Source organism: Anguilla rostrata, chromosome 7, assembly GCF_018555375.3.
Source record: "Anguilla rostrata isolate EN2019 chromosome 7, ASM1855537v3, whole genome shotgun sequence".
In the NCBI taxonomy this organism is placed as follows: Eukaryota; Metazoa; Chordata; class Actinopteri; order Anguilliformes; family Anguillidae; genus Anguilla; species Anguilla rostrata.
The window spans coordinates 49,258,121-49,329,557 of NC_057939.1; the positions used below are offsets into that span (position 1 = coordinate 49,258,121).

At 44.8% G+C, this 71,437-nt stretch overlaps 2 protein-coding genes across 5 annotated transcripts; one reads left to right on the top strand and one right to left on the bottom strand.

Moving 5' to 3' along the window:
* Positions 1-578: 578 nt before the first annotated feature.
* Positions 579-36,466, top strand: LOC135259928 (inactive ubiquitin carboxyl-terminal hydrolase 53-like). Of its 3 annotated transcripts, none has more exons than XM_064344875.1 (18): positions 600-716; positions 763-978; positions 2,996-3,088; positions 3,559-3,693; positions 7,411-7,524; positions 7,672-7,754; positions 8,285-8,390; positions 10,201-10,347; positions 11,874-12,023; positions 14,478-14,646; positions 17,067-17,228; positions 17,893-18,024; positions 22,377-23,109; positions 25,421-25,488; positions 33,134-33,200; positions 33,346-34,049; positions 34,574-34,675; positions 34,898-36,466. In XM_064344875.1, the coding sequence occupies exons 2-17, from the start codon at positions 835-837 to the stop codon at positions 34,648-34,650; spliced, it is 3,084 nt and encodes a 1,027-aa protein (XP_064200945.1). In that variant the 5' UTR covers positions 600-716; positions 763-834; the 3' UTR covers positions 34,651-34,675; positions 34,898-36,466. The 3 variants fall into 3 exon arrangements, with proteins under 3 accessions (XP_064200943.1, XP_064200945.1, XP_064200944.1); XM_064344874.1 differs by having other exon boundaries at positions 604-704; positions 752-978; XM_064344873.1 differs by having other exon boundaries at positions 579-978.
* A 113-nt stretch (positions 36,467-36,579) lies between these two features.
* Positions 36,580-40,284, bottom strand: LOC135259932 (fatty acid-binding protein, intestinal-like). Of its 2 annotated transcripts, none has more exons than XM_064344888.1 (5): positions 40,126-40,284; positions 38,402-38,521; positions 37,869-38,041; positions 37,231-37,338; positions 36,580-36,935 (listed from the first exon to the last, which is right to left on the bottom strand). In XM_064344888.1, the coding sequence occupies exons 2-5, from the start codon at positions 38,466-38,468 to the stop codon at positions 36,885-36,887; spliced, it is 399 nt and encodes a 132-aa protein (XP_064200958.1). In that variant the 5' UTR covers positions 38,469-38,521; positions 40,126-40,284; the 3' UTR covers positions 36,580-36,884. The 2 variants fall into 2 exon arrangements, with proteins under 2 accessions (XP_064200958.1, XP_064200957.1); XM_064344887.1 differs by having other exon boundaries at positions 38,402-38,555.
* Positions 40,285-71,437: the final 31,153 nt, after the last annotated feature.

Genomic DNA, 71,437 nt, shown 5'->3' on the forward strand with positions numbered 1-71,437 from the left:
AAAGTATTCGATGTGCATTGCTCAAAAGAAAACGCACTAGCACAAATGCTTTATTTAGTTCTGCGTTGTGGGTCAGATGTGCTGCCCTGTTTTCTTATCTCACCCTGTTAATTCTGCGAGACCTTTGTTTGATACGTATTGATTTGTCCTTCTCTTCTGCCCCCCACTCCCCCCCCTCCCACTGGACAGATCGGCCCTCTTTGACGTCCAGTGTTCGAATCGGCCGCTCCTGCTCCCGGGGTTCCCCATGGCTGAACGAAGGGGTCGGTCCCATTGATCCCGTCCCTCGGGCCCGCGGGCTGATGCATCGGGCCCGTCCCACGGCCCGGGACGCTGCGCGCACCGAGGAAGGAGAATGATCGTCTGGCAACCCGCGAAGGCCACTCTCCGGAGCTCTCGGATTACCGCTCGGCACGCCGAGGTTTTTGGTTCGGGCACAAAAGCCATCCCTGGCAGGGATTTCTTTCTCTCGCGCTGCGCTCTCTTTTTTTTTGTTTTTGTTGGTGTAATTTGCGGCGTTTAATTTGAGCCACTCCCCTCGGACATTTCCAAGAGGGGGGGGGGAGGACAGGGAGTTGGAGTTGGGGGGCGGGGGGGGTCAGCCATGTTGGAATGTCTCGCCTGTTGAGTCGGCGGGGGAGGCCAGACGTCGGTGCGTAGGCAGACTAGCAGCTGCTGGCGGGATAAAGAGGCCTTTTTCCGGACTCTTCTGAAAGGCTCTCACCCGAGCCTGCCGCTCTGCGGAGTGGACTCTTCTGAAAGGCTCTCACCCGAGCCTGCCGCTCTGCGGAGTGGACTCTTCTTCCCGGGGCGCGAGGCTGGACCTTCACTCCAATGGCATGGGCCAAGTTCTTCAGGAAACCGGGGGGCAATCTGGGGAAGTCCTACCAGCCCGGGAGCATGCTGTCCCTGGCCCCCACCAAGGGCCTGCTCAACGAGCCCGGGCAGAACAGCTGCTTCCTCAACAGCGCTGTACAGGTGAGCCCCCCCCCCCCCCCGACCCCGTATGCCCCCTGCCCCTCACGAAACCACCTCTGAGCTACCTGTGTAGCTTGGCCTGCTGTTACTGTTGTGTGCAGGGATTGTGATGGACTCTTTTGGGTCTGGACGATTGCTTATTAGAAGTGTGTATGTGTCCTGTATGTGTTTGTTTTTGCATGTCTGTGTGTGTGTGTGTGTGTGTGTGTGTCTGTTAGTTTGTGTGAACAAGCATGTCCTTTGTGTGTGTGTGTGCATGCATGTGGATGGATGCGCTTTTGTGTACGTGTGTGGGATTTGAATGCATCATGAAAGATGTGGGGAGAAGAAACTTTTTTTTCCCTCTGTCAGTTAAACTGTGAAAGAAGCAAACAAAACGACCACTTTGGGATTTGATGACACGTCTAGCTTCTGCACGCACATCTAAAGATTTCCTCCCTACCAGAAACAATTATTATAGTATTACGGCTTATCTGTTTGGATGACATTTAGTGGTATTTTCACAGTCCTGTCTCGTATTGATTCCAGGTATGGATCAGCTGGGTGTGCTTTCTGTGTCTGCTCTCTAAGACTGCCTGAGGATAAACCATTAATTACCCTACTAATGATATTTCTTAGAAGTGTGTGGTAAACAAGCTGGTGTTCCCATGCAATGGCTCCAAGGGAATGATACCAAGAACAAGTTAGTTTTGTTGGGTGTGGAAAAACTTCACAGGATATTTGGTGTTTTTGCTTTGTACTTATTAATTGAGCCTACCCTAAAAAAGGGTGTTTTGAGCAAAAGGACTCTTGTAAACAGTTTGTGTGATTATCCAGGTTTTTCTTCAAAAGCAAACATCGAATGTGAGGGTTTTTACCACATTTTAATGTTACGAGGAAGAGCTGTCACGTGGCTATTTATGAAACATTCGAATATGAGGATATATTTACAGCACATGAATGAAATTATGTCATTCATTAGACATTTACAGAATTTGAAAAATGTTTAGTATGTACTTAATGTTATATGTTAAACAATAAGTGTTCAAAGGCGTATGCTTTGTTTAACCTAAGCAGCTGATCTTCTGTACACCACTGCAGTTTGGCTTGCTGTCTTCTTCTTCACTTATCATTGGCAGCATGAGGTTTGCATATTGCCAGTTACTTTTGCATTTTACTTGTTAATTTTATGTATTGCCCCCAGTGGTCAGCTGCCTACACTACACCCAGAAATACCTTGTAAGAGGTCTATTGCAGTATGATGACGGATGTCAATGTGCGGCACTGCTTGCCAGATTACGCAGTGGAGTCCCTCAGGGTGCTCAAGTCCAGACGTGACACCGCGCTGGATCCTCATTGGTTTGTAGGTGTATGGTGTAGGCCTATGTGTTCTCTGGTGCTTGTTCTTCCCGTTATGTACTCTTCCAGTGGATGGTTACTCACGCAGAGGGCGGATTATCAGCATAAATCATACTGAATGCCTTCCTGTTCGCTGCCGCTGTTTGGGGGAGGGCAGTCCGTGGGAAGTGGAAGAAGCTGATAAAACACGAGGCGGGAGTTCTCCACGGTCTGCCTCCCTCATCCTGTCTGGCTCTGAGTCATTAGGACACACTGCGCACGCACTGTGTTTCTCAAAACCAAAATATTTACCAGGGGCCTCTCCGCCCTTCCTCCGGCTTGGCTTCCTTGCTGGAGGTCTGGCTTGTTCCCTGAAACCGGCCAGGCCCAGTGCTCTATACTGTCACTGTGTTACCTGTGTTACCTGTGCTCCCTGTGTTACGTGTACTTCCTGTGCTCCCTGTGCTCTCTGCTCTCACTGTGATACCTGTGTTATCTGTGCTCTCTTTACCTTGCCTAGACGGGCTTGGTGAATAAAGTTAATTCAGGAAGGGATTCCTGTAATTACTTGTGCGTGTGTGTGCGTGTGTGTGTGTGTGTGTGTGTGTGTGTGTGTGTATGTGTGTATGGGGAAACCTGGCCGTGTACACCAGCGTGGTGGGTTCCCCACGGCGGGACTAATGCATCGGACTCTGTGCAGGTGCTGTGGCAGCTGGATATTTTTAGGCGGAGCCTGAGACAGCTTCCCGGTCACATCTGCCATGGGGAGGAATGCATCTTCTGCGCACTGAAGGTATGCTGGCCCCTCCCACAATCTCACAGTACACTGGCCCCTCCCACAATCGCACAGTGCACTGGCCCCTCCCACCATCTCACAGTATACTGGCCCCTCCCACCATCTCACAGTATACTGGCCCCTCCCACCATCTCACAGTACACTGGCCCCTCCCACCCTCTCACATTATACTGGCCCCTCCCACCCTATCAGAGTATGCTGGCCCCTCCCACCATCACACAGTACACTGGCCCCTCCCCCCATCTCACAGTACACTAGCCCTGCCCACCTTCTCACAGCAAGCTTCACACCCATCCCATCGCCCCCTACTTCAGTTCGTGCACACGCCCCGCTTCACACAAAGGTTTGGGGGGTGCAGGTTTGGCCACCGTTCTGTTTGTGTCTGTACCTGAAGCTTGGCTGACCTTGTCGTGGAGCATTCAGCCTGTGTTCTAACACCTGCGCCCACCCCCCACTCGCCCCCGCAGAGCATCTTCACGCAGTTCCAGGACAGCAGAGAGAGGGCGCTGCCCTCAGACAACCTGCGCCACGCCCTGGCCGAGACCTTCAAGGACGAGCAGCGCTTCCAGCTGGGCTACATGGACGACGCGGCCGAGTGCTTCGTAAGCCCCCCCCCCCCCCCCCCCACACACACACACTGTACACACACGCACACACACACGCACACACCCCCACACACACTGTACACACACGCACACACACACACACACACACACACACACACACACACACACACACTCACACACGGGCTCTGTGATTGGCTGACACAGGAGTCGGGTCCGCCCCCTCCAGAGGGGAGATGAGCTGTGACAAACGCTCGGGCAAGGTTATGAGAGACAGCGCTCTCTCTCCCTGTCCCCCCCCTCCCTCTCCTGACAGGACCTCAAAAAACAATTCTGCCACGTTACATCACCCAGAGTGACTTCTCTTGTGCTCCAATTCAGTACATTTTCTTTTGAATAAACGGTAGGCTCTAATGAGCTAAGAATAATGAACTACAATTAATTGTAGGCTTGTTTAGCGGCAGCAGCATCAGCGGTTTCACAGCTTGGAGAAGGGAAGTGGAGTTCGCTCACAGCACGTGCGGACTCTTAAGCCAAAGGTTTATTTCTCACCACAACAATATTACTGTAACGGTTCAGCGGTGTTACGACGGCATGTTGACCTGAGCTTTATTCAAACAAAAGGTCTTAACAGGTGATAAAAGGCCCTTGTCTTTATCACCTGTCAAGAACTTATTTTTGTTTCCTAACCTGCATGACGTCATCACGCCAGGTAACTGTAGTCCTTTTATGGAATTTGCCCAAACACTCTGAGAAGGTTACCTGGGTACTCTCCTCATCCCCCCCCACGACAGGACCCGAACACGACCCCGGAATGCTACGTAGCTGAGCGTGACCCCTCTCTCTCTCTCGCGCACGCGCGCTCTCGCTCCCCATTAGCATAGCTGTGGTAACAGGCGAGCCGTAGCGGGAAGAGCCGCGTTGCTAAGGCCACGTCCATTAAGCCCTTCTGAAGTTCGTTAGAGCTTAATCGCACACCCAGTGCCTTAAGAGGAGATATTCCATTTGTATTCCCACAACCTTCCTGTGCGAGCCTCACTCTTCTCATTGATATGTTCTCTCCATTTTTGTTCTGTTTAGATGTTGTTTTCCGGCCCACCGTATTGCTCTCGGTGACATACGTGTGTTCTCTGCGAGTCGGTGGATTTTATCGTTTAGCGCCTTGGCTCATCGACGGTTATGGCTACACTGAGCTCGTTCAGAAATGAGGTCACGTTCTGTCGGGAACCCTCTGGCTGCTGTTCTGTGCTTGATTGGACAAAATGTCCTCCGTGGTCAGGCTACGCGGTATTTGCATGTTTTAAGTTAGGGGTTTTTTTTTCTGTCACTTTATGTATTTGTATTATTGCATAATCGTGTCATTATACAAACACACAACATGTACGTGTTTGTAGGTGTTTATATATGTATGCATATAAATGTGTGTGTGTGTGAATGTATACACACATACAGTCAGTGTTAGTAAATTGAGTTGCGTGGTACAGGCCTGTTTTACACGCGGTTCTCATCAGGATGTGTGTCTGCATGTACACGGAGGGCTCACAGAGTAATTAACAGGGCTCAGTACAGGCGTATAATTGTGTGTGTGTGTATGGCACAGCGGGTTTACAGAGCCGTAGTTATCCCCACGGAGAGGGTATCATTACGGGTTGGGAGCTGAGCACTCCTGTGACTGCGTTCGCTGTTCTGACTCGTGGGCACAGAGGTGGGTAATGTTCGACGAGGAGGAGGCGGCGAGTCCAGCTCAGGCTGCCAAGTCAGTAAACGCATAAACGATTGACCCACATCCGCGTCTGCACCAAGCTGTTTTTATCTTTATTTTAACACGCTCATTTATAATGCAAGTCCGATCCCCCCCCCCCCTCCCCCGGAGTTCCTGTGGTTCCAACTCGGTAAATCTTTTTAATGAATAGAAGGATCCAATGAACTAACGGCGAATTAAACATATGGCGTGCAGCTGAGTTGTCGATTGCCAACAACAACAACAACAAAATAGTGCGATTTGAGTCGTCCGTTCTCATCAACGGTGCGTGTTCCTCGGCTAGCTCTTCCCTCCGGTACCAGCTCAGCTGCTTTACAGTAGCTTGCTTCAGCGGCTTCTGCTCTCCTTTAAGATGAGCGAACTAACACAGGAGTCAAAATGGTGGAAAATCCAGGTTCAGAAAGTTGAAGTTTTCCCCTCTTCTTTGTTCCAGTCACCTGGCATTGCTAATTAGCACAAGCCTTGAGCCAGGAGGTAGAACTAATTAGTGAAATCATGGTTGGAAGAAACACACATGGCAGGACTTTTACGTTCTGTCCCCTGGAACTTTCACCTCTGACACAGGAGTCCATCGTACAAATGTTTTCTTTTTTTATTATTATTTCTCATAAAGGCACATGGTCCCTGAAACATTTCTAGATTTTTCTTGTGAAGTTCAAATTCTGCAGCAATGTTATGTTCTTTAACGAGAGGATAATGTGCCATCGTGAAGTGGAGACATTTGATAATTGCTGCTCTTAAAGTTAACAGTTTTTTTTATGTTCTATTTTATGTATATATAGACACCAGTGATTTAAAATGAAATGTCTTGGCCCCTTAAAATGCATGCTGAGGTTTCAAAGAGAGCGGTAGCATGATACAGGCTAGGATGATGTAATGTGGTTCTTTCACTCTCTCACATCATTAGCAGTGTATAAGACGAATTTAAAAAATTGATCGGGGAAAACGAAAATGTAGGTTGACTGATGTTGTTAATGAGTTTGCCGGTTTCTCCAATCCTGAAAGCATTACATTCTTCAAACGTCTCTCTTGCCTTGATTGATTTATTTCCGTTACTCTTTGTCCTCTAGCATCTGTGATAAATCTGTTTGCAGCTGGTGCATGTTATAAATCCCTTCCTGTTAATGTGCGCCCGTCTGACAGATTGTCAATACAAAGTCCAAACTATTACCTAGCAACCGTTTGCGATTCGCCGTCATCACAAGAAAATGACCCACAGTGTCGCTCTGGTAAACGTTATCCACTGCATTTCTTTTAACTAATTTCACTAAAACTGCTTCTTTGTTTTGCCACGTCCCTGTTGATGTTTCTTGAATCAGTTGCCACATTACCTTGTCCAAATACTCGGTAGACTGGCCAAACACAATGGGCACATATCAAAAGCTCAAAAGCCAACTGCTATAGCGTTTCAAGTTATCACCAAATCTACCTCTAGCTGTGCTGTATCATCGTTTGTATTTTACTGTCTCAGAGGAGACTGAACATGAAATTAAGAGAGAGAAAGCAAGGGAACTGTATTAGCAATTAGTACTCTTTGTTTGAAGGAGTACTAAATGGAAAAAAAGTGATTCTGCGCAGTTGATCATTCCTCTTATCTCACCTGCCTCCAATCTGTCTGCATTGTACTATAGCTTTCACAACTCCTAATTTGCTTCAAGAGCCAAATCAAGAAACCTTTAGAGGTATAACTTTGCTGTTGAAGCTTTTTGTTTGCTTTTTGAGTTCCTGGAAATGCATTTTCATGCCGTAGTCCACAAATCTCAAATTCTGTCCTTCCAGTCACTGGATAGCTGACAGGTCATCAGAAACTTGCGTAAATATCTCGGATATCCTCCACTGCACACGCAAACTGTCTGAGCCAATCGGAAATTCATGCTTATTTTTTAAACCCAGAAAGTGACCCTGCACTGTCCAGCACAAACTCTGCAGAGACAGGTTATGGTATATAGGATTGTGAAGGTCTTACTGTGTATTTTGTCTGTGCGTCTCAAAAGGAGAACATTCTGTTACGGATTCACCTCCACACTGTGTTTGACGTGGAGAGCGACAGCTGCACGTCCAAGTCCTGCATCACCCACCAGAAGTTCGCCATGACGCTCTACGAGCAGGTAACTGAATTTGATGCGGTTCGCCCACCGAGAACGTTCCAGAAGAACACCTAAAGGTGGCGACTGTCCCAACCCTGTGATGAGAGGATGGGCAGGTAGGGTTGCGGTGCCTGGCTGATGGTCCTGTTTGTCTTCTCTCCCCTGCAGTCCGTGTGCCGAAGCTGTGGTGCCTCTTCCGACCCTCTCCCGTTCACAGAGCTGGTGCACTACGTCTCCACAACGGCCCTCTGGTAAGCTCCGCCCCCCCTGCGTGTCACACAGCACGTTCCCATTGGCTGGCCGCGTTCTGTTAAAGTGGGACTCTACCCTGGACAAAGAAGCTGGAATGTTTAGTTGTACCCTCAGAATAATTGGGTTTACCTGTTCTACCATTTGTAAAAATTAATATATGTTTGATCTGTGTCTGCAAAAGACCATTTGAAGTGATGATGTCATCAGGATATATCTCCTTCTCCTCTTATCGTTCAAGTGAATGGAGGTGTAGTGGTGAAAAATCAGTTTTCTCTCCATTTCCAAAGTCGCAATTGCAGCAGTGAGAATTATGTAAAGGTTTGCAGCCTCCTCTACTTTTTCTACGTCTTCCTCAAAGGCGGAAGTGGAAATGTTACACCTAGTGACATCATCGTTTGGGCCTGGGCTCAGTACATTTTCTTTGTAGGTCAAAGTATTGTAAGTAATATGTTAGAAGTGAGTTGGGTAAATCGTATTTGGCTGGAGTTCCCCCTTTTAAAATGGCGCTCTTTCTCCCCCGGTTTCCCAGCCAACAGGTGGAACGCGTGCTGGACAGGAACGAAAAGCTGCGGTACGACACGTTCGGGGAGCTGCTGCGGGACGCGAACACCAGCGGGGACCTCAGGAACTGTCCGGTAGGCGTCTTCCTCATTGCCCGCCCAGAATAGTGTGGGGTCCTGCTGGACGCCTAGCCTCGTGTCACATAGCAAGCCACCCTTTTCCTTTGATTTGTTCTTCACTTCATGAGCAGTGAGTCAGGGGTATTACCGGAATCGAACGCTGTGTAATCAGACTGTGTGAGTCAGGCTGACTGCGGTGAAGAAGGTGGACCTATTGTCTTTGGCCAGAATAAAGGCCCCACTGCTTTTCAGATGTAGTGTTATTGGCTTACACACAAACACTCGCACGCTTGCACACACACACAAACGTGCGCACACGCACACACACAAGCACGCACGCGCGCATGCACACACATGCACACACACACACACACACAGGACACATTCATTTCTGTCAGCAGAGATCGCCTGTCATCGTGACCAAACTGTGTGTTTTAAGCTGAGTGGATACGCCACTGAGTGGACACCAGGCTGAGGTGACTTGGGTTGAGGCCAAAGCATCGGGACACACTGCATTGTTAATGCGCTGACATCCTTACTGGGCCAAGGGGGTGCGGTGCTATTGTTTTGAAGCCGTCGGGTCCGGTGTCACTCTAGGGTAGGCCATGCACAACATGAATGAGATCGTTTTACAAGGCAGGAAAAGGATTATTTGCACGTCTTGCAATGGTGGAGGTGCAATCTTATAAATTATGTATTTGAAACGTGTAGCCTCTTCTGTTAGGCCTGTAGCCTCACACTCAACAAAGGAGCCAAATAGTAAAGTTTAATAAATTAAATGAAAAAATTTTAGCCTCCTCTGTCAGTGCGTTCTGATGAATGAATTGCATGCACCTAAGTACATTCGTTAATGAATGTGTGGGCAATCTTTGATAGCACGGTTGTATTTCTGGTGGTAATTTTACGCATTCTGGTGCTGAAGTCGACCCGGCTCATGACTTCCTGTTTTGCCTAAGGCTCATGGGTAAGGTATGTAACGGGTCTAATCCCATGTTCCCTGTGCGGTGTTGGGTTAGCTCATCCTGTGCGTCTGTCACTTTGCATTTGAGGAGCAAGTGAGGAGAGGAGATGTCGCCGGTCTAGCGGCATGGCGGTATAAATAGAGCCGGGCTCGTCCGCCATCGCTCTGTCACCTCTCTTGGCGACGGCGGCCCTCCCCGCGCACGAGCGCTTTGTACACAGCGCCTCGGGGCTAAACGCTATTTCGGCTGCCTGTGTCACCTGACCCCCCCACTGCCAGCACAGACCGGCTGAGTTGGCGTTTTCAAAGTAACGCAGTAACGCATGCAGGAGTGCGTATAGCATGCCTGCTAACATGGGCCAGTATGAGTCACAGTATCCTAAAGTACTCAGTGTTAGTGTTGTAAAATTCTATTGTAGTAAGTATTATTTGATCTTCAACTCTCCAACATCATAAGATAATCATCTTAAAACTGCCTTGGATTCTTTTTTTGGGGGGGTGGGGGTGGGGGTGGGGGGTTTTAGGGTTAGTTTCAGGATAATTTTATTACTGGGCTAGTCCCATTACCCAAATGCAGTGGGACAGTTCCAGGTTATTTACACTGCTTTAAGAAATATAGGCGGTAATATTGTCAAGATCATTTTGAAATTACAATGCAGCCACAATGAGAAGGAATGCGAGATGACATCATTTTGCCAAAGATGAGTGAGAACTGTTCCTTTTTCTTTGTTTCTTTTGTTTTACTGTCCTTTCTTTGCCATATGATAAATTACACATTCACAAGTTAAAATGCGTAATGATATCCCTCCGCGCCTTTGTGCTCGCTAATTGCACTCTAACGTATCCCTCCGCCCTCCTGTGCAGAGTAACTGCGGACAGCGGATCCGGATCCGTCGGGTGCTGATGAACTGCCCGGAGATCGTCACCATCGGTCTGGTGTGGGACGCCGAGCAGTCGGACCTCACGGAGGACATCATCCGCTCCCTGGGGGAGCACCTCAACCTCTCTGGGGTAACGTCGCCGGTCCCCGATTATGGTTATGATTACTAGACATTGCTTTTAATGTGTCATGTGATGGTGCTGATATCTTGGCCCGGTCTTATTTAAAAGAGGTCTGTAGGGACTTCCTGGTTGAATATAGGTAAAATGAAAAAACTAAAAGGGCTAACCCATGAAATGAGGAGGGCAGAAATGCAGACTTTCAGGAATTTCAGGAACAGGAAGTGGTAATATTGAGGCGTCGACACCTACAATGCATTCCTCGAAAGCATCGAAACTTCGCGTTCTACTCTGCCCATTGAGCAAACATAAAAGCTCTGTGTGCTTCAGCCGCATTCTTTATGTAAACGTTCAGCACTGGTTTGTTCCAGTTCACACCGGCCTGTTCCTGTTCACACCTGTCTATTTCTCTTCACACAAGTCTGTCCTTCTACACGCCAATCTATTCCTCTCCACAGTGTGTTCCTCTCCACACCAGTATATTGCTTTCCATGCCAGTCTACTCCTCTTTGCTGGGCTGTGGGGCACCAGGCTCTGCTTTTTAGGCCTGTTTGCTGCATAGACTGTTACCCCCCCCCCACCCCCTCCCCTCCAAGACCCCTAAATTATCCGAACGCAAAACAAGCTTCTGCAGGTTCTGCCGTCCAGAGCGATCTCTTGTTTTGTGGCCCTTTCTTCCCTGAATTTGCATACATTCCAGTCACGGATTAGATTAATAGAACTCTCCAGTTTAACAAAAGGTCTGATTCATTCTTCCGCTGAGACATGTGATGTTTTCGGGTTGTTCTTAAAAAAAAAAAAAAAAAAAAAAAAAGGGAAGAGGGGGAAAAAAAAACCCTGGAATCCATTGTCGAAGGTCACCCAAGAAACCCGCTATGCAGCAGGGAAAGGAAGGAAAACTGAGGGAGAAGAGGCAGACTTGCTCCATCTCCGCACGACAGACTGAGCAGCTCTTTGTGTGTAGGGGGTCCCGGATGAGGCCCCCTGAACACGAGGCTGGTACATGGCTGGAACAAAAATGCTTTGACACATACGTGCACGTGCTGGCATGGGCACATGCGAAGACAAGTGCTTGCTTGCTCTCTCTCTCTCTCTCTCTCTCTCTCTCTCTCTCTCTCTGCTTCCCTCTCTCAATATCTCTGTCTCTCTGCTTCTCTCTCTTACACTCTCTGTCTCTCTCTTGTGCACACTCTTACTTGCACACATGCTTGAGGGACACGCTCTGCTAAAAATGTAATTTTCGCTTGCGTACGAAAGCACTCTGGAGTGCTCTGTGACTGAACTTACCAAAACGCCCCGCCCAGACAACCACATTGCATTGCTGTCGGTCATTTACCAGACATTCTCATCCAGAGGGATAATAACACGTGTTTCTGTGTGTGTCTGTGTGTGTGTCTGTGTTGTATGTGTGTCTGTGTGTGTGTGTCTGTGTGTGTCTGTGTATGTGTTTGTATGTGTGTCTGTGTGTGTGTCTGTGTCTGTGTCTGTGTGTGTGTGTGTGTGTCTGTGTCTGTGTCTGTGTGTGGTGCGTCTCTCAGCTCTTCTACAGGGTCACGGACGAGAACGCCAAGAAGAGCGACCTTAACCTGGTGGGCATGATCTGCTACTCCAGCCGACACTATTGCACCTTCGCCTACCACAACAGAACTTCCAAATGGATCTTCTTCGACGACGCCACTGTGAAGGAGGTGGGTACAACGCCACCCCCTTTCAGGTTCGCCCCTTTTGGCCTTTTCACTTCCGGGGTCATCCGGGTACCCCCCCGGTGAAAATTAGCCAACGTTCCCCCCACCTTACCCCGCTGTGGGACGCAACCTGTGCAAGTTGGCATGGGGTTAGGGGTTGTTTATCGAAGGACTTACGTCTGCGGTGCGCGTAGACAAAGCTGTGGCCTGAGTTTGGGAGGTTATTTACGAGTGCTCCTATCTAGCGGATCGGTTTCTCAGTTCCCCTGGTTTCTTCCTCCGCCCGTGTCACTGTAATTCATCTCATCCATGGCAGGTGAAATTTCCAGGGTGTCTAGGGTAATACGGGACAGGAGGAGTCGGGCTATGGGACGGGCCCGTTCTGAGTGAAATATGGGACGCTCGCCATTTACACGGACACAGTTTTAACGAGACCCCTTTTCTCCGGCTGGGTTTGCAGCATCCACAGAGATATAGACAGAGGCATCACACAGATTAGTCCAGTGTTAAAAGTTGAAAACCCCAGTTTTACTATATGTGAAAAAAAGGCTTTGAGGCAGGCTGGCACATCACACAAACAGGGTGAACATCTGTTTCCCATGTACTGTATCACCAACATGCTGAAGTTTGGCAATAACATTCGCATATGCCCCACCCCCCCCCATGCAATAAGTAATACCTTGAAAATGGAAGATTCATGATGCAGGATTATTCATCAATCAACTGTATAAAACAGTAAAAGGCAAACGTGAGTCTTTCGTTGTATGATGGAAGGATCGGTACCTGTATTCATAAAGCATATGATGGTAGTAGTGCTGATCTAGGATCAGGTTTCCTGTGTCTATATACTAATCAAGGCCATGTGAGCTAAAAGGAACAGCTGATCCCAGATCAGTTGGCTTCCATTGAGAAACGTTATGAATACGAGCTGAGAAAACATGGCAGCCTTTGCCGGTGTTTATCGGCCATAGAAGACAGCGCAGTGGGCGAGGGAATGTGGTGCTTCATTGGGCTCCATTGAGCAGAGGGCATGATGGGAGCAGTGGGGAGACTTCCTACACACACGGCTGTGACGGGATCCAGGGCAGAGATCGACAGTGCTTTCATTGTGTCTGTGTATTTATTTATGTATGTCTGTCTGTTTATCTGTGTGCGTGTATGTGTGTATGTGTGTGGGCACGCACGTGTGTGTTTATCAGTTTGCTGAAATAAGAGTGGGCCTCAGGCATCTGTGTGTATGTGTGTGTGTGCGTGCGTGCGGGCGTGTGTGTGTGTGTGTGTGCGTGCGTGCGGGCGTGTGTGTGTGCGCGTGTGTGTGCGTGCGTGCGTGCGTGCGGGCGTATGCGCGCGTTTATCAGTGCTGAAATACGAGTCTGTTTGTGTGCTATACATCAGCAGCTTCTGCTGTGTGTGCAGCTCAGTCCCCTTAGTTTATGAGCATCAAGCCAGCGCTCACTTAGCAGCTACACCCACTATATTACCCTCTCACTTCTCTGTCTGGCCTGAATCATGCCCCAGACTGGGCTATATTTAAACCTTTCCATCCACAGCAACATTCACGCCCAGTGGAATAGCCCTTAATGGAACATACTGCCATATATTGTAAATATCTGCACTTTTTTTTTTGCAAATGTATTTTTCAGCAGTGTAATGTATTGCAATATCTTAGTGGTAATAACTTGTAAATTGGCCAATATGTTCTGAAGTGTTGATTTTCAATATATTCCACTTCTGTAAAGAATATATACCTAATGTATAGTACTAATGAGATTGAGAAAGCCTGTAAGCTTGCCACGCTACCCTGTCCTACCTTTCGTTCCTGGGTCACTTGTGCTCATTCACCCCAGTGCATGCTGGGAGCCAGGACGGTGGCTGCAGGTTCTGACGGCTGCTTGTCCAGCTTGTGCTTTACTTCCATTGCATTAATTAACCGGCTCGCTAACATCTGTTAGCCCGGAGTCACCCTCCGTGGCATTGCTAGACACGCACACGCCCCGGCCATCTCTGGGGTAATGAGCTCATATTTCTGGTAGTAAGTTTAAAACTCAAAGTCAAGGAAGGTGATGCGTTCTTCAGTGCTCTTAAAGGGACCCTATTAGGATGTTTTCTCATAGACTGCAAGAGGGATTTTCATTGAAAAATCCTGTGCATTTTGACCATGAAAAGCATACTTTAAAAGGTAATGCTGATAATAGGTTTGCCAAATAGTAATGCTCAAATTGACCTTGCATAGAGTTCAAGTGGGGCGTACAATGGCCACTTTGATCCTGGAGTTCTGCAATGATTCTGCCTTTAATTAGGCTAAAGCTGGTAACCAGCTGAATTAATTTGCTCTTTGATTGGCTGGTTAGAACCCGCTGTCTTTGCTCTGGTGGAGGTAGATGGGATTTAAAACCTCACTGTAATGATCAGTACAGGCGCCGTGACCTTTGAACCCCGGCCTCTCCTCTGTCGCAGGTCGGCTCGAAATGGAAGGACGTGGTGATCAAGTGCATACGCGGCCATTTCCAGCCGCTCCTGCTGTTCTACGCCAACCCCGACGGGGGCGCTGTCTCCATGGAGGATGCGCCGAGGCAGACCACCATGCTGTCCGACGGCAGGCCGCCGGTGAACGGAGACGCCGGAGGTGAGAAACGGGGATTTATTTTATTTAAGGTACGGGTGTGTAAACGGCTCTGCGATCCCTTGTGAGCCATCGGGCCCGCTCGTGTTCCTGTCTGCGACATTTAGGTCGTAGAAGTTTCCACACCCTTTCTGTGGTTGTGGCCCTTCACCGGCCTGGCCGAGCCTTTGTTTAGAAAGGGGAAATGCATGCGCTAATGTTTTCCACGCACCGCCGGGTTTTCAAGGAAATGAATCACACGCCCCTGTCACGTAGTTTCGGCTGGTAGGGGAGCACCTTTTGTGCGCTCCAAGTTCATTCATTCAGAACCATGAATGCCCACGGCTGCACGATTCAACTGTATTTCAATTTTGAATTTTGGCTTTTTTTTTGGTAGATTCTCTTGGCCAGAGTCACTTGCCAAAGGTGCCTTTAACATAAGAAATATGTAATATTTCTCTCTTTACATTGTAAAAACAGAAACGGTACCTTCCAAAAGGACTTCATATCCTGAAAGTTGAGCCTGTATGTCATTCTTGGTAGTCTGCATACCAAACAGATGTAATTTTAATCAGATGTTCCTCTAATTTTAGTGAATCTCGCATATTTGTTCTGTGATTCTGCATAGGCGTTTCCACATTACTGTATGTGTGTGTGTGTGTGTGTGTGTGTGTGTGTCTATGCCGTTATTTTTAAAGGGATGCATTTTAACTGGTTGAGCGGAGTTTGTTTTTTTAATAGCTTCAGCAGCTTCTGCATTACCTAGTATTCCACTGAGTTAATTAATCAAAATTACAGCTGGGGGTTGGGGGATGGGGGGTGAGGTCTCTTCATTTACAGAGTCGCTACTTCAACCTGACAGTTGTGCAGCCTAAAATTTTGCTGTGAAGAGGAGTGCTAATGATTTTGAAGTAGCCTCTGTGACATAGTGCCAGAGTCCCCCCGTCGGAGTCTAAACTCTCCCGGTGTCCTCGCGTGCACTCAGAACCGAACCGCTTCACCGTGGCACGGAATGGCTGCGGTTTGAACCGCGGCTTGGCTTTCACGGTTCTTTTCCAAATGGCGGGTTAGTAAATAGGAAACAAATGTTACATTTGGTTGGAAGACGCGTCTTTTCGGGGAAAAAGAGAGGGAGAGGATTCAGGTTTTTTTTGTGTTTGCCCTCGTTCTCTCGCGTTACTCACACCTCTTGACTCCTGTCATAAAACCCTGTGTTAGGGCAGGTGCTGTTTTTGTGAAAACCATATCGGCATCACACAGACTTCCCTGCTTCAAAACACTTGACTTAAAATGTTATCACCCTGTGGAATAATAGCTTTTTTTTTTTCCTGCATTTCAAGTTCAGTACGTTAATTAAGCCGCAAGATAATAACTTGTTCTTACTTGTTTCCAATTAATAAACAAGGAAAATAATGAGCTTCCCTTTTGATGTAAAGTACAGTACGTCTTGTCTGAACAGTGGAGCTGGGATTCTGAAGTGAAATTTCCATTCTGCATGGGTGTTCTCTACTGATTGGCTGCCCTGTAAATAGACACATCACTTATTGGTTAAAATGGGTGATGCAAGAGCTCTCTTGCTTTCATGTTAAATTACGTAAATTCTCAATGCAATGGACTAGATTTAACTAACTTTATTTTTCCCAGGGGAAACTTCAGAATTGGTTTAAAAATATTGTCATTTTCCATTGGCTTGTTATGTAGAATACATATAACTATTAAAATACATTTTGTACAGGCTCTTTAAACATGGAATCTATAAGATTGTGGCCTATAGAGGGAGGAAAAAAATTAATTTCTGTTTTGTGCAGGCTCTGGGGCTTATTTGTGAAACCCACTTAGACAATTCCTAACTACATTTGGCAATGAAGAAGTTGTTGATGACAACAGATAAGCATTTCTCTGGTGGATTGAAGTGCTGGATTTATTTAGCTTTTATCTCTTTTAATGATCTTTCTTAAACTCTGTGTACTGGCAGCCCTCCAGATTACTGCAGCCATGGCGACACGGCTCAGTTTGTGTGTGTGTGTGTGTGTGTGTACAGCACTATTATCAAATTTGCTGGTTATCTATAAAAGACCTCGGGTGTTGGGTAAAATGCATTTTAAGTGGTGTTTTTCAGAGGGCTTAGCATAATGACTGGCTGTGCCTCTAGAACAGTGCTGCCACCCTGCTATTATTTTTTAATTACTGTCTGTGTTGTGTAGTAATCATTATAATTAGAATTTTCATTCCTGTGACTCATGTCTGCATGCAATCCAATGACAATGGATGTGCTTTTGTTTTCCTAAATGGTAAGCCACTCCCGATAAAGCCATACAAGTTAATGGCTCTGTGTCAGGGCTTTCAAACCCGAAAAATCCGGTATTTCTTTCGATCGACCCGTGTGTTTTTACCGTGCCCCTTCCCCTCCCCCTCCCCATCTCCCTTCTGCCTGTTTGTCACAGTGCCCGATAGTCCGGTTTCCGGGACCACGAAACTAGACCTGACCCGGGAGAATGTGGCGGCCTTCCTGTCCAGCCAGAGCAGCTTCAAGCAGGGCCCGCCGGTCCCCACCCCGGGGGGGTTCAGCCGGGGGAGTGTGCAGACCAGCGGTGGACGGGGGCCAGGTACTGCACCGGTGCCCCTGGAGGGGATGGGGGGGGAGCGGGGAGCAGACGGAGCAGGGGAGGGGTGGGAAGGCTGGTGGGGCTTTGGTGGAGATCTTCATTATTGCTTTTGCATTCCACCCTTATTAAGGTCCGTATCGCCATGGGAACGGAGGTGAAGTGGGAGCCTGCGGCCCTGCTATTTGATATTTTTACTTCCTTCGCACAAAGTCTGTTTTCAACAGCAAGATTAGTCTTTTTATTCAGTTTTTATTCCTCTTTCTGAGGGCGTACTGCAGGAAAACTAGGAAAGGCGGCCTTTTTGAGCGGCGCAATAATATGCAAATTAATGCAGTCTCTTTAAACATGCTAGCAAATAATGGTTAATTCACTTCCAGCGTAGAGTAATGTTTCATTGTGTTGTGCATAAACAGTGAGATCAGAATGATTATATCTCTTGATGTTGACTGTATTGCACCCACAGCCAACATTACACTAAGGAGATTTGGCTTTCTGGCACAGTTTGAAGTTTAGGTCTGTTTGTCTGTTGCGCACTAGTCTATCACTGACTTTTGTACTTTGTAAAGTTGAGATTAGATTTCCCTCCACAACGTAAAGCTGCGGTAGGTGAGCTGGAGGGTCAGAGTGACACTGAGATCTGTGCTGCCCCCCCCCCCCCCCACAGTGAAAATCTTCCCCAGCGATCCGAAGGGGCGTCTCCGGGAGATCTCCAGGGAGTGCGCGCAGAGAGCTGTCCACCTGCCCAGGAGGGACCAGGAGAGGGGCCAGAGAAAGCAGGACACCCTGCGACACAGAGGTACTGCACGGGTCCCTGCTGAGGCTCTCTCACGCGTTGTTTATTTCCTTTCTTAGCTCAGCATTCAGCTCATCTTTTCCATTTATGCAGCAACCCTCTGTGTCCCAGCTGGGATTTCTAACATGCAAGTGACAAGCCCAGTTCCCTAACTGTTACACTACACTCTGTACCCCATTACATTACCATATGGGCCCATTACACTATACTCTGTCCCAATTACATTATACACTACACTATGGCCCCATTACACTACTCTGTGGCCCTGTTACATTACACTATGGGCCTATTGCACTACACTATATGCCCATTACACGGAACTATGTGCCCATTACACTAGACTATGTCTCCATTACAATACACTATGTGCCCATTACATACACTGCCCACTCCACTGCTTCTCGCTGCCTCGCTGGGCTCCCTGTGGCTGAGCTCTGATACTGCGCAGAGGTGTGATGCTGCACAGAGCTCTGAAACACTACGCAGTGGCTGCTTGTGTAACCCCCGGGTTTGGAGAGATGTGTTAGAAAAAGGAGCACCGCTGACGCTCGTGTGCGAACGCCACGGGGTCAGTCTTCGGTGCTCTGTTCTGAATCACGCGGCGGGCGTGTTTTCGCTCGGCGCGGGTCATAAGTCATCCCTACGCTCACGCACTCGCCGGCTGGTGTGCAGACACTGTGCAGATTCAGTGAGTGGTCCTGCTTTGGGGTTTTTCCACTATTTTTGTTTCGCGCTCAGCTTCTGTGTTCAGGGAGCTCCGCCGAAAGGGTAAATGCATTCAGTCGTTCTGATGGTTAAGGAGTAGGTCTTGGGCAGTAAGAAGACGTGTGATTGGTGTTCTCGGTGTTGCCTAGCGCTGGTCGCGGTGTTGTAAATCTGTGGATCCCCGACTGCCAGCGGGCCCTCTTGTTAAAAGCGTACTGTATCTCAGGACCAGTGGGGCTGATGGGATCCCCCCTAGTACAGCGTTTCCCAAACTTTTTCCTTCCGCGGCACACAAATTTACAGAATCTCATGGCATGCCACCGCTATCGTTGCAAACTGCGTCGCCAGTTACGCCAACAGAAAAAAACCGTGAGCGACGTAGGCTACTGACGTTGATGTGACGTGCCAACAGCAGGCCTAAATGTTCTTTTGGGGGTTTGAATTAAGCGATATGCATTTTAATGACATTTACTTTGGCTTTTGTGAATGGGATTTGTTCATTTAAGTTTTTTTTTTAATTCATCTGAACGTTAAAATTTTTTTTAAAAGTATTTTTCACACGGCGCGCCTGACCTCGCCTGACGGCACACCAGAGTGCCGCGGCACACCGGTTGGGAAACGCTGCCCTAGCGCACGGAGCTGAGAGCTCGTGAATTACTGCCTCAGCATTACCAGCAGCTTTGCCATTCGCAATTAGGCGGTGCGTCAAAGTTCTGATTTAATCCCCCTCTAGGCCTGCAACTTCTCTAACACACTCGTCTCTCCCACCGTATCGTCTGTCTGTCGTGTTTATTCTCGTTCTTCTTCTCACAGTCTCCATTGCTCGTTTGTAGTCGTCCCCATCGCTCTCTCTTTCTCCTCTCTCTCTCTGTCTATCTTCCTCTCCCCTTATCTTTCTCCGTTTCTCTCATGCTCTCTTTATTATATTAAGCTCACAAGCACAGTCAGCAGAATGTTCTGTTCTGTTCTGTTCTGTTGATCCTCACACGAGGAAGGTAATGAGAGGCAGGGAAACCAATCTCTGTACTGCAGGGGCTCACCTGATGCATCATGTGACCATGCTCATTTGCATAAACACTTTGCATCTGATCCTCTGTCTGACTGGAGGTAGAGAAAGTCTGATAAATGGGCCTGCCGGGTTCATATAAGGAAAATACACTTTACTTTTTTTTTTTTTTTCACAGTTACTTTTTGTATTTTGTTAAAAGAAATACCCTTAGAGGAAAAAAAAAGTTAAGCAGTGTTAACAGGAAATTGCAGTGGCATGACACCGGGAGCTCAATGTGTTGTGCACCATTCGCCATACCTGTGTGCTTTAACCCCTGATTGGTAATACAGAGCCATATTGCACACAGATGTAGTAGATGAACTGGGCAGAGAATCAGAGAGCACGTGCGATACCCACATTCCTCTCCTCCCCTCTCTTCTTGTGCTTTTTTTTCCTTTTTCGTTTTGCTCCGATGTTGAAGTGAGGAATAGTTTTGCATGACTTCACAGGCAGGTGGCTAGCTGGCTAGAAACAAGAGTCCTCTTTGTTTCCTGCAAAGGAAAGTAGAGGGAGACAGAGCTCTTATTATGGGGGGTGGGTGTCTGTCCTTGACCCTGTGATCTACAGAGACCAGCGGTGCCACAGATTCTGGCACGCGTTAGCATTCGTGTTATAAGCATGAGGTCATCTTGGGCCTACACTGATACGGACGATCCGGAGATCGTCGGTTGGAAGAGATTGCTTTATTACTGTCTGGGAATTCAAGTAAAACCTGCCAGGTAGCCCCACTGTCCCTCACCTGTCTATAAAATGCAGGTGCTGTGAACTGCTGCTGCCAGCGCTGGCTGAACCTTAACATGGCCGCCCTACAGCTCTCTGTGCCAGGCTTATCTTAGGGTACATCTTCCTGGCGGCCAGGTTCTTCTCAGAAACGGTGGATGTGGGCCACACATTTCCCAAGAACTGTTTTTAAAACGGCGTATGAATAAGACGTATTGCACAGCTAAACTGAATCCATGCCTTCTTACAATATCCATAGCTTTTATTTTTAGTTATTGTGCTGTCACCAGTATGCTGATACTGTGCATATAAAGACCAGGACATAGGCACAATTTCCGGTGCATCCTGTTTTGCCCCTGGGCTACCAGTTGATTGGCATTTCTCTACCTTTGTCTGTCTGGTACATTTGACGTATGATAATGCCGTCCCCTCAAGTTCGGTTAAAAAAGGATTTTGTTAACCTCTTGTAAAATCTGCACCTGCACATGTACACTTTTCTGCCGGCTGTTGGGGTTGGGGTTGGGGTTGGGGTCAAGTCTGTTCGGATTCAGTAATTGAACTGACGGTTAAATTCATGCATTCAAGCGAGGAACGGCATTTAAACTAATGGGGTGAAAAGTGAGTGAGCCGAAATGGCCCCCCGCTGTGGCCCGTGTGCTGTGCGCTGTCAGAAGGCATTGGCTTCCTCTGACTGCTGTTTTCAAAAAACATTTTGGAGAGGCGGTGTGATGCCCGTTGCCCTTAAAAGATCGCCCCCCCCCCTTCGCCCCCATGGCAACAGTATGCAGCAGTAGGGGCTCAGGAGAAGTTTTGCGATGGCAACAACACCCCTTCCCCCAGTGAGAGAGCTCTCCATCAGTAACATCATTAGAGTTGCCATGACAGGGGTTCCCATGGTGTGCTGCACTGCTCTCGTATAGGCCTAATGCATACGGCCAAAACAAAACACAGTGGCTGAATCTGCAGTATCCTCTACCAATATGGAGGACCCTTCTTCTTCGCTCATTAGTTCAGCCAAGGGTGACCGCTGATTGGTGGATGTGCTCTGTGACCTCATAATGCCCCCCTAACTATGACTGGCCCTGGGGCCTGGCTACAGCTGTTCTGTCTGGTGATCATTCGGTCGGACCTAATGGAGGAATGTCCACTCATCTGACAGGCTAACAGTTTATTCAAGGCTAAACGTAGCAGTACATTCTGTACCAGTACAATGGCGTTGCTTAGCAGCAGAGTCTCTCTCTGTCAGCTCTCAGTGGACAGACGAGTGATTGGGGATTTTCAGTGAACTGTACTGTAGGTCATGCTGTTAGACACCTGATGAATGCCTTGTTTGAACCACTCCAACATCTGCAGAGTTGCACAATCTAATCTGGATTCTGATATTATGTTTTTTTTCTGTCAGCCAGCTTGTTTTCTTGGTCTTGTGGTATGTTAAGTACTTGATTTTTGGCCCAAATGGACGTGGAAGCCCAAGGGAGCTATAATCCATGATTCAGTATAACACAAACATAGTAAATGGTTTTGTAGTAAGCACATTTGTTTCAGTGGATGAAATGTGTTTGAATCAAGAGCTCTCACATTTTATGAGAGGCTCAGGCTGTTATGGGGGTTTAGATTGAGGAGCATGTTGTGCCAATACTCACAAGACAAGCCCTGATTGGCTGTGTGGCCTTATTCTTATGAACTGATTATTTACAGATTTTTTAAAAAGCTGATTATTTGTAGTATTTATGTACATACCTGTGCCCGCAATTGAATTATTCTTACATAGCTTGTTTGTGATTGTAAGCGATTTTTGGGGCAGTCTGTTTGGCCCACTTAATTAATGAAGTGAATCTCATCACTTCTCCTGTTAAGACGCGTTTCCCTCTCGTTCCGTCAGATCCGGCGCAGGAGAGGACGTACTCCAGGTCCGTCTCCCCGCCGGAGAACGGGTTCAAGCAGCACGTGGAGCAGCGGCTGTACAGCAGCCAGGGGAAGGGCCTGATCCGAGCGGAGAGGGTGCCCCCCCAGACCGCCAGGGCGCCGCCCCCCGAGCCCCGCCCTCCCTCCCGGGGGCAGGTGCCGCCCATCGGCCACGCCCGCCACCTCGACGTCCCCAACGGCTACGACACGGACAGCAGCCAGAGCTCACGGGGGGACGCCGCCAGCAGCCGCAGCGGCCGGTCCCGGGCCTGGAAGCCCAGGCGCGAGACCCTGAACGTGGACAGCGTGCTCGGAGGCCTGGACCGCCACCAGACCTCCGGCCAGGAGAGGGCGCCGTTCGACAGGGAGCGGGAGCGGGAGAGAGAGAGGGAACGCGAGCGGGAGCGGGAGCGGGAGCGGGAGAGGGAGAGGGAGAGGGAGCGCGAGCGGGCGTGGCCTAAGGAGGACCGGCGGCAGAAGAGCCTGATGACCATCTACGAGGACGAGCTGAAGCAGGAGAGCGGCAGCCGCAGCTCCCTGGAGTCCGACGGACGGGGCGACCGGGAGAGGACTAAGGGCGGGGCCGGCCACAAGAGCCAGCGCGCGGAGTCCGGGTACGAGAGCAGCGACAGGATCAGCAACGGCTCGGCCAATCCCGACTCTCCGGTGGTGGAGGCGCTGAGGCGCGTTTCTGAAGTGCAGCCGTCGAGGTACGCATTCCGTATTCTCCGTCCCTTCAACTGTCACCACTTTGTTTCTTTGCTTCTCTACGTTACTCAGGTTAATGAGTGTTAGGTGAGTGTTAGAGATGACTGAATCAAGACTGAGTGAGCACATTTTTTTCAACAAGGTACAGATGCTGTCAAAAATCTAAGTGTGGTTAAAGATTCCTCATCATCATTTGCATAAACACTCTGCTTCTCATCCTTTGCTTGATCTGAGGTAGAGGAAGTCTGATGAAAGGGCTGGCCAGGTTCAAAACACAAAAATACACTCTAACAGACAAAAAAGGTGAAATTTTTAATTAAACTCTCCAAAATGGCGGCTGGTGGAGGCTCTCATTTTGCTTCCCAGTGTATTAGGATGGCTCCGAGTCTTGATGCTGAAGCTGTATGAAATATACAGTACTTGCTACGTCACCCGCTTCGGGTGTTGAAACGCGTTCCCCGTCTCCCTGTCCGTACGCTGTGATTTCAGGTCAGCGACGCTCTGTTTCGCTGTGCCGTCCTCGCCTTCCGGCACTTTCTAAATTAAGAGTGCGCTGTGCTGTGACTTACTAAATCTAAACAGCGGCCAGTAATGAGCCATTTACACAGCTTTTATATGAGGACTGTGCTTAAAGACAGTGCTTCCCAGCGCAGACCAGCCTGTGTCTCATTAAAGATAATCGTGCTTCATTCATAATCACATTCAGGTATGTAAAACAATTTCAGTAAGTTGGTGTTCAGTGATCGGATTTTTGAATGCCATACAGAATTTACTCGTGACTCATATTTTTCATATTATTTCTTATAATACATAACATCATGATATTATTTCCATCATTTCTAGGTGTTTCTCTGGGGAAAATGGCATGTTCTAGTTAGGACATGCAGCCTATATTGTTCAATGGGTCGAGGTCCAATGCAGTAGGAATACAAAATAAATGATTTTACCTGACAGCTCACATTATTTACCCCGAGCACTGCACTAGTTCTTGGTGTGGTTGTACAGGTCTCCAGAGGAAGTAACAAAGGAAGACCTGTAGTCAGCTCTCCAGAGGGACAGCCAGCCAATCACAGTTCAAGCTTTAAAGGCACAGCAGTGATTGGCTGCTCTGTCCCCCCACAGCAGCCCAAGACAGCTGGCATCGCTAGGCAGGGGAGTTGAATTGTTCCTGTTTGTTAGGGAAGCTGAAGGGCCAACATGCACAAACAAACGCATGGTTTGTGTGCATTCATGAACAGTACTGTCTCCGCACCCCACACTGCAGGAAGTACGTCCGTTTATTTTCAACCAGACATCTTTATATGCTGCGTATTGTGGGGTCTGTCTTCCTCTGTCAACATTTCTAAATTAGTGCAGCTGTAGGCTAGCTGCCTGAACTACGAATGTAGACATGTCAGCACCCATGATGTTTCACTGAAGCTATTTCGCACTGGATTCCAGACCCGCTGAAGTGTGATTACTCGTGTGAACATGCTCATCCAAATGTACATTGACAGTATGTATGGATTGCAAAGAACCGAATGAATAGTTATCTTGAGATCGATAAGCTTCTGAGAGCAAAGTGCTGGAAGGCTGGTTGTGTGTCATTACTGAACAGCCAGCCAACGGACAGACCAAAGTATTGGCCAGTAATGCCAAATGAGATCACAAATCAGTGCTTGCTTGCAGTCATATATAATCATATTATATATAGCCAATATATAATAGCAATATAACAGCCAATTATACTGTTGTAAAGTGCAATATGCCAAAAGGAGCAGGTATTGAATGGAGGTTCGAATGACTGAATTTAGTCAAATCGAGCCTAACCCCTGAGAATGAAATAATATTGATATTCATCTTTTTCCAACCTTTTTTAAGATAAAAAAAACAGCCTAACAAAGGGCTTGCTGTTTATATACATGTTAGACCTTCTCACTCTTTGGTTTTAAAATGCAATGCAAAAAAATGATGCCGTATTGGTCATGCAGCACAATTGCTCACCTGGACCAATTCTCCAGTGTCCTCTGCATTCATTCAACATTAAACAAGTACGTGTTTAAGGTTGCACAGCACATGCGTGTGCATCGGTGGAAGTAGGGATTAGTATTTGATAACGGCACAATGAATCGTCCATACTGCAGATGAGGTGGAACTTTCCCCCCTGTTCCCCCTTGTTCCAGGGGTCTGGATTAAAATTAATCCTTTAAAAGAGAGGGGCGGTGTGCATGGTGACGGCCCCTCTCGCTCTCTCTCTCTCTCTCTCTCTCTCCACCGCTCATTATCCGCATTTCTCCCTTCCGCCTCGCTGAACCGAGCTCTGTTCCCTTCCAGGGACCAGCTCCATCAGGGCAGACGCGATGACTCCAGGGCGGACATCTTGCACTCGGCCTTCTACTACGGTAAGCAGATCGGCCTGCCCGGGTCATGTGACCGCGTCCGTCATCTCCCATTCGCTGCTTCGTTAAAGACCTGGAAGAAGGCAGCAAGAGTTAAAGGGAGTTGCTCTCGTACCAGTGGCTTGCCACGTGTAATCGTTTCAGCCGGACCCATAATGCTCAGATGTAGTAATGTGTCTTAATTTTTGATCTCTATCATTTTTTTGTGAAAAAATGAATCTGAAAGCTCGAGCATTGAGTTCAGAACAACAGTACACCAGTAATCCCCCCCGGTCCAGAAACATGCTTCCCCAACTTCAAAACAGCATCAAAAAGTTAGTTGTTGTGTACAAAAGCAGGATAGTGCGCCGGTGTGAGTCGGCGCTTCCTGCTGGAAAAGCCGTGCTGTTTCCTGTGTGGCACTGCGTGCTGAGTAACGAGGTGTTGGCTTCAATAGGAGACGGCCTGTGCCGGGAAGGAGTAACGGAGTTACACTGTGTACTCTATTAATCTGCAAAAAAACCATAACTCCCCGTTAAAGGAAGCGTGATGCAAGTTGTTCTGAATGTTTCGTGAAAGCTGGTTCCTTTTCAGTTTTAAGCAAGGTCAAAAGTGTTTGAAGAGCCCCCTCTGCAACCATTATGGAGGCCTGCTCCTTAAATTAAAGTAATTCAAATATCAAAATCCAGGGCCAGGGAATAAAAGATGACTGCGGAAATAGTTGCCTTCATTTATGCTTGTGTTTTTGCCAGTCAATTATATATAGTGGCATTACATTATACATTGTATAACTTTGTTAGATAGAGTCTCAGCTGTTTTAGCTTTTTAATTTTTGCAGACTACGTTGACTGTGTCCAGGTCAATGGTGTTCACTTGTCCAAAGGTAATCAGCAGGTTAGCTGGGTTTTTGTTTTAACCCAAGCTAAACAAAACCAGGTTAGTTCCAGTAAATCTGGTGCGATGATAACTATGTACAGTAATCCCCTACTTTAGTTAGTCAGAGGAATGCTAGGTAATTGCAGAAACCTGCAGATCATGTGACCCTCCGAGGCCAGGAGGAAACGGCACTGCTCCAGGTGCAGACAAGGCATCCAGCAATGGCAGCGACAACAAATACAAATTCAGTTGCTGCTCGGTGCATTTGTCTACCTTTGATGTTGATGTTTGAAGTAATTCTTACATAATTCTCCAGATTATTCCCCCACTGGGTTACACTGTTCGCTAACATGAACAATGCAGCAAACGGGGTATTTTTAGAGATGAAAGCTGGCTGTTTCCCTGGCAGAAAACTAGCCGTAGTGTCCCATTGTCATCAGTAGGGCGGATGGACGGGAATCTCCTGGAAGGATTGGGTCCACAGGGGTGTATGTCAGCATGGTCTTTTCTTGCCTCCACTGATTTTTCCCATGATTCAACTGTGCTGTACTGAGCCTTAGACTGTGTTAGAGCCCATGAAGTCTAATCCTCCTGTTTAAAAAACTTATAGCAAATTCACAGAAATGGCGTCCTGCCCTCACTACAGGGGGTAAGCTATTATGGCTGGCAGCTGTGTCCAGCCAGTATGGAATGATTTGCTTACCAAGTGGTGGCATTTATAATTATATATATTCTTACATTTTTAATTAATGACATATTCATACATGCATACAGATGTACACACACACACACACACGCAAACATGCATGCGCTTGTACTCCGTGTATACTGTACAGTACATATGCATTTGCACGATTGCATACGTACACGTGTGCGCACATTGTCAGCATACGCGAAACGTACTCGCAGGCTGCTACAGACACTTCTATGCATTAATATTAATGTACATTTCAATATGCTGGTCAGTTATTTCAGTGATAATGCTTTAGCTCACAGCATTCAGTGAAATGGATTTATGAAACTTGACAGATTGTATCGACAAGCCGCAGCAAATGTGCTTCGAGTCAGTTTGGCAGGAGTTCACGTTTAGTCTTTTCGCGTGTGGTCTGTGGCCTGTGGCCTGTCTGGCCTTTCGATGTCCGTTAAGAGCTGAAATCCTTGTTCAAAGCGACGGGGAAATCACGGGAAATAACAGGAGGACAGATAAAATCAAAACGTTTTTTTCACTCTCCGCCTGACGGGAAGACTGTTGATTTGTGCAGGATTAGGAGGAGACAAATACAGCAGCAGACACCGCTTTGCGAGGGCTTTGTTTCGTCTAGACCGCTCGCTCGCCTTAATACAGCGCCGTTTTATTGTGAATTCTGGTATTTTCGTGAGAACGAGGACGTTTTTTTGTGCCTCAGCCTTTTTTCTTTTGGGGATTAAGGACCGGCTCTTTCTCGTCAGAACGGACTCTTCCTGTCTCCTTGTGTCTGGCCTGGCCCCTGACACCGCTGCCAGGTTTAAACAGACTGCTGCAGAGAGCACCTCCGTGATTCTCCGGGCTCTTTGAAAAGGTCAGGGCTTTCAGCGTAGCCGCCGTTAGCATGCCGAAAACCCGCCAGCTTCAACCGTAAATCTGGCCCTCGCCCGTTTGATTTTCCCCCCGGCTCGGCTCCCTCCGTCAGGGCGGACCACGCCCCGCATCGAGCCCTTGTGTTCGTTCGCCGGCACGGCAGTGGCCGGTTCCTCAGCGAAATGTTCAGGGGCGCTACTGCGTGCCTCCCGGGGCCAGACTTCCCCAATCGGCCCTTGTGGCTTTTAGTCATGTCTGCCCGCAACCCAAGGGTCAGCCACCAAGAGAAAATAACACTTCTATTTATACATGTAGGAATCCGGCCCTGCCGGTGTCATTGTGTGTGTGTGTGTGTGTGTGTGTGTGTGTGTGTGTGTGTGCGCGTCTGTCTGCCGTGCGTGTCTATCTGTGTCTGTGTGTCTCTGTGTGTGTGTATGTATGTGTCTGTGTGTCTGTCTTGTTTCCCCCTGCACAAAACTCTGCTGCCTCCACATGTCCAGAGTGTGAAATTGCTCCCAGCTTCCAAATCTCCTCCCTCCCTCTCCCTCTCTGTGCTGTTTCTCCTCTTCCTTCTGTCTGGCCTCCCAGCTCTCTGCCAGTATCAAACTCCTGTCCCGTCCACTGCCTGACCCTCCCAAGCCCCATCCAGGCTACTACTAAACCCTCACAAACCTCATCCCAAACCTCCACTAACTCACCCCCTCCACCACCAGTCCAAGGAATCGTCACCAAAATGTCGCTTTTTTTTCCCATAGATGTACATGCAGGAGTAAATATTAAGGCTTGTTTTTAGGCTTCATTTGCGGGCTTATTTAAAATGAAGTTTTTTTATTCATTTTGAAACGAGGGAGATACTACAGTACAGTACTAAAGAGAATGACCAATTTCCTCCCCTTAAACAAAAAAAACAAAAAAAACTATTTCTATCCTTTCATGAAATAGATTCCTTGGGTGCCATTTTGTCTTGGGGGGACCGTGCCACTTTCGACCTTTCAGGGTTATGTAGAACATGCGAGAATCCCGCCGTGTCACATTCACTGACAAGAGCCGTGATGATGCGTTAACGGTGCTGGAGGATCGAGTGTAGCGCTGTGCGTTAATCGCAGTGTAGTGTTAGTGTTAGTGTTAATGGTTCAGGCCTACTCTCGACACTTTGTCAAGGCCTGAAGTTTATCTGGCTCAGCCGAAGAGTATTTGAAAAGATATCGAGAAGCAGTTGGACAGAATATTTACGTCCTAGAGGTAGTACTTAAGTGGTTTTTTAGAGGATACGCAAGACTGGGAACATCGTCTTGGCTGCTGAGCAGTATTCTAGTGTGAACAAAATATGGCTTCTTTTATGGGAATCCTCTTTTCTTTATGAAGCATTAAGTAATAAAGACTTTTTCTGAAGGTTCATCTTTTTACTTGCCAGTGGTTTTCAGCCCTCCAGCTCTCAGAAGGGGCCTGACATCTTTCTGTGATAAAAAAAAGTGTTTAGTCAGCAAGTTGCTGCGGAAACCTGAAGCCGACAGAGAGCATACTTTATCATTCAAGAGATTTTCCACTCTCTCTCCCTCTCTCTCTCTCCCCCTCTCCCTCTCTCTCTCTCTCCCTCTCTCTCTCTCTCTCTCTCTCACTCTCTCTCTCCCTCTGTCTCTCTCTCTCTCCCTCTCCCTCTCCCTCTCTCGCTCTCTAATTTGTGTCTCGCGGGCTGAGGGAACAGGTGTGTCTCTGTCAGCGTTTTGGCCCGAGTGAGCCAACCCCCCCCCCCCCCCTCGTCCTCACCGTTTCTATATCTGCGTGCTGCCCCATACGATTTATTACCACCAGAGACCTGACCTCATAGCCATGGCTCTCTGGACATGTGAAGGGCAGGGCAGACGTCACCAACTACCCCCCCCCACAAAACTTACTGACCCCCCTGCAACATGCAGTAAGGTTAGGAGTTTCCTCTACTCTTAATGCTGTATATTTATATAGCAAAATAATAATTTTACAATAATGGAACAGCTTTAAATATGTTTCCTGTTGTTTTTCCATTTGTAATGCGGGTGCAGCAGGCTGCTGACATCGGCTGTCGATGGTGTTCAGGGAGCGAGTGTGTGTTTGAGGAGAACAGACTGAGCTGATGTATGACTTCACTTCAGAAGAGGGCGTTTGCTGGTTACCGTTTCCAAAGAGCTGTTAAGCCCCACGCCCCCCCCCCCCCCCCCCCCCTCTGAGGGACTACAGCAGTAGAGGGTCCACACATCCTTCACACTCTGTCCCCTGTCACTGTTTCATTACTGGGGTTTAGCACAGTGCCGTTTGAGTTACCGCCATCAAAACGCTAACCTGCCGCGTCAGCACAAATGACAGCTTAAATCCAACTGACAGGAAAGCCCTGGAAATGGAGTTTTAAAGGATGAATTTTATGGCAGTTGTGGAGACATGAGCATTTTATGACGAAAGAGGGTTATGCAGTCAGTGACCCCCCCCCCCCCCACCCCCGCCCCTTCCCCCGTAGAACCAAAAAGCAGAGCGAGCGTGTGTTTGAGGAGAACATCACAGATTTGTCAAACGTAAGTGGATGTCTTGTCGTTATTGCGGTGTCATTATCGCAGTAGTCTACAGGAATCACACACAGCACCCGTCTCAGAGCTGTTCTGATCAACGCAGGGAAGCAACAGGCTGTCACTCTAGAGCAAATCATGTCTTAATCTGACACAGATCGATTATCCTCAATAAACTACAACAAGAGCAGGGAACTCTAATCTTGGGTGGTTGCAGTCTATGCTGGTCTTTGTAGTTTCCTTTTAAACCTTCATCAGCCAGTTTAGACCTTGAAAATAAGGACTCATTAGGGAATCGGTGACTTCCTATTTATTAATATTTGCTGGATATCAGTCAACACACTATATCCACTGAGCTTTAAACTCGGTAGAAATGGGCGGGGTTCGAGCTGACAGTTCCTTTCAGTCCCATTTCATTGACAGTCTGGGAGAGGTAGTCACATGACTCCTCCACCCCCTATCATAGTAAGTAATCTTCTATCAGAATCATTTACAGAGCAGAAAAATAGACTTCAGATAGGCTTTTTGTAAACATACCCTGTACAGTACATTTTTTATTGCTTTTAAGATAACCCAATTTTATATTCTGAACGACACGGTCCCGTTTACAAGTGAGTTGGTTTACATGTATGAATGCGCTCCGTTACGCACAGTGGTCATCACTGAACTACTGAATTTCTGGCCTTGCTTATGTAACCTGAAAATATATAGCCGCATATGTGGATTGTATGCAATAGAATGTTAGCTGTGTGTCGCCCTGGATACATGCAGTTGCTACATGCCTAACATGTGACCTATTGTAACCTGAACACCCTATCGGCTGGTTGCTCACCCCATTGCTACTGCTATGTCCAATAGCTGTGCAGTAGGGCTGTTGTGCTTAATCAGATCAACACAGGGTCCAAGTGCATCAGTCCTGCAAGGCAGTGGTAACCAACCCTATTCTTGGGGGAAAATGTTAGTGTAGAGCCCTGTCTGACAAACTTGTACATAAGAGTTTCATACTGAATTACGATATGTTTGCCAGCACAGGGTGTGCAGCTGGTTAATCTTTGCCTGTCCTGAAAATGACTTTGCGCTGAAGCCGGTCGGAGGAAATGACTACTGACGCCCCACGATAAACAGTCTGCATCAAGCTGACTGACTCAGCGAGGGTCGACAGCCGTCACCTCAACCATGTTTCACCGAAAATAAACTGTTGCTTAGTTACAGCGGCTGAAGAACGTGAGAACAGCATAGTCACCTGTGAGGGGGGGGGGGGTGGGGGGGCAGGGGCAACTGCCATCCTGTCCGATTACCATCACAGTGATGGGGGGTGGGAGTGGTCAGCTTGTGTTATGTTCCTTTTCTCCTTTGGTTTTTTTTTTGTTTTTGTTTATCTCCCCCCCTCTCTCTCTCTCTCTCTCTCTGAGGAGAGCAGCAACAGAGCGGCATATAGAGGGGATTGGCAGGCAGGAGATTTAAAAAAAAGGGCAGTGGGATCCGCTGGTGATAGGGATCTGTTCAGTACTGCACTGCGCTAGGAGAGCACGCTAACGTGCCTAATGTGACTTGCGCTTATACAAAAGCTTTGATGGGGGGGGGGGGGGGTAATGGCCTCAGTGAACCAGTGTGTGTATCCGCATATCCGTGACGGACGGGACTGACCCAGACGATGACCGTCTGCTGCTCCTTATTCCAGGAACTGACTTTACTTCCTCTGTTTATTCCACAGTGGCTTAACAGTCCTTTCTCAGATAAACTATTTTCTCTCTCCTTTCCACTTCTCTCTCTCACTCATTCTCTCTCTCACTGTCCTTCTCAGACGGGCATGCCTAGTATTGCCCCATGTATTTGCATACGTCTAGGCCTTTGTCATGAGTAATACTGGCTGTTCACTGCATTCTGTGATATGGCATATACCTCAGTGCCTTCTGCAAAGCCATTTACACCTCCCCCATTTGGATTGTATTTTACAGATGAATTTATTTTTTGGGGAGGTTTTTATGTTACAGAATGCATTTCTGAGTGTTTTTGTTTTGTGTGGGGATGTATTTGGGGAGGAGGATTTGGGTCCCTCGGTGATATTTAGGGGCCCCCTGCTCTGTGCACTCGCCCGTCAGAGTGCTGAGAGGGCCGTGGTGAGGCGCCGGCCCCTGACTGTGCACCGTGGCAACAGACATGCCCCCAGACCCCCGCTGGGGGCGTGGCCTGGCGCCGGATTGGTTGGGCCCCCCTCAGGCCCCAGAGCTCGGTGCCAGACTCCCTCCCTCCTTCGGAGGCCCCAGGCGAGACGCTTGCGCTGGCCTTGATTATGTAACCTGTCTGTGAGGGAGCCTGGCAAGGAGGAGCTGACACTCGCGCGCACACACACACACACACACACTCGCAAGCACACATGCAGACGCACACACACACATGCACACACATACATGCACGCACACGCACGCACACAAACGCACATGCACCCTCACACACACACAAATGTGCACACATTATAGGCATTTGGTAGACGTTCTTATCCAGAGCAATGTTTTTTTTTTTTGAACATAGTATCCAGTCATACAACTGGAAGCAATGCAGGTCAAGTACCTCGCTCAAGGGTACAACAGCAGTAACCTTTCAGGGACAAGGCCAGTTCCTTAACCATTATACTACCGCTGGCCTTAAACGGCAGCGAGAAGCCCAGACGTGGCGGGTAATGGGTGTCCTTCTCTTCCAGAGCAAGAAATGAAATCTCAGAATGGCCAGGATGCCCGCCACCTCATGCATAGTCCAAGTTTACAAAGGTAAAGTACAAGAAAACTGCCTATGTCATGGTTCGATTCATATATGTTTTTGACTGCAAACAGTATTTATGCTGAATAGATCAGCCATCACCTGTATGAAAAGTAGAATCTCTGTTTGATTTGCATGCATTTGCATTTTTGGCAGGCGGAGCGCCTTCAGATACAGCCCCAGGAATTCTGAGGAGCGGGACGTCACTGAGGAGGACTCCGTTCCTCCGGCGGCGAATGGGCGGGGCCTCCGCAACGGCGCCCCGCCCCCACGGTACCCGAGCGCCGCGCCCGGCGGCTCCGAGTGGAACGGCTCGGACGACCTCTCTGGCCCCGCCTCCGAGCGGGAAGACAGCCCCAGCCCCGCTCCCCGCGTGCCGGACGAGCCCCTGTACCAGAACCTGGGGCCCCCGCTACCTCCCAAAACGTACGCACAGAGAACAAACGCGCGGCCCGAGCACCCTGGGGCCGCCGGCCTCCGCGCGCGACAGCCCCAGGGGCCGTCCCAGTACAGCCCCCGCCCCCCGCCCAAAGTCCCGCCCAACTCCGGCAGGAGGGAACTCTCCTCGGACAGCAGCTCCAAGTCAGGCTCCTCGGACCAGGAGAGGACGGACCTGTCGGCCAGCGAGGGGGAGGGGCCACCGGAGAGGGTCCAGCCCACCACCTACTTCTCGGTGGATGGCTGCATGACGGACTCGTACAGGACCAGGTTCCACCACCAGCGGCCGCACAGGTACCAGGGAGCCGACGCCCGAGCAGGGGACGGGACGTCCTCAGGGGAGAGCGAGATCGGGGACACCGCACCCCCAAATCCTGGGGAACCCCTGTCCTCCAAACAGCCCAGGAACAGAGTGGAGACAGGTATGCGCACCTGTATAGGCTTACACCCCACACCTGTACAAGCTTACACCCCACACCTGTACAAGCTTAAACCCCACGCCTGTACAAGCTTAAACCCCACGCCTGTACAAGCTTAAACCTCACACCTGTATGTACACACACACACACACACAGACGCACACACCACACGTGCACACACATGCATGCGCATTCACAAACACTAAGAGAGTCCTCCCTCCACCTTTGCCCAGACGGATGCTTGTAAATATATGACATGTTTTTATGTGGAGAACTTGAATTATAACAACTCATGACCAACTCATGTTGTCATGACCAAATTCAAGAACTACCAATCAGTTCATTCTATACTGTTGATTGACTATGCAGCCCCTTGTATTTCAATCCTCCGGTCACTGTAAAACATAAAGCAAATTCAATAAAAAATGATAAATATTAAGTTTGAGTGCTTTCTATTATTATTTAAACTCTCTTGATCTTGTTCTCTTGAAAAATTAACAGCATTACTCTTGTTACCTCTGTTTTAGGTAGCTCAGCCAGTAAAGCTACTGCAATATGGCGTCCAGTGGCAATGTCAACATTGGATGAACATGGATATTTATGAAAAAGTCTGCCCCCTGTTGAGCCTGGTAAGATCTTTAAAACTGCCAATGTTAAATGTAAATAACCAAATAGCTAATAACAGTTTGGGACATATTGGTAGTGTTTTAAGATTTTTATTCCTCCTGTTAGTTTTTTTACTCTGTGTGAGAGGTTGATGCACTTGGTGAAATTGATTAAATGGACAAAATACTGCTGCCTTGTGCAGTTCAGTGTAACTGATTTTAACAAAAACAAAAACTTTTTTTCAGATTTGAGATTGAAAATCAGATTTGGATGCCAAATATGAACTTCACTTGAAATGGATTGATCCCACAAGCTACCGGTCTACTCTGTTTAAAAAATAAATGAAAAAGGACTTGCAACACCTAGTTACAACATTTGAACCTTTTCAATATGTACCACTAGATGGCAGTCTATATCTTTGTACATTTGCACAGTTGAGAGCCAAAAATGAGGAGATTCAAACCCAAAATAATTTTTACCATTGTTTTTAGTGTCATATTACCTTTTAGTGAATTAACTGCCATGGGGTTGGATTGCTCAAGTGTACATTCTTATTTTTCGCATATTTTGAGACAGACAATGACTCCAAATAACAATCAATATTAGTGACACAGCTTTCCAAGGTCAATTCTACCACCAAATTCAAGGAAAGCTTGTATTTTAATATTTTGAATGTGTACTCCGATTTCACTGTCAAGTGATAGTCAGACCAATCCTATTTTATGCACCAAAATAGTGCGTTTAGAATCAAGACGTTGAGGAAATGTTTTCTCTTGACAAGAATCACTGTTGAGCCTCCTCCAAGTCATCGTGGTAACATTGATTATCGCATATGGAACTCCAGGGTGAGACGTGAAAGCCCTCCATTTTCTCTGGTTATTTTGCCTACAAGACGTGGAAAGGAACCAATCAGGAGTTGCACAGTGCCTTGGAAGCAGCTTTTGGTGAACACTTAACTACTGTGTGGCCTGCTGACATTAAGTACATATTAGTGTTTAGGCTATGGATACCATAAATATGCACTCACTCCTGGGTCCGCACCGCAATCTGCTTCAGTTCGGAGTTCAAGGTCAATTTAAGAAGTTCAGAGGTTAAATTTAATGGTCTTATACTGTATATCACCATCCACACGTCTGAACTCCTGTTTTTTTTAGCTGCCTTCTGAATTCTGCATGCAACTGCTGGTCATTCCCAATCTCTCATTTTGCCTTTTGTTTGCTTTTTTGTGAACAAATTCGTTTTCACATGATTACGGTTCCAACCGATTTTCTGACACTTTAAGCAGGCTCTTCCTTCCAAACAGGAAGTGTGTTACATGTTCGACCTCTCGATGAGCTTTATCTATTTTGCTTGTATTTTGGCACGAGCTTCACTTGTCTTCCTGTATTAATTTCTCCATGTAAACGCATGCCTGTTAAATAAGCTTTGTTTGGTTGCCAGTGCGCATGGAGACCCTGGGACGACTTAAAAGTCTTAAATCAGGAGGAAAGAATAGTTTACCTGTTTCTTCTGCAGATTAACAGCGTTTCGTCATATGAAATTATCAGTACGTTGCCTAAAATGTATCTGGAATACTCTTTAGTGATATTTTTTTGCTGTAAATTCCCATCCTTTTTTCTTGTTCTTAAAATGAAGGTTTATATATTTCTGAGCAGAAGCTACTGCAGTGCCTTTCTATTTTTCTATGTAAAGTGTAATGGCTTAAAATTGAGTCATGATTTGTACAATATGTAATTTTTTGGAGATGCTTTTATAACATCCATGTTCATTTTTATCAATTAACATTTGTTTAATAAACTTTGATTTTATTTCAACATGTCTGTGTTTTGTATGTTGTTTATCACTATTTTGCGTGCATTCAGTATATAATGCTGCTTTGCATAAGTGACAGGTTAGCCAGTAAGCTGTGTTGACTTTTGTAAACATTTTTTATGAACAGACTTTCGTCCTGAAACCCCTCTACAAAAACACCTACCATGTAAACGTAATCACACGAATAAACCAAAAGATAGTTTATTTACTTATTTCAGCTAGATCAGAAATTTTTTTTAAAAAGTGGAAATCCAGCAAAATACAGCACAATGTGCGGAAGATGAGGGTTTTTCACCTTGAAGCCAGTCAGCAGACCATGTGAAGGACGGCTGGACTGTCAGCACCTCTGCACTGTAATTTCATCTCCAAAGTTAGGTCATTTTCCGCCTTGTGACTGGACCGGGAGAGGGACTCTTCTTCCTAGACCTTCTTGAAAATCTTCTTTGCGTCCACCCCATCGTAGCTGAAACTCTGCAGGCAGAACAAGAGTTCCCTGGTAAAGAAAGTGTCTGAAATATTGTAAGTGACTTTGTGGTTTAGAGTCTACTATAATGTCCCTTGCTGTGACTCTGATTGTAGTATCTTAACATAATGTTGAAATGTGGACCGGACCCCATTGAAGTACCATTTATAGAAGCCCCAGCTGTAGGAAAAAGCCTCTCCCCAGCCTTTTAGCCTTCTATCCAACCCAACACACCCTTTATTTACATGGTCCTATTTGTCACTACTTTTGGAAGAAAAAAAATGCATTTAATATAGAGCTCACCTGTACTAATTCACCATCGACTATTTCCCTGGTGAAAGCAATTTCCTTTCCGTCGTCCTTCCTGGAAAACGTCCCTTTCATCATTTCCCCTTCCATGATCCAGACACCCTACGGAGCCGTGGAGGGTAAGTGTGTTTCTACAGAATTTCGTCCCAGTGCAGATATCACATTCATATGTATTGCAGTTCAAATGTATTACAGAAGTCTTATTTTCTTCCATAATTCTAGATGTGATTTGTGAGTTGCCTATGCTTTTAGCTCAGGTTGTGGATAGTGCATTGGTTGTGCAAAGGCTACAACAGAGAGGAATTGATACACATTATGTATGCTAGCCAAGGGGCCTATTGTAGGCTGCAGCATAGAACCAAACAAAACAAAAAATACATTTTTAATTGAGGATGTAGTTTTTCATCAGTAGTTTTTGCTGTGAAACAACATCCTCGATTAAAAATGTATTTTTTTGTTTTGTCCGGCTTTGCCATTCACGTGAATGCGGTTATAGGAGGTTATATGCTAAATATGGATGTGCTCAAAGGTTCTGCATACATTTATAATGAGCAGACCACAGCGGGCACATCTATGGCTGTGTCCTTGAAGGCATCTCTCTGGACGAAGCTAAACTCGTATAAAGTGCTTACAGTCACTTCGTTTCCGTCCGCCAGGGTGTAGTCGTACGGGACCCCCAGGGTGAACTCGTTCACTTTCGTGCGGAAGGTGCTGGATTCCTTCACCTTGAACTTATCTCCGGTCTGTTCAATGGTGATTTCCAGGTTGTCGTGTTCTGCTAGCTTCCTCATCACAATGTTGATGCCTGTTGACAATAATTAAAAAAAATAAATAGAAAAAAAAAACGAAAAGTTATTTTGGTGTTTCTGTGCAATCAAATACAGAAAACCAACAAGGCTAATTAATTCATTCGTTTATTTTAATACAATTTTTAAAATATAATTACAGCAAGAACCTTAGTCATCACCTTTTGATTCTTTGTGTTTCCACTCATTGTTTCTGGAAATACTTAGGCCTATTAAAACGGTAATCCCGTTTGTGGAAATTCAATATACTGTATATTTCAGTTCTTTTAAATTTATTTATCCATTTTTAATACAGCAATGTATTTTGTTGTTCTTTTGTTGTTATTTTAAATCGGACAAAAATGAAAAGTGAAACTAACCCATTTTATCCAGGAACTTGTCCATGTTCTCACTGCGGACGGTCTTCCAGGTGCCGTTGAACGTCATGGTGGCTGTTTCGTTGGGCTGCGGTTCTCGAGCTGGTCTCTCTGGTCAGGAGTCTGATCAATCCAGCGCGAGCATTAAGAGCTGACACTGTCATCACGATGATTATCTATCTGGTGATGTGGCTGTGTAAAGCTCATGTATAGATCGTTACCTTTCAAGGCTATGGAGGTAATTGGGAGGATTAGTTTTGTTTCAACATGGCTGTGTTGCTTTTTTTCTCCCTTCAGTAGTCAAGGTGATCTGACTAGCCCTCATGGTATGGTGTCATGGTGCACACTGGTCATTCAGAAAGCTTTATTTAGTTTAATTATAAAAGCTTGTGCGTTACAAATATTTTGGTTATTTTGCAGTGATTTTAAACATCTGCTGACACTTAATTAACAAATACATTTTTACACAACATCACCGTTACAGTCAGTAGGATGTGTGGAGGACATCAAATAAATACTTGGAATTTTGATAGAGAGGCATATTAGACATTGCTGTCTACAATAAAACATTGATTTAGCTTTTAAGAAAAACTATCAAAGGACATTAAAGTTGACAACTCTTTGGTGACCTATGATCCGTGTGTTCAATTTGTAGTCTGCAAAACCCTATCTCCTCAATAACGGTTTTATTACACACAGTAAAAGCTTAAGTGTTGTACAGCTTTCAATCTGAACATGTGTAGGAGTGTCACTATTCCATTAAAAACCAGCTATTGGTCCTTAATTGCACATTGTTCACTTATGACGGTAAAAAAACTGCATTAAATGGTGACCAAGACTGAAGCATTTGCTGAATTTTTCTTTAACTAATTAAAAGTCACTTTACAATAATATCCAGTAATATTACGTTGTCATTTTTATCAGTGTATTATTAGAATGAAAGTTGTCCGTGTCTTAGTTGACCACAGTTTAATTGCTCATCCTTCTGCTTGATATGAAAATACATATTATGTTCCCTAGCAACAACACACAAATCATTGCTAACAGTCACATTGCATTTGTACTGTGTCACTGTTTAAATTAATTTCTGTGTTTGTGTGGTTTGAAGTGAATTATCAATAATATAAAATACACCATACATTAAGCAAACCATAGAGATGGGATGTATCAACTAAATTAAGCTGAATTCAAAATGGAAAACTTTTCTAATGCAGAAAAGGGTAAACTGATTACAATAAATATATACATTAGTTTTTGGCTATGATGTAAATATGAATCATATGGTAGACAAGAGGTGATATAGAGCTATGCATGGTTAATAAGAATTATTTACTGAGTATAAAGTATTTCAAGAATGATGTGATAAAATAAGATAAAGTAAGGCCAACTAAGGTAAACTGAGTCTGAGACAGTCTGTCCAAGGTAGTTCACTGACTGACTGGCAGTCATTTCAGCTTCCAAATTCAGGCTAATACTTGGGGACGCGCCATTTGTCAAATAAATATATGTTGAAATAAATATTTGCATGTTTGTATACCCTATGTACTACGGGTTACTTGATACTTATTTGCATATTTGATACTCTGTGACACATGAAAAACAATATTTTCCTCCACCATTTTCATTTTAGTCGAAGTACATCTTATGTATTCATTTAGTTATTTATTTTGGAGGTATTCTTGATTTGTAAAGAAAATATATATACTATGATATATTCTTGCCCATACCTGTTAAGAGGGAAACTTGACGGAGAGACAGCGACCAGTCCCAGAAGAGAATATCGCACGGCAGAACTGGCTAATGAACACACCTCGATGCTTTAAATTTGTACGAGAGTGAAATGTGTCTGTGAGCGATGTCGCAAATCTACTGATTTGCGCATCCAGTGGAAAGTGTTCTCTCTGGTGCAAAAGACACAGCCCTGGTCTCCCCCCATGGGATTGTTTAACGCTAGGGATCTTTGGCTTGTAGGTGTGCCACAATGCCCGGACTTGCTCCCTTCTCATGAAATTGTGCACAGGCAAGAGATGCACTGCCTTATGGGTGATCACAGGTCTAATTAGAGAAAGTCATGTATCACCTTTAATGGACTGAAGTGTTCTTTACCGTGCAAAAACACTACTCAGCCTCGAATATCAGGTTTAAGGACCAGAGTGAACCAGACACTGCAGTGCCCACAGAACAAATCGTTTCATATGTAGCCTATGAGTTTGTGCTAGTCATTCCTCTATTAATTATTGAGACTAATAGGGATAGGTGTATGCAAGGCATCTCATGAATCTTATGACTCTTTGATTATTTTCAATTCAATCTTGAATTGAATTGAATTTGTGTTGTATAATGTGACCTGCCGTAACTGCTGACCTTTTAACAGGTTCCTTTCTAATCCCACCAAGCCTGGGTATTTTGTTGTTTATTGCTTGGTTCTAAATCCAGTTCCGGTTCTAAAATTGCCGAAAGCTCTCCATGTCCTCCTCTCGTGGCACCTATTTCAGCGGACGCTAGGACCGATATAGCACACGCGTGTTAAAGCGTGCTAGCATCGAGATTAATTAGTTGTTATTGACATGGTGCCGTTTTTTCCATCCCGTGCAGTATCTCACACTGTAAACATGTCGGACGCGGAGCCGCCCCAGGGGGGCTTGCGCCACCGTCACCGCGGTAACAGTTCTGGTTACTGCTCCACAGTGTCTGCGCGCGCTGACGAGATCGGAATAACGAAGGCGGCGGCTGTAGGTCTACCTTTAATTAACGGCAGTTTGAAACTGTTTGAGATGTAATACATTTTTTGTAATTGTTGGCTTCCCCCCCAAAATAACAACTTTGTATCAATCACCAGGAGCGGAAAGTCCCTGTTCTCCATTGGAAGTGTTGGTTAAATGAAGGTAGAGATTAGGATCGGGCCTTTCTTGAATTTGAGTAGTCAGAATACCTTTCATTTATTAGTAGGCCTATACTGCATGTGAAATTGAAATTCTGGGGGCTCTTTTTTTTTCTTCTTTTTTTTTTACAAAATATAAACTACTATGTATGCATAATTCTGCAGTACTTCTGTGGGAGTTTGCCTCCTGTTTAAGAGTGGTATTGATTAACATGTGAAAAAAACATTTTATCACTAATAGGAAAAATAACATTAATGAACAGGTTACCCTAGTTTTCAGCTCCATGATTTTATTTAATTGCCTTGGCATTGCATGCATACATTCATCATTACCATTCCCAAAAAAATGGGTATTTTGGGAATTAACCAAGATTGGCCTGTAATGGATCTAGCATTAAAGTGTGTTAAGCAGCGTTTTTCATTCTTACAGTTCACCAAAGTGTATGTTTGTACACAAGCACACGTGCCTTACGCATTAATATTCCACAGCTTTCCAATATGCAGGAGGTTTCTTGTTCTCAAGGGGAGATTGCCCTCTGCAGGCCATTTGTTAATATGCAGAGGCTTTCCCGATTGTTTATTCCCATGGTGTGCAGGAACTGGCGCCGTGGGCTATGCATGGCAAATTGTGGTTACTCACTCACGCATTCACTCGTGGACAACCTTTGAGGGACGTTTTGTGGGACGCATGTGCAGGTGGTGCTTCGTTTAGTAGGACGCACGCGCAGGTGGTGTCTGCGGAAGTGAGTTGGGCCGTGGGTCTGGACGGTTCCCTGCTTGTTTTTTTTTTAGAGATGTCCTCCCAATGGAAGCTTATTGATGTCTGCAACAATACATGACGCGTATACATACACATATACAGGCTACGCGTGTTTATATGTATATATCTTCCTTAATTAAAATTTACTATACAGTACAATTCTGTTCCGAGCAACAGATTTACTTCAAAAACAAATCTAAAATAAATATATACTTTATTGAGACTATGTACTCTCTAAGCACCTCTGCATTGCAGTCATTTCAGCAATTACTTAACCAGTCTGTTTTTTAAAAAAAAAAACATTAAGACATTTTGCGGTGCGCTAGTTAAGTGCTCGAATCGTTGGAAAACCTAAGAGGAAGGGACAGTTAAAAATGATCATCATTACTGCACTCGACAAGAGCCAAAGTGGCTCTTGAATTATAGGTCGTGACTTTCGGTGATAAATGGCGGCCGGACAGGTGTGCCTGGTGATGCCATTTTCATCCACAGTGCCGGTTTTGTCTGCGCTGTGCCAGCGGTAGTGGGAACATAATAAGCAGGGCCGCTGACAGGCCCGCGAAAGCAGCTCGTTTGTAATGTCGTCAGCGAGTCGAACTGCCGCGAGCACTCCGAAACAGTCCTCCGAGTAATTGAAAGTCAATATTGTTGCAACTCTGCAGCGAAGCGATATTTGAATTTTAAATGAGCTCCTGACACCATTAGCCCCGTTTTAAATGCGGGCATTCAGCGCCGCAGACACGCAGGTCTGAGCGCGAGAGCCAGGCCTGCCCTGGTGGCGGGCGGCTGACAAATAGATGTAATTCCCCGCTGAATGTGCAACAGTGTTGTACCGACGGGAAACGGCATAATTGATGTAAATTAGGAAAAAGTGACCCAGAGAAACCGTAACCAAAACGGCATAATGTGAGCAGTGTTGAGGGATCTATACTCTAACACACGTAGATGTCAGCTTGGCTTGTTTTTGCACCAGAGGGGAAAGAACAATATTGTTTGGATTTGCAATAACTCACTTAAACTATATTGCTGTATTGTAGAGTGAGGAACGTCGATCAGTCTGAATCTGAAATGTCTGCAGATGTGGGAGAAATAGTATCCTAAACGGTCCCATTGAGATGTAAGCTAGTTTTCAATTGTTTCGTCCGAGTTGTGCCTGGCGCACGAAACCAAACTTGAGGCCCATGGTATATGACTGAAGAGGGAAAAAAAAGTTCAAGTCAGTTTACTTCGCGTTAAACCCGTGAGTTTGAAATAATTTGTCCGGTTTTAGGGTTTCCACTATACTACTACTACTTACAATGAAAATTTAAAAAATGCATGCCTATAGTATCCTATCCCCAGTTATTGAACGGGTTCACCCCGTCGGTGTGTTAACTTCCTCAGCACTTTGTGAGGGTTTTTGGCTGCCTATCCCCTCTCCCATCTCTCTATAGCAGCGTACCCCTCATTATTTACCCCACATGGCCGACCATGCGTTACCATAGCGAGAGAGATTACACGCCTGGCTTGCCCTACATCCTCAGGCCCACTGGCGCTGCGACCGCCACCCACGCTACGCCCGCGTGCTGAGGGCTTACCTGCATGGCCCGCGTGTGGTGCGGAAATGAACCGGCAACCCCCGGCGCCATGCCACGTTCCCCCTGCCCCGGCGCTCGAGACGGGGCCGGAGTTCAAACCCGCTAAATTTTTTTTTAGCGCTGGGCTGTCGGTGTATGCTGGTTTTTTTTGGTCTGTTTCACCTCGTAAGTGCTTTAGTAATTTGAGACTTAATTTGATTACTTAAGTTGTTAAAAGTAATTCGTTGGGTAAAGAGTTCCATGCACCGTGTTCGCAAGAACTAAATTTACCACTGATTGAAATAAAACTTTTAAATAATGCAAACATTGCATCCCTCTGGAACTGGAGCTAAACTTGCAGACACTGTGTCCTCCCAACGCTGCAGTTTGAGATCCTTGGGTAATACATTGATCATTGAGTCCTGTAGTCTTAATGGTACTACATTTCTGAGGTCATACTAAATGAAACCAAGCATTTGTTGAAACTGGAGGTTAATTAACTTTAGGGGACAATATAAGTTTGTGGTTGCTGTCTGTGTTAAGTGTTGTGCTTGAGGAGATTTTGATTGTTGTCTTCAGTCACACACGTGTGGGTCAAATGTTCTCAAGATTCATATTACTATGGTTTGCAGAATACATACTGTACTTACACTGTTCACCATGTCAATATATCACTATCCATTTTTCTTTGATGAGCATTATTGGTTTATCTTTTTAAAAGATCCATGTGTATTTCTCCATGTTATCCTTTCTTCTCTCACTCAGTCTCAATCCTGACAGGTAAGTAGGTGTACAATAACACCAACCATTTTTCATGACCTTATCATGGCCTGCTCTGTTCACACACACACACACACACACACACACACACACACACATACACAGACAGACAAAAAATTCTGCATTCATAACTTGCTATGAAACAAGTTTTAGTTTTACTGTTACCGCATTGACCTTGCCCTCCTTTCTCCCTCTCCTCCTTGAACATTTCTGTGTATTTAGGTATTTGAGTACATGTTAGTCTGTCTATCATCAATTTAGAAAAAAACCTCAGTTTTAATACTGTTTAAAATGGACTGCAGTTGTCCGATGATTCATTTCTTTCATTTCTGAGATTTTTGTATCATAAAGGAAAATTACGTTCTTGAGCTAGTGCACAATTTGGCTTAATAAAATTAAATTTGGTTTTAATTACCACATAAAATTAAAAGAGCACTCATGACAGTGTGTCAATTTAAATGTTTACATGCACATACACACACACCCACAGAAAGATGTCCTAAAGATTAGAATTTTACAGATCTAAATCTGTAGCGCGTACATTTCATCTGCAGCTACATTGTGCAAACTTACTGTTGACTCAGCTTCAGGTGGTTTTCAACATGTCTCAAGCGCATACCTGTTTAGACAAAAGCGGAGTTTTGTTTTTCTTTTAAGGAACAAATCTACAAGCTGGCAAGTGTTTCAGACATGTTGATGAAAATGCTGACAGTGCCTGCTTTATATCTGTAAAAACTCAAAGAAATTGACTCACACAGTCACTCAGCAGGACTTTTTCCACACACTTAACAATTGTGTCAAACTCACTTTTTTATTTAAAATACTGCATCTTTTGTGCCACATACATACACACTTTATGGTAACATAGTAGTGTAAACATCATTGGAATCTGTCCCTAAGGCATGTTCAGTGCATTTGTGTTACACTTTGTGAATTCAGAATAAATCTCTTGTCCTGGCGAGTGTACAGGTTAATTACGACTGGCAATTCTTGACAGTTAAGAAGGCGACTTTGATTCAGGTTATTGGAAAAGAGAACAGCCATTTGGCTGTAGTGGTTGACAAACTGTGTGCAGACGACAAATTTGAATGGCAGTTTTCACATTTCTTTACTTTTACTTTCCAAATGTGTTATAAATAGATCTTTGACAGGGTGGCGGTGTGCTGTTTTATTTAAATGTCCGAAGCACATGAAACCTGAATGTGAAAAATGATTTACTCTTTCCATTCACACGTGGTAAGTGTTTCAAGCAAAAATGTCAACAAATAGAATTTACATTGAATCACTCAAGAAAATAAACCACACTTCAGTGAGTGGCATATAAGTCTATGACTGTGTTAAGGGGTAAAAAGCAGGGATAAGTTATGTCTAATATTTGTCTGACTTTGCCAGCAATCTACAGTAAGATTAGGCTTACCAGACATCCTCTTTTTCAAGGATATTTCTTCTTTTGGGACCAAAAATATCCATGTGGGTGGGTTTCTAAATTCCTAAAAATGTTCGATTAGGTTTTTCTCATTCCCTAGTCAGTATATAAAGAAACAAATAGCCTAGTGTTCTTTTCAAAATGCCAGCTCGTCCGGTCCTATTTTTGGTCACCCTACCAATGATGCAAGTTCTTTAACTTAAAACTACATTAATATAATTTTATTGTTTTAAACTTTTAGCTGACCCCCAAAATGTTGCAGCAACTAGAGACTAAAGATGGGGTTCACCTTTTGCTTTGACAAATTCATTTCTGTACCACTGGATTCAAATAGGCATTTTGGCACTCACACCTACATTGTGCACTTCAGATTATCATTTTTGAATTTGTGTTGCTGATGGCACGAATGGGTTGCAGCTTATGTTTTTTAATGCCGGAAGAACCCTGATTGTTATAACCTCATGTGGGTATTTTATTATGACAAATCAATGTGCTCTGTTGAAACCGACCCGTTTGTTTAGATTAATTTAGTATGACTTTCTTTTCTGCCAAAACTCCAGAAAGCATCCTATTGGAGGAATCGAGTCAGCGTGGACGATAACCCTCCACAGCTCAAGGGCGGGAAAAAAAGATCTTCCCCCTCAGCATTTACTTTGCGTTCAGTGAGAGTAAATCGTTTGTGTCGGTTGTAACGGGACTTCGACACGTTACAGTAACTCAGTGAGCACTGAGAGCGAAGGCAGTAATAAATGGTGGTGCGTTGACGTAGTGAATGAAGGCCTCATTGCTGCCAGCCCTGTTCTCTGTGTCAGGTTACCCTCTTAGCATGGCTAATCTCATGGCTGGCTTGCAGCACCGAGTAAAAAGTGGGGGTTGGGGGGGGGGGGGGGGGGGGGAGGGGAGATGGGTAGCAGACCTTGCTGTTGCAACTACTAACATCTCCATGACCAATTTGTATTTTTCAGTGTACCTCCACTTAAAGCTGAAAGAAAACAGGAAGCTGGGAGCTTACATCATTTCCTGCCTGATCGCATCAACTGAAACTCCTGGTTTGTTCAGGAGATGTTCTAAGGCTTCCCCTTGGTCCGTCTGCAAGGCACATACCAGACTGTGAACCTGATTGCTGTGCTCCAAAGGTGCGTACAAAGCCATTGGTTTGCATGCAGCATAATTTACTGTTCACAAATTTAAGATTCAGTAGAATTTAGCCTTATGTTTTGTAGTCATACAACATCGTAGTCAAAATATTGGCTGGTCTTCTGTGTTCCTGACTAGATTGACAATGGGCATGACATTTCAGAGAGGGCTAATACAGTGAAATTTAAGAAGCACAAGGTTTCTGAGATTTTTTTCTATACATTTTAACAATTAAAATAATGTTATCCAAGCCAATAGATTATAGTTTTGTCCCCCTTGGCTCTGTACTGTATATCATTGAATTAAGTTCTTGTCCAAGATCATGAAGGGTGTTCCACATGTTTAAATCACACCCTTGGACATTATGTCCTCATCAGGTTAACTGCAGCTTTTTGTTGTTAATTACCTTTTTAAAAAAAAAAAAATTCTGCTCAATTAATGAAGTGTCGGCTAATTATGATGTGACCGCGAACAGTTTAAACCCGGCAGCCCCCTTAAGCAGTTAATTGGCGTTAATTATCGTTAATTAGCCCCCGGCCCTTTGCGTAGCCTAAATGTTCGCCGGAGAATTCCCTGGGGGGTAGGGGGGGGGGTGACTTCTGTTCCGTCGTGTAAATAATACTCGCTGTGACGAGTTTCAGCCTTTTGACGGCCTCCGTTTCCCTCTCTGCGCCGTGAATAGCGGGTTCTGCCCCTGACCGGGGGGCCTGAGCTCTTAATTGCAGAGTTTTGTACACTTGTGTTTCGCGTTCACAGGATTTTTTTACCATTTTTTTTTTTTTTTGTTTTTTTTTTGGGGCTTTGTTTCTCCGGTCCTGCCGAAAAACACAAAGGGGAACCCCTCCCCCCCCCCTTTCTCACCTGATTCCCAGGTCCCACTTGGGCCAGATTACGTAAACTGTTCTCAGGATCTTAACATAACCTAACGTAACGACGAAAGCAGGGCATTCAGCCCCAAACAATGCTCGCCATTTAACCTGACCACGTTAAACCTGAATTAAACCTTTCCGGCTGTGCCTGTGAAACGGACTCCTTTAACAGTCACAACGAGTTGCTTAAGAAGACAAGGGAGGATCATATGTCCTAAAGCACTGCTTACAGATTTACTTAATTGGTGTGTGCTTGCAACATTGAATCTCTGTTATAAGTATATTTCTACAACTTTAAAATATCTGATGGTTTTTGAAAAGAACATCACATTAATTCATCGACTGAATCTTCTGGATTGAAAGCTGGCACTATAGGTATTTATGAGGGTTTGATTATGACAGGTGTGAAAATTCCATCCATAATGCTTTGGAGATATGACCGACATGTATCATATGACGCTAACCCCCCCTCGACCAGGTCTGACCTGAGGCCCAGCTGGTTGTTGTGCACTCTCACCTGTCTCGGCTGTACATGGGAGTAATCTGCCAATCATGATGTCGAGGGCAGATCCTTTATTCATGAACAACAAGCTTGTCTTTCCAATATTTGTTTGGCAACATGACCTACATTCACCTTGTCACAAGTTACAGTATTAACCCTTTTGAAGAATGGGTTTCTTGGAAAATATTTTTCTCAAAGACTCTAAGCCATTGTTCTTGAACTCCATCGCTTTTAGTCACCAGTAGTTATTGTGACATCAGCATTGGAATGTTCTGTTAAGAACATTCTAATCACATACTGTATTTCGTGATCTTACGCCTGAGTTAGAAAGCAACTAGAATCTCAGCCAACAAACAAAGTCATAGACTGTTGCCTCAATGATTTTGTTTCATTTCATTTTGTTTCAAATTTAGCACAATGTTTATTCACTGGAATAAACATTTATTCAAAACAGAAAGAGGATACAACTCAACAGCAAAACCTATATCCTGGATTAATCGACTAATGTACATTTATGCGCCAAAATCATGTATTAATCTTTCAAGGATGAATGATATCAAAATGGCAACCAGGCTGTTTAGTATGTTTTTCTTCTGGCTCTTCAATAGACGGCAAATAATTTTCATTGCCTAAAAGGGCAGCGACAGATAAGTGTTTTTGTTTGTTTTGTTATACATTACAGCCCCTTGATTTTGCTAATTAGTCACAACTGGTACTTTTCCCTGTGGCAGTGATGATGCTTAATTAATGACTGCAGGCGAGATGCTGTGCCAGACCAGAAAGGCCCCTTCACTTGTCCCAGGGTAATTGGAGTTGTCTTCCATTATGAACAGGCAATTATTCACCCCGGTGGTACTGAATGTTGTTGTTTTTTTTGTTGTTTTTTTCAAAAAAGACTGCTCTTTCAGTAAGCTTGCAACATGAACGGTTCGCGAAAAGGCGTCCTTGTTGACTTTCATTTCATTGACACGCTTGATATAATTTCATCTTTAGACAAGTGGCAGTTCAGAAATCCTGATTAAAAAAAACACAACATATGTGCAAAATATTATTTGTAATTAATCTGGACTAATTAATCTTCATTTTTAAAAGGTCTCCATAGTAAACACCTGGAGATAGTGATTTTTGCTACTCTAAAAAAAAGCTGTATATGTAAATCTGGTGATTTGATCGGATCTGCATGCATTTCTCAGTGTCGTCCACCATGCTAAGCTATGCATGTGGCATGCAGCAAGATTCCGCGCGAGATGTGATGAACATTGTGAAAACTTGTTTTATCTGTGATGACTTGAAACCTACAGACAAAAAAAGGAGAAGAGATGATACGATTAAGAAGATGGATTTGGCACGTAGGGAGGCATCTGCAAGTGGCTCGGTGTCAAACTAAACACAATACAGAGATGTGGGGGAATTTTTCCATCGGTTTTCCACGACACCCTCCCAGCGTCCAATCTCTCCAGATCTCATACAGTCAAGCTACGCAGGGGCTGAAGACATTAAAGCACTTTAAGGTGCAAAAGCATTTTCCTCAGTGATTTTCCTCAGGCTACATCTAAGCCAACAGCCAAACTATTAACGGTGAGGGGCCTCGTCTTGTCCTTGCCACTCAGTCCAAACATATTTAATACATCCTTCTTTTCCAGCGCACAATATAATGTAGTCATATTTACATATAATCTCTACAGCTTGGTTCACAAGATAGGAATACTTATAGTTAATGCCGACAAACAAAATTATCTCAAATGAAAAAAGTTAAATTGTTTGCACTCAATGTTATTTATTTATTTCATTTAGCTAATTCAGACAACAAATCTTGCACAAACGTTTCAGCTCTGCCTTCTACAATGTGCAGGCACAAAATTCGAATAAAAAATAATATAGATGGTGAACTTTAAAAGCTTGGAAAATCTCTTTTTTTGTGTGTGTGCGGTCCATTTCACTTTTTTTCATTTTAGCCTTTTGTTTTACGCAAAGTTGAGTGTGGTGATTTTTTTTGTTTTAGACAGAATTACACATAGTATTATTTTAAAATTTCTCGTTCTTTCTACATATGTCTTGCAGAATTTAATGTAGTGAAACTTTCCTTATAATTCTCTGTGGATTAACAGATTAAAATCATGGTAGAGCTCCAGTCAACACCTGCATCCCAGAATGCTGGCATGTCTTGGTAAATAAACATAACCAGATATAAACCCCTTCTGAGCTACACTATAAGCGTCAACCCATTTTAATTTGTCGCCCCGGGCATAGTGCATTCACCAGATCTCAATATCGGACTGACGCCTTACAGTTCCCCCAGCCCGATGGCTGCTTGGTGCTGCAGGTGGTCTTGGGCCCTGCATACGGACTTTTATTTATGCTGTAGATCCTTAGCGGAGCGTTGGACTGAGCAGTCTGATGCTTCTCTGTCGATGCATCGATTTCCCTGTTGTGCAACCACTCTTGGGGAGCCCATATGGTTTTGCGGGGAGCGATGAGGGCTGCAGGGATTTGCGCTGAAGGCGCTGATGTTTATCGCCGGGTCTCTCCGGAGCGAGATCTCCGATAGCGCGCTGTCTTCAGCACCTGCTTCCACAAAATCCAAATAACAACGTCAGCCGCGAGCAGCCGGGTTCGGAGCCGTCGCCGTGGCGGATTCCGGCGCTTAAAAAGATCACCGCGCGCCGCTTCCTCGACCGTGCGCTGACATCTCATCTGTACGAAAGAGCGAGCGACTCTTAGTTCATGATGTCCCAGTGAACATTTTTATTCAGCTTATTATTTAGCTGTATTATTATTATTACTATCATTCAGTCTGTAATCAGCTTCTGCACGAGAGAATGTGTCACTTGTGTGGCAGTCTGTTAAATCGGTGTAATTGGGATGCGCAATACACTGAGCGGGAAATGACACAGTGTAGTTTTTCAGCTGGCATGAAAGTGGCGTGCTTTAAAAAAAAAAGGAAAAAAAAGCTGAAGATGATATAGCCTGGGCCCACTTCTTTTAAAATTCATTTGACACCATTGATTCGTTGACGTTTTTATTGTTCCTTGTTTTTCGCACCCTTTAACCCCGCTGCGAAAATGCAATTAAGAGATTACAGTATAATACATTTTGTTATTCTTGTGACTTAAGACACCACCAGCCTCACAATGCCCTGTGTGCTTCCTTGCACTTTACATACCTGCCCGGGCATGCTCGTGAGCCATCAACGTCATGACTGTGAACAGGAGTTATTAGAGAAAAGGTGACAGAAACAAATTTGTATTGTGCCCCCAGGGGAATTTTAAACTCATTCAAAACATTAAACGGTATAATGACGCTGTACATAAACGAAAATGCCTTTAATTAATCTCATGGTTGAATTTTTTATCGAAACATTTTTTTTCCATCACTAAAATTTCTGTTTAGTCTTTTAAAACACCTTAAATAATGTCTTTCTTGATTGCCTTAGTAATAGTAATCTCGATCATAAGCATCATTATCACAATGATTTAGAAAACAAATTGTGAGGTAACTATACAATACACTTGTCTTTTTTTCTGAAACGCATAAGTAGTATTTTCTATAGAAGTGGGAAAAAAAACAAGTCACATAAAGCTGGTTTACTTAAACATGGCTGGAGAAAATATCCATAATTGCACGGTTATTGTGTGGTGGGCGTAATCGAATGGCAGCAGGAACTCAAAAGTGTTGAATGTTTCCTGCACTTCCTGTGTGGATATCCCGCAGGGGTTAGAGGCCTACTTTGTGACCGTGTAATCCAGCGTCTTTGAAAGCTTCCTCGCCCTCCCCTCCCCCCCCTCTCTCTGGCTCAGCATGAGATTATTGCAATAAGGTACTTCTCCTCGAGCCCGTCCCGATTTCAAAGTTTATTCAGACTGAGGGAAACATTTAGGATTAAACCGCGGGTTTTTGAGAACCAATGGCGTAGAAAATGGATCATTCAGCGCGCGCACAAATGACACTGGCCCCACATTGACCCCGTCAAAGCGCACACTGAGGTGGAAGAAAGGCTGACACACAGGGAGCTCATTTGAGAAGGGGGGTGGGGGGGCATTAAAACGGCACAAATACTAACATTGGGCATTTCATTCTCACATTTCCAGGTCACCCCGCACAATGGCTTTAGTGTTCTCGAGGAGGCGATCGACGCTTTCCAAAAAAATCGGCGTAATGCTAAGTGGCAGTTAGCAATTAGCCCCTCATTGTTCCCTCTGTCCAGAGGTGCAATTTCGAACACTCAGCTCTGTGGGAAAGGCTGCGCTCAATGAGAAGGTCCGAGGGTTTACTGTACGTCGCGTAGATTACCTTCCTTCTCTCAAAGCGCCCAGCTGGCGAATAGTCTGGAAAATAAAACTCTTCGGAGAGAAAAAAAAAAAAGAAAAAACAAACATCACCCCCCAGCCTTATATTCACAAGTGTGTTACCGCTCTGCGACATCCTTCGCTCTCGGAAAACGAATGTCGAGGCTTCCGAGATTTCACACGGCATTCCGTTCAAGGAATTCTCTCCTCCGCCCGCATGCCTCTTCACAGCTCATTTAATAAAAAAACATTTTTGCATATCTTGTTTTTTTGTTTTGTCAGATTATGCAGGCGAAAGGAACATGCCTCCCAAAAAAAAAAAAAAAAAAACATTTCAGCGTGACCTCGTGTGCAAGCGTCTTTTGGTTCTGGTGTGATGGGCCTCCTCTCCTTTCCCGGGCCACGCATGGTTAAAGAGCACTCTCCTTGTGCAAACACTTTTCTCTCAACCAAGGAGATGAGTGAGGTCACACTCGGGGAGCCATAAGCTCTTTATACAGTGATGGGATGACCTTTCACAGTAACACAAACACGCAGTTCAGACCTTTTAACACTCGGATATTGCAAAATGAAACAGTGTCAGTTTATTTCCATGGGTGTTTTTCTAGCTCCCCGCTCTGTTTGACAATGCTCCAGGAGTGATGGAGGCCTGCATATTTGTAAAAAAAAAGAGGCCAGTATTGTTCTGAAGGACAATTCGGCCTAATGACTCTGCTTGCTCTTCCTTTTCAGATTTGGCTTCCCTCACAAACCCTATTCATATGTGACAAAATGGGCTAAATGCTATGTGAAAGGAAGATTCCTATGAGCTACATCCCTTTTACCAATGAGTGAAACGACTTGTCAAATAACCATCATGGCTCAGAGAAAAAAACTGGTTGAAAAATTGTGGCCTTTCTTTTACAAGGGATTATATGCGGTTGTTTTGCTTTTTTTTTTTTTGTGGTTTTCAATAGAGCTTTGTGGGCCAAATGTAGACTTTGTCTGTTTTTGTTACTAGATTTGCAGTTGACACTTCTGGAATGATGAGAACTTGCTTTGGTATTGTTGTGATCGATTCTCAGAATAAATCAAAACCAGGCAAATTCTCTTAAGGCTTCAGCATGAAATATACAACTTTAAATACACAATTTACTGTCTGATTTAAAGTGGTTAAATAAATAGATTAGGCTGACAGCTCTCCCAGATTTGGAGATTATAGAATAAGTAAGCTAATTTATTTATGAAATCCATTTTTAAATGTATTTTTTACATAAGAAACTTAACACAACACACCTGGTACAAAAAATTAATCCTTGACACCTGGAGATTAAGTCCTACAGGTATCTACTGACCCCCATCTTACTGAGTATTGCCATTTACGTAAAAAAAAAAAAAAAAAAAATCGTTGAAAGAGATGGTTTCACAGTTGTTTCGGAAATAGACATTTCAAGAACCATTGAGATATTTCACAGCTCATTAAACTAAGCCTGTTCCCGCTCGGTCATACCTGTTCCATTGACGTATCGAATTCCGGAAAGCTGTGAAATCCGTGAAAAGGATTAGGCGGAGGCAGTCCTCCGTTGTCAGGTCCTGTCTGTCACAGGCAGAGCGGTGGGCACTCACAACCTTTGCATCAATAAAGATACAAAGACCTAGTCTTAGATTTTGTCGCGTATGATACACGAAGCCGATATGGTTTCAGTTTGCACAAATTCGGTTGTAGGCTTACAGTACACAATGTCATACACAAGCATCCACTTTTTTCCCCCCTATTATTTCATGCTTACTGCTAGATTTTGTGGCAGCTGCAACAATTATCTCGCATGTACATTTGACAGAAACATGATTTTGGCCCCCGGTCCTTCTCTGAAACGGTATGTTATGATGGCACCCTGCAACCTTCGCTGCTGCCTGCTAGCACTTGGCCAGTTTTTATGAATTTACGCATTAAACCGTAATTGCTTTCCTTTGGGTCTAACGAATGCTGTCGTCCAATCACTGTTTGAACTTATAGTCTTTTTGGGCATCCTTAAAGTTACATTTAAGACCAGTTGTTCTGGCATACATATCTATGCACCCTGGATCTTTTGGGTAGCTCTTTCTGTTGATACAGTTTCTCTCCAGTCAAAGCCAGCTCATTTTGCCTGAGAGGCTAGCTGGACGTGAGGTGTGACTTGTGCTTTTAATGAGGGTGAATAAGATAATGCTCTGCCACTTGTACGAATCTTATTTCCCCTTGCTGTTGTTGTTGCAGCTTAGCATGCTGGGATTTCCTCTTCCATCAGAAAAGACAGAAGGGACTTAGTGTAATCCAGCTAACAGGATCAGATAAAGGGCAACCAGAGAGATGAACAGGAGCAAGAGTCATGAGTCTAGATTTTCCCCCCATGCTTGGGAGCAAGATCTCTTGCAGCATTGACTCGCCCTTATTGTAAATGCGTTGTGAAATGTATTTGACTCACCCTTACTGCAAATGTGTTAATCATTTATATGCAGCCAATGTTTGTCTGAGCTGTCAACCCTTCATTGTTGCTACATCGATTTCTTATTTATTACTGCGTGATTGTATTTATTTGGATGGTAGTTGAAAATGCCGACTCTGGAATCATTCCGGAATATTCCATACGTGCTCCACTGGGTTCAGATGTAGTGATTGGACGTCTCTAAAATGTGGTCAGTTTCTGTATCAGGTTTATCAAAGCACTGGGAAACTACACATACTCTGTGGAGTAGTTAACAGAGGATGACTAGTCTCCCAAAACCACATTTCCTGCAGGAAAGAAAATGGGATGAAGGTCATCGCTCAGTATCATGTAAAGCCTGCCATCAATATTGATAGTCTTCGGGTACGAATGCACTCAGATCCATTGCCAGAGAAATGCACCCCAAACAATTATAGGACCACCAGAAGCCTTCATTGTTGGACTGCTGCTGTATTTTTTAACAGCCTGTATATATGGACTTGTGTGTTGATCTGGGCAGGATTATTCAAGTACTAATATAATGCCGACTTATGAAAGACAGCCTGTGAGAAAAGATTGTGTTTCAGGTCCAGAAGTACTTGTACAAACACCCAGGACAGTGTGTAGCCCTATTTATCAAGTAAACAAAAAGCCTCTGTTTTGGCTTGGGTTCGGGTGGGGGAGGATATCACCGGATGTATTAACTCTCATCCAGGTGGACTTCTGTTTACGCTTACAGTTCTCTAAGAGTTTAGGGCATGTTCTCAGGGATATATATGTATATATTTATATCGAGGCAAATAAATAGAATATACTGCAATATACCGTAAATATGTGGACTTTTATATTTCACAGCCAAGTGGTGGGTCTAGTTGTGTGTGTGTGACATCCTGACCCTGATGTGATGACCCAGTGATAAGAGCTGTGTGAATCAGTCCAGTTTTTCCTTTTTTTCTTTGTCATTTCATTTCATAGTGGTTCACACTTATACAATAGACAAATATCCCACATATACAGTATAAACAACAAGAAAAACAAAAAAAGGACAAAAAAAGAAGAAACTTGTCTCTAGATAAACAACAATTGGACGCCTGAAAAGGATGTCAGGCATGGCCGTCTTGCATAGTTGGGCCGTCCATTGTCTAAACAGAAAAGGAAGTACAGTGAAATAAATATAGATTACAGCATGGCATTCAAAACAGAAAAAGTCTTTAAATGCTAAGCTGCTACATGTCTGTGTGTGACTTTTGTTGGGAAGGAAGTACCCAGCTCTCAAAATGATTGAAGGTATCCTTGAAAAACCAGATATTCTCTTTCAATTTCACTCGCCTTGATTTTATTGTTTTTATCCACCAAAACTCTTTATTTTTGGATTGTTTTGAGGACCAGTGAAACTATTTCTCTGGTACTGGCTCATAATCTTTGCTTGATTGTTTTTAGTGTGGTATCTGTATATTGTTTTTCAGTTGGTAGAGTCTCTACTTATACGTATCACCTTCCTGGGGTTTGTAGTTTGTATATTCCTGATCTGTTCAGGGGGAAGGAGAGACATTTTAAACTAATAAGTCACGCCTCAGCAGCGTAAGAACCACTAATTAAAACAAACAAGCGCTGCTCATCGAGGCTAATCAGCTGCGAAACACTTGAGGTCTATCAAAGACGGAACTGAAGAAAGAAAGAAAGGGGGAAAAAAAACCGGGGACAATAAAACAATGGACGCTTTGCCGCTCAACAAGCTGTCGCCCCTCTTGCGAGGCTGGGGGGGGGGGGGGGGGGGGGGGGGGGGGCACAAGGAGGAAGTGGGGGCATCGGAGCTGGTGTAATCTGTCCTTTGTAAACATTGTCCCACTCCGCTCTCTTTCACACCAGCAGGATCACCCGCCATGTCATTAACTCAAGCCCGCCCCCCCGTCCCTAGAATTATCCCGGAATTATCGCAGAAGGGCCCCGTTCTGACCGCCCCCCCCCCCCCCCACAGGTCACAAAATGGCCCAGGTCCAGAGCTATGCCTGCCAGCTCCTCAGAGGTGGAAGTGCTGTGGACTGGACTGCCCTCCAAAAGTGGGTGCAGGGGATGTTTCAGAACATTGAAGAACAGCCTTGGCATTTTTTTTTTGGGTGGGGGGTAATATTTCCTTCATTTAGACGCACTTGGGAAAGTTGAGATCTTAAAATGTAAATTCACTTGCTCTGTTTTTGCTCTTTTCTGCCAAAGTGTAGCGTGTCTGTGACAATTTTCTATCAAAAGCACCATACAAATGAAATTGATTTGATTAGTTTTGATTTTTTTTTTGTTTATCACTTGGATCCAGGGTTGGGGGGTCAGTCCCATTTCAATTCAGTCAATTCAGGAAATTAATTTCATTTTTGCATTAAAAAAAAAAACACCCATAGAACTTTGTTATTTCTCAGTTCAAGAACTGAACTTCAGTTCATTTCCTGAAATTACTGCATTGAAATTGGTTTTTGACCCCCAGACCTGCTCAGGTTCTCTGTGTGAAATTTACACTGGTAGCAGCCTGTGGTAACCGGCTGGATCGGGTGTGTAGCTGGTTTCTGGGGAAACTGGCCGAACAGCTGGGAAAAAATGTCGCAAAAGCAGCGGCTCACGTTCATTGGGCGTGAGCTTTAGCGCAGATCAAGATTACCTTCCAGCCAAACTATTTCGCACATGCTTTCTGAACAGGTCTGATGCTGCACTGGCAACCGCTCCCAATCACCTCAGTCCAGTTATTATCGCGCAGGGAACATCTTGTTCGCGATGGTTACATTTTAATTTGGCAGTAGGCTGTCTGCCAAGCTCATGAATAGAGTGGCATAAGGATGTGTCAAGAGCCTGTTAAGATAAACATGTAACTTGTTGGGTTTGGGCGTTAAGGACGGGGGGGTTGGACGGGTGGGTGGATAGGGGGGGTTTCAAGTGTAATTGAAAGGAAACACTGGAGAGCATTAAATGCTCTTGAGTTTAATCCTTCCCTGAGGCCAAACTGAGGACTAACACATGTTCCTGCCCCCTCAGCCACCCCTAAATCTCCCTTTATTCCATTCTTCTTTTACACTCACTTACTCACTCACTCGTTCACTGCTTCTCTCAGATCTTCGCTGGGTTGAATTTCTCCTACCAGGCCTGTTCGTGTGCGAGTCAGTGCTCAAGGCGACCAAATTTTATTTGCTTATGAATTGTTGGTAACTTCCTGATTCTGAAATCTTTCAGTTCCAAGGTGGGACCCAATCGTCTTCTCCTATATCTCCTGCATCTCTCGTACCGCTGTTTAACATAAAGCCTAGTCTCTCACTGTGCTAATGCCCAGTCAGTCACAGCACCAGTGTTCCAATCTTGGGGGGGGGGGGGGGGCAGATTGGGATCGTGGATGGTGGCAGGGAGGTACATTTGGATGGACCAATGAGAAACGGGGGATGCCTAGGACACCCAGTACATAGCACGCAGCTGCCGGTGTGTACAATAGCACACACACGTTGAGCACTGTAACTGTTTTGCTGCTTGGGGGTTGGGGTTGGGGTTGGGGTTGTTGGGGTTTTAGGGTGGCAGATTGGGATCGTGAATGGTGGCAGGGAGGTACATTTGGATGGACCAATGAGAAACAGGGGATGCCTAGGACACCCAGTACATATCACGCGGCTGCCGGTGTGTACAATAGCACACACACGTTGAGCACTGTAACTGTTTTGCTGCTTGGGTTCAGGGTTAGGGTTAGGGTTAGGGTTAGGTTAGGGTTGGGTTGGTGGTGGTAGGGTTAGGGTTAGGGTTAGGTTAGGCTAGGTGGGTTAGGGTTGGGTTAGGTGGTAGGTGGCAGGGAGGTACATTTGGATGGACCAATGAGAAAGGGGGATCTAGGACCCCAGTACATAGCCGAGTGCCGGTGTGTACAATAGCACACAACGTTGAGCACTGTAACTGTTTTGCTGCTTGGTTGTTGGTTAGGGTTAGGGTTAGGGTTAGGGTTAGGGTTAGGGTTAGGGTTAGGGTTAGGGTTAGGGTTAGGGTTAGGGTTAGGGTTAGGGTTAGGGTTAGGGTTAGGGTTAGGGTTAGGGTTAGGGTTAGGGTTAGGGTTAGGGTTAGGGTTAGGGTTAGGGTTAGGGTTAGGGTTAGGGTTAGGTGGTTAGGGTTAGGGTTAGGGGTTAGGGTTAGGGTTAGGGTTAGGGTTAGGGTTAGGGTTAGGGTTAGGGTTAGGGTTAGGGTTAGGGTTAGGGTTAGGGTTAGGGTTAGGGTTAGGGTTAGGGTTAGGGTTAGGGTTAGGGTTAGGGTTAGGGTTAGGGTTAGGGTTAGGGTTAGGGTTAGGGTTAGGGTTAGGGTTAGGGTTAGGGTTAGGGTTAGGGTTAGGGTTAGGGTTAGGGTTAGGGCCGGTGTGGGTGCAGGGTTAGGGTTAGGGTTAGGGTTGGGGTTGGGGTTGGGTGGGTTGGGTTGGGGTTGGGGTTTAGGGTGGAGATTGGGATCGTGGATGGTGGCAGGGAGGTACATTGGATGGACCAATGAGAAACAGGGGATGCCTAGGACACCCAGTACATAGCACGCAGCTGCCGGTGTGTACAATAGCACACACACGTTGAGCACTGTAACTGTTTTGCTGCTTGGGGGTTGGGGTTTTAGGGTGGCAGATTGGGATCGTGGATTGTGGCAGGGAGGTACATTTGGATGGACCAATGAGAAACAGGGGATGCCTAGGACACCCAGTACATAGCACGCAGCTGCCGGTGTGTACAATAGCACACACACGTTGAGCACTGTAACTGTTTTGCTGCTTTTATTCTCACTCACATTTCTGAGTTATGAAACAGTCACGAGTTAGCTATTAAAATCCAAATGTCTCTCGTTGATAAACACCGTTTTGTTGAACAAGAACTCACAGACACTGATGTTAACTGAAAAACAAAAACTAGAAGATTACTGCTCGTCACATTTACTTCATGATGAAAATGACAAACCTGGGTTTGATTTTCAGTCAAATGTCTGAATTTTCAGTCAAATAGGGTGTTTGTTCCATTAAGGTTTCAGTTAGGAATTTCCCATAAAAATCACCCAGAAAAAAATCAGGGGTGTTACCATGTTGCCAACACCCATACAAACAATTCTGTTTTTAACAATGGGTCAGTACCTTTTGTTGCACTGTTGCATAAACCAAAACTTTACAATGGGAGGCTTTTATCTGTTTTTTGATTTTTTATGTCTTTGAAAAAGGGAGAGCTCTGCTCCCCCCCCCACCAAACAAAAAAGACATTAAACGATCCCTCATGTGAGTAGTCTTTTTAGTTCTGTGTATTTTCTTCACACCTGCGGCCTTGCTGTCTGTTTGTATGTTCCTTTATCTGGGAATGATCTGCGTGAGACCAGTATTTTCAACTCTATAGTCCTGAATAGACTGCAGCCTTTATACTTATCTTACCCCCCCTCTGTCTTTCTCTGCCTTCCTAGGCTTGCCTTGTAGACTCTTGGAGGCAAACCAGCTTTGAACAATCGCCAGGTGTGTCGACCCTGTCTGGGGGCTGGTTCTGATCTTGACTCAGTTGTGCTCTTGTGTACAGAGGCCATCAAACATTATTTTCCGTAACCCCAAAAATTGTTTACCCTTTCCGGAATGCGCTAAATAATCGGTGTCCCACGTTTGTTGTGTTTAGGTCCACGGGGGCCCCAGGGAGTAGCGGTGCTTTGTGCGTCCAACGGCTCGAAGAATAGATGTCGCATTTCCCACGACACTGCGGCGTTTGATCATGTGCCACAAAGTTTTTTTTATTTCGCAGAAATAGTGCACGCTTCACAAAAAAGAGCATATCCTTATCTGTCAGTGAGGTACAGGTTATCTTCAGTGCGGTGGATGCCATTGAGTGAGGTAGATGTCAATGAGGTTGAGGTTATCTTCAGTGCGGTAGATGCCATTCTGCTGTTAAAACCAGGCTGACACTTTGACCCAACACCTAACTTTCATACCGACACGATAGCCGCGAAACATCCAACGGACATATGGCTGTTTCTGCAATGGCAATCAGTAAATTGATCAAAAGAGTGAAGGTATTCTGATGGAACTAGCCATGTGTAAGTCCAGTGCAACATATTGGCTTGAGTTATACGATTCAATTGGTTTTGCATTGATTACCCACCCCCCCCGTCCCCCACAACCCCGTCTCCAAAAAAAATTAATAATAATTTGCCATCGTTGTTATTTGCTTTTTGGAAAGCAACATGTTCAGCTCTTTAAATGTATATATTCTGTCCTAACATACTCAGATGAGTGACATGTTGACAGCTGACCATGTTAAAATCAGTATCATGTGTATCCAGCTGTGTGCCAATGCAGGTAGTTCCCGTAGGGCCAACTTGACTGTTCTACACTGAGGATTTGTCACTGTTGCCACTGGATCTAAAAAAAAAAAAAAAACTTATTTTTAAATACACAATTGTGATTGAAGTAGGCTCAAATATAGCACAGCAAAAACAAATGTGTATTATTAGTACATATAGAGCACAGTGTGAATACTTGCATTACAGCAAGTGAAGCGTTACTTGCATGGTGGCTTAGCATCTTGGTTGACTGACAGCCATCTTTGCCTCCAGACATTCAGGCTCCTCCATTTCCACTGGTTTGCTCTGGCCAGGTTGAACCTGATGGCAGAAATGTTAAACAACTGCCAGGTAAGCAGAGGCCATTACGCGGAAAAGGAGAGGACATTGTGTCATCGTGTTTATACTGTAACAGCTTTCTCACGGTTCAGGGATATGCCTTCAGAGAAACTTTCTGAACTGACGTTTTGGACGCCAGTCACGTACATGAAACCTCTGGGTTCTGCTAGGCTAGAAAATCTCGTTCAGTTAGTCTCACGGCCGCGCATAATTCAAATTCTAAATAAAATTCTGATATGCCTACAACGCGACTGCATGCCTCGTGATACAGTAGCAAAAGATATCTTGCTTTAATTCATGTTCAATCATAATGCATTTCTATAACCACAGCATAATACTACTATTACTACTACTACTAATAATAATTCTACTACTACTACTTCTACCACTACTACGACTACTAATAATAATATTAATAATTCTACTACTACTACTACTACTACTACTACTACTACTAATAATAATAATAATAATAATAATAATAATAATAATAATAATGTTGCTGAATAGTTGAACGAACAATTTCACTCAATGAGAACCTCAGGTGAGCAGGTCTTGCGAGGTCGCTAAGATTGGCTGGTGGTTCTCTCCCCCCCCTCGGCATTCGGTTGGCCTTGGTTTCTTAGAGAGGCTTGTGCATGTGGAACAAAGACAGAGGAACAGCGGGGCGCTCTCTCTATTTGATCCCGCCAGGCCTTAATGAACTCCTCGCTCAATGAGGCAGCCTACCCTCTTCAAAAACTGACAGCGGGGAATATTTAGGCAATTTACCCGAGGCGGAAGAATTAGCGTTTGTGGACCTCTCAAAGAAAGCCGAGCCCTTTACAATGATCTCATGAGGTGGCCCTGTTTGTGGACAGATTTTAGGCCTGGTCACATCGCCCTGTGCTCACCTGTGTGACTACAGACAAGGTGGGACTCTAACAAGGTACACCTGGCTGCTCTGCAAATCTGGAAAAACAAAGAAGGAGTTGTTTTGAGTGTCTAAACTGAAGAGGTGTGTGTTTTGGGGGTGGGGGCGGGGGGGGGGGGGTTGGCAAAGTTTATATGAATAGGTAGACATTCTTGTGCACAGAGCACTAAAAGTATCTAGTATCTGAATATTTCTTTATGTTTTGAGAGGCGTGTGTTATAACAAACCATTTTCATTTAATTTAAGAACATTGTTGCTGGGTTATGGGGCTACAGTTCAGAGTTCAGGTAACAATGTAAAGAGGAAACAAAAAATAAAAATACTTCAGATACAGTTCAACAGGAATATGACCTGTTCTTGACAGCAAGTGTGTTAATCTTTCCTAGAAACTGTCTGATTTTGGCGATACAGTGCATTATCAGAAAAGGGCAATGTTTAACAGTTTTACAGATGTTATTATCTACGAATGAACGAGCACAGTTGTTTCCCATAACAGTGAGTTGAAGATGCACCGGACTGATGTCTCTGCCATTGATCTGAGCCCATCTGATAGTGCTGGGTTTTTTCTTTCTTCGCTCCTCCTCTTCTCAGTAGTTCTTGTCCTTAATGGCCTTCTACCTCCCTTGCATGGTTGTTGCAATCTAGAAATGTTTCAGCCCGTCCCGGTGCGGTTCCCTAATGGCGATGAACTGGATTATCGCTGATCTCCTGCACGTCGTGGTGGAGGAAGAGGAGGGGGCGGGGGTGGGGCCTCACCGCAGGCATGTTGGGAACAGCTCCTGGCCTTCGGGACGGCGGAACGCTCTGGGGACTGGGTGTGAGTCAAAGGTCCTGAGGGGGGTGGGGGGAATGGGGGAGTGGGGGGGGGGTGACAGTCAGACAGTCGGTCTCGAGCCATGACGACTCCCCAGGTGTCAGAACACCTCCCTCCTCGGGGTGCGTTTCGGCCACAGGGAGAAACCCACGGGGCAGGCGAGGCAACGCGGTGACATCAACTACTGAGGGCAGTGCAAGACATTGGTGAAATACCTGTGTCTTTTATATCCTGAAGATACTGGATTTATGTCATTGACACATTGGGTATATATTACTGACACACTGGGTATATATTACTGACACACTGAGTTCAGACAGTCCGTCGTCATAAGCAAATTACATGTGTGCTGTGTTCCAAATCATGGAAACATTGCAAAATAGCAAACGTGCAACCCCAACCAACAAAGAGGATTAATAATTATGTGGTATTTTCTTTTTGAAATATTAGAATGTATAGATATACCTCACGTGCTCTGACTAAGTTAGAAAATTAGATTAACAGAGTAGTTTGAGACAGTGACAACGATTTGCCTCTCCAGTGTTGGGTATCTAAGATAACAGATAAATAGGGATTAAAAATTGGATTTCTCTTTCACTATATTGGAAAACCTAATTTAACAAAGTATGCCAGGATTTACCTGTGCGCACAAAAAAACAGAAAGGCAGGAATCAACCAGGGCTTTCAAAATGTTGTGTACAAATGCAATGATCCCTATTGCACACACGGGCCCAAATGGTGAATCCATCTTTGCAGAAAGAAGAAGGAGTCTTCCCCTTTCGAGCTGTGCAAACAAATCCGGCGCCTCTCCTCAGTGCTCCCAGGAGCGGCGATGAAAGATCACGTTCCTCAGGTATGGGGAGAAGAGCTAACCTCACAGAATGTTGCTTTGCAATGGACGCAGTCAAGAAACTTCTACTGATTTAAGGTATGCGCAGAAAGTTTACATTCCGTCCATGTTGCCAGTGTCTGCTTGAGTGCGATGTTTAGATATCGTCAACAGATCTCTCACCAAGAGATCGTTGGCCTTGTTGAAAGAAAGTGAATTTCACGCATCTATACATAAATTCCTGCCCATTTCACGTCTTTAACACCGCGGACATCACGGAGAAAGAGCAAAACGTTACAATGCAGCTGCAACCCCTTTGCGCAAATTTTAATTTCATCTGCGACAGAGCTTCGCTCTAACAAACGTCCAGCGCGTTTTAGAAGTGCATGTGTATGTACGATGCACGCTATAATTTTCATTGACATTAAGACCACCTCATGAGTTGGCATTTTCCAGGCCCAGATCTGTTGCAGTACTTTCACAAGCGACAGAGAAGGGAAAATGTTCCCATTTAAACTGTAAATATCCACAGGCCTACACATTGACTGAGCTCAGACAGTAATTTAGAGCCGTTAAACTGTACACTGTGGTATTTATAACTGTAGTTACAGGCCCCTTCACTGGTCTGATAAAGGGGTCTAATTTTTGTGACTGTTGTAATATACTGTACTATACCTTTAAATGCCTAGTGCTGTCATCAAGGTATTTTATCCTTTCTCTCTGTCTCTCTTTCACACATACACACACACACACACACAGTATGTGTGTGTGTGTGTGTGTGTATGAAGGATAAATGTGTGCTGCAAAGTGCCACTGTCGAAGCTACCAAGAACATGAGATCACTTTGTTTTGTTTTTTTTTTCCAGCGTGTAATTCCCCTAAGTTATGTTTTGAGTTCTGAGTCAGATACAGTGTCTAAAGAATGTTCCGGTTTGTCATTCAGCACAAAGAAGCCAGAGCCATTAACTTCCTCTTGCGCCATGAGCCTGAAGTGAACCTGACAGCAGTCCCATTTTGTCAGGAGGACACTGCTGGTGACCGCTGGTGGAGAACTGTACTGTACTGTAACCAGCACAAATAAATGAAAATTAAGGGTTAAATCAACTCTGATGTAGAATACACATATCTATTTTTGGACTCATAAACTTCTTTCGAGTTAGATATAACACTAAAGATTGGATTGTGCAGTTGCTTCCGAGTGTTTGTGACTGGGTCTAACAGTCACCTGCTTAAAGCCACTTTTTAAATGGAAAACCCACATACATTTGCCATGACAATCATGATAATCATGCAGATCTCCTTCCCGTATTTGCAGATGAATGGAGAAGAAACTGAACATTTTGCTTGTTGTGACAGTTTTCTGATTAATATTGTAGAGAAGCAAGGCATGACATTTACTCTGACGTTACAAAAACAAAAGTTACTGCGAGATTAGTGAGAGGTGCTGTACTAGGACAAATTTTCATCTCCTCGCTACGCAGGAGAGGTATCATCGTCTCAGTCACAGTGTGTAAAGCATCTGCGTCTGGCAGTCAGGCAGGATGAAACAGAACTAATTGTGAAGCATCACTGAGTACACAGTGCATGCAATTAACCTATTCAACATGTGACATTGAATGTTACTGAATGAACTTGTGTCTCCTTTAAAAAAAATAAAATAAAAATAAAAAAAAAGAATAGATTACAAAATGGTCCCTTCCTTCCTTTTTGGAGGCTGCAGTGTTGGGAGATAACCCAGAGTAGAGCAGGCCCGCTGTAGCGTCTGAATAACCCTGTCCCACCTGCAGCCCTGCAGCAGGGGAAAGCTCGATGCCTCACTTAATTAGCTCAGCTCCTCTGAGGGTCTGTTGACACTGGGAAGAGGCATGACTGAAAGCATACACAGGGAGGAGAGAGCACTCTCTCTCTCTGTCTGTCTGTCTCACACACTCTCTCTCTCTCTCTCTCTCTCTCTCTCTCACACACACACACACACACACACGTACATACAAATACACGCAGATACATGCACACACACTCACACATACATGCACGCACACACACACACACACACACACACACACACACCCACACGCCCACATGCCCCCACACACACGTAGGCACAGCTCTGCTGGTGGTCCCGTCCGCCATCCCGGCCGAGGCATCCGTCAGGGTCCCTGCACTCGCCCCACTCAAACGCCTGGGTGACGGAGGACAATAGCAGGACGCGGAAGAGCAAGGCGAGGCCCGGGCGGGGGGGCAGGCGGGCGCTACAGCCGCACATTTGGGGAGCGCCCCGCGCCCCGCACCCTGCGCCCTGCGCCGGGGGGCCTCCTTATGGCCTCCGCCACTCCTGAGACGCTCCGCTCGACTGCCAGCCAATGGCGTCGCTGACGTGCCAAAGAAAAGGCCGCCGCCTTAATTGATGGTCTCCTCTTCGGAGCTGACCCTCTTCCTTCACCGCCTGTCAAAGAAGCGCCTTCGGTTACCCACGGGCTTAAGTGGCAACATTTCCAGCTGAGAGTCAACGCAGAAACTAGTGGCGCATGTGAACAAGGTACTGGCGCAATCTTGCAGCTCAACGCTGGTGCGAAAAATAGTAAGCACGAAAACCAAATGGAAGAATTTCAGCCACTCTTGGCAATCGATGGCAGTTAAGAATGCATTTATGGTAAAACACTTTAAAATGACAACGCTATGAGTCTCCATCAGGGCAAAGCACATCACAGATGTGTAAAAAGCGCCATGCTGTTGCTTAATTGTAATGACCATTTTCCATTGAAAGGAATGCTGTCTGTCCTAGAAAGTGTGAGAAAATGCATCAGACTTATTCTGCCGATAGCAGATTACTTTTTCAGTCATAAAATTCAAGCAGAAGAATATCCAGCTGTTGTCTTTACCACTAGAAAATAAAGCTTAACTGACGACAGTAAAGGCAGGTGAATTCTTAAGAAAATACATTCTCTTCTATTTCTGAATTGTGTCTGAAGGAAACTCGTACAAATATCAGAAGTTTGTATCTACTCTGAAATAGGCCCTTCTTACTAGGCCGTCATTGTTTTCCCCTTCAGATGTAAGCCCTGATGGAGCTCTCTCTTAGTTATGGCACATTATGGAGTTTCTCACCGTGGGTACCAGAGATAACCCGCCCTTGTGTCTGATAAAAACCCGATCACCGATTAAAATCCCGCCCGAACGCCAGGATGAGACACGCTATCCGGCACGTGCAGATCTGTGCAGAGACAGAGCCGTCCCAAACTCCTAGCCATAGCCGCTCTGGAATAGCACTTCAGGGGGATGGCTAACTCTGGGCCTGCTATTCCGACTTGAAGCTAAAATATCTGTTAACGGCTAACCCAAATTTACTCTCAGGCTACAGTAGGTAGTCCACCAGAAAACCTAACTTTTTTCAGGATTGCAAACTAAATAGCTGCTGTGACTGATTTTATGTCCCATGCATTTAAAAAAAAAACTTTTGCTCGAGAAAGGAGGTGTAGAAAGTGTTACTCACTTTATAAACTACTGAGTGGTTATCAATTAAAACGTTTTAGGCTTTTTAGTGATGGTATGCATTTTTGACTAAATCTTGGTCTGGCTTTATTCGAGTTCATTGCTGTCTGTAGTGTAATAAATGTATATCTTCGTTTCATGATTTCAGAAATGAAAGATATCAATCTTAAAAAAAAACAAAAAAAAAAACGGGTAAACAATTCTGAAAAAACAAACTGTGGAGCCTATCATACTGGTACCCCGTCACCCATCCGTAAAGGGGGATTCACCTCTTGCAATCAAACAAAAGGATTGAGATAGGAGCAAAATGTACTCAGATAAGACCACCGTGCGCAGATGCAAACCTGAATTCTCCTTCACAATGGATGAAATGATAAACCACGTTCTCCACACCTATAACTTTTTTTTGGTCCTGAATGTTGATGGTTTCCATCTTAGATTAGCCCTGCAGCACCACCAGTGCGTCCTGTAATCGGGGCTTCTTCCCTTTCAGATGGAGCTCCTACTATGATTTAATTTACAGAGCCCAACAAAGTCAGATAATTTCATAAAAGGCTTTCTATTTTAACCATTGTGGAAGGTTTGAAAAAAAAAGGTCTTTTCAGGATTTTTTTTGGGTTGCAGACAGGTCTTTGAAAAAAGTAGAAAAAAGTACATTGATACTGATTCAACGCTAGCTATTTCGTTTTCGAGAAATTATTTTGCTAGAACTTTGAACAGTGAGAATCAAGCTAAGCTAAGCACGCTACGTTAGCAATATGGAAGGAAGTTGCTGCTAACATATTCTCTACCCTAAATATGGCACTGATCTGATTGTGTAAAGGCGGTAGCTGGGGGAGGGGGGGGGGGTATTGTAATGTAAATGGTATAACTGAATTAAAAAATTAACCTTAAAAAGAGGTACATTGAGAAAGCATGGCGATAATGTTGCTACGCATGTACCATACAGCCTTACACAACTTTGCTGCGAAGTTGGGAAATGTGGACAGTGCATTCCGTTATTTTACATTACATTTTCGAGCATTGCAGATGAGGCTAGTCTGGCAAATGGAAGACAGTGATGGAGGGGGCAACCAAGCGGTACAGAAAAGCAGATTAGGAGATGGGGAATGAGGTATTCAGGGGAGATAGAACGCACTGGTGCACAGCTGTGCTGGCCCAGAACCAGCAAGGGCAGGTTACGACTCAGAGGACTTGTTGCTAGAGAACCTTCTGCCTTTATCTTGACCAAGACATCTTTGCCCCTCAACGTGAGTACGCGAAAGGTATTCCTGAAAATATTCCCCATTCCATAATGTGGGACATTGGGACCGGACCCTCGCTGCTTTACTTGCGACGATGGAAATATATTGAATGAATGAAAACTTGAGTCAATCCTTGTTGCTCATCACTTTATTGTGTATTCTGCACTTAATTGCAGTTAGTTAACACAAAGAAACTGGGTGTTTTTTTAATTATCATTTTATTTGGGCAGGAAAAGGCTTCAGTGTTTTGGTAAACTGACTTTGAGGCCTCTATTATTATTCACTGAATCAAATGAAAAAAAAAAATCCAAAGAATATTTTCAGGAAAGCAGAAATACATTTGAAATACACCTTACATGTACTGTACATTTGACTTAAAAATTAAATGCACACCTAGTATTTCACGCTCATACAATGAATGATTTTTAACAGGTTGAGTCATAATCAAGCAATTATGATTGAATGCGTTCAGGTTATAGCTTTTTTAATGTATTTATGTCAAAACACTAAATGGCACAGAACACCTCAACAGGTTTTTTTTTCTCATTGCACATTGGTTAGTTAAAAGGCGCACGTGTTCCCTTGGTACACACTTTCGGATGAAGTGCTGCATCTAACACAGAAACGCAGTATTCCCCCATGTCCTGAGATTCTCCGATGATTAAGAACAGGGGAAAAACATAGGGGAGACAGAGGGCAGACAGTCATTAGACTGGTTTAAACCTCATCTATTATTCAGCAGGTAAATCTTGGCACATTCCACAGACAGTCTGGTACAGAGAGAGAGAGAAAGAGGGAGAGAGAGGGCGAGCGACTGAGTGTGTGTGTGTGTGTGCTATAATTGGTGTTATAATAAATATACATATAATAAGTGTTAGAATTCTGGGCACAGGTTTGGAAATGCATACCTATTTTCTACTACTGGCCTCATTCCCCAAACCTCATGAATTATCAACCCAAGAGACACTTGCAGACATTATGAGAGGGTAACTATCAAACCGATAAATGCCTGAAGGCTATAAGTCGCTGATGATCACAGCCGTCATTAATTTGATATTCCTTATGTGTTTGTGTAAACCAGCACATAATTGCAATAAGAGTTATCATTAGAGTTACTATTAGAGATGTTTTGTATCCCTCTGAGATGTGTAATGATGAAGTTATTAATTATTTATATTGGCAATGAATGTGTACCATTCCACCAGGGACATCACTAGAGATGTATGCATGTACACTGCATGCATATTTGCCAAGATAAAAAAAATGATCTTTGTTCATATTCACTATAGTTTTCTTTTTAACAATTCTTAATATACAAATACCTTTAGGAAATGTATCATCAATTCCTTCTCACATATGTCTCACATGAATCCTTTATAATATAAAGATACAATTAGGTCTAATTGTGATAGTATAAAATTTTAGTGGTGTTGTTATTCTTTGAATAGATGAATAAGATAAAACATGTTTTGCTGCATTCTCTGAAGATTTGGGTAAGCACACATCGATTGATTTCCCTATAAACATTTATCATATATGTCCAATCAATTAAGCTAAGAATAAACAACAATAAAAACAGAATATGACTTTGTTCACAAGATTGCAGGGTCAGTTAATTCACTATCAGCAGTAACTCGAGACAGGACAAAGTGTTAGGCCTTTTTTTATGTTGACAAAGAAGTTAAATGTCTTTGTTTAAAGGTACACAATCTCTTAGGCTTCACATATGTCACCTTCTACCTGGTTTGTGTGTTGGTTATTTTGCCTCTCAATGTTTTCATTTATTAACGGCAAAGCAATCTGTTACATGAAACCAGATCTTCTTAGAACTGAATGACACTTGTGACAGAACTATGATTATCCATAAAGTGACACCGTTTTGCGTGTTTGTTGACAGATGGACCATGTGTGGCTATTGTAGTGCTAATTGGAAAAAGGACAACAGATCCAGGCAGAGGTGTTCCTCTTTGGGGATTGTGCAGTGATTTTGGTATGAACACGGTACCCCGCACCTTTAGACATTTGGGGAGGAACGGCTTGATATATTTATCATAATTAAATAAATAACACTGTAGGCCTATTATAAAGTTGGTGCGTTACAATATGCATTTATCACATTTAACTGCAGTTTGAGATGATGTACCATGTTGGCCATGATGGTTTTTTTTTTTTTTTTTTGGTATTTTCATCTTCCGATCATACATTTTATTTTCTTTAATTAATTAATTATCATTATTATTATTTTTTAGAAAAAGCCAAACCTAAGATTTAATCCACGTTCCCGCACTTTTAAATGTTGCGTTCAAAGCCTACAGATCTGCCCCCTAGCGGCGACATCTCAGATGGAGACTAGCAGCACTTGAAAAGGATTATAAGGAAATAACTATTAAAATAAATCAACTTCGTTAATCAAGCTTGATTTTCTTAAGGTCATAAAATATTTACAACTGACCTGCTCCCCTTACAATGGGCTTTT

Coding starts and splice junctions, on each gene's coding strand:
- LOC135259932 (XM_064344888.1), bottom strand. CDS start 38,468: ATGACGTTCAACGGCACCTGGAAGACCGTCCGCAGTGAGAACATGGAC. Junction 37,339..37,868: donor CGGACGGAAACGAAGTGACT/GTAAGCACTTTA, acceptor ACGGCTCCGTAG/GGTGTCTGGATCATGGAAGG. Junction 36,936..37,230: donor TCGATGGTGAATTAGTACAG/GTGAGCTCTATA, acceptor TTCTGCCTGCAG/AGTTTCAGCTACGATGGGGT.
- LOC135259928 (XM_064344873.1), top strand. CDS start 835: ATGGCATGGGCCAAGTTCTTCAGGAAACCGGGGGGCAATCTGGGGAAG. Junction 3,089..3,558: donor GCATCTTCTGCGCACTGAAG/GTATGCTGGCCC, acceptor TCGCCCCCGCAG/AGCATCTTCACGCAGTTCCA. Junction 33,201..33,345: donor CATAGTCCAAGTTTACAAAG/GTAAAGTACAAG, acceptor CATTTTTGGCAG/GCGGAGCGCCTTCAGATACA.